Raw genomic sequence first — 72,089 nt, 5'->3', positions numbered from 1 at the left:
TCTAGTCCTGGCTTCAGCTCCTCTAGTCCTGGCTTCAGCTCGGCTAGTCCTGGCTTCAGCTCGGCTAGTCCTGGCTTCCGTTCCGCTAGTCCTGGCTTCAGCTCCTCTAGTCCTGGCTTCAGCTCTGCTAGTCCTGGCTTCAGCTCCTCTAGTCCTGGCTTCAGCTCTGCTAGTCCTGGCTTCAGCTCCTCTAGTCCTGGCTTCAGCAAAACTAGTCCTGGCTTCAGCTCTGCTAGTCCTGGCTTCAGCTCCTCTAGTCCTGGCTTCAGCTCTGCTAGTCCTGGCTTCAGCAAAACTAGTCCTGGCTTCAGCTCTGCTAGTCCTGGCTTCAGCTTGGCTAGTCCTGGCTTCAGCTCCGCTAGCCCTGGCTTCAGCAAAGCCAGTCCTGGCTTCCACAAAGCTAGTCCTGGTTTCAGTTCTGTACTCGTACTTAGTCTTTGTATCTGTAGACACAGTAAATGCATCACAGGTTCTTCTCTGAGCTTCCTCCTGGTACCAGTGTTGCTCACTGGGTAAAATGAGTTTCATTCCACAGCAGACAGTGGTATTTGTGGATCACCTTCACACGGGGCATTTGTGGGTGAACTGTCATCAGTGATTTCATGTTTACTTCACATAGATGCTGCCTAAATTCAGATTGAGCTAATTTTTTCCATGAAATGCTAAATTATCCCACCATGCAATGGACACGTGACGTGAAGGTGTTCTGGTGCCTTTTTCCTGAACAAGCTGCAGGCTCCAGCAAACTCAGTGATCCTGGACAGGACGGGAGGATGTCAAAATGAACACATCTGCATGTCACTATTCAAAAACATCTACAGTTTTTTACTGTTTCTCTCATTAAAGTGAGACATGAGACGTTTGGGTCAGTGGGCAAAATGAATGCTGTTGCAGTAATGAAAGGTCTCACAGGCTCAGAAACAGGCGACATGACGCAGCATGCTCAGTCACCTGTCTGACAGGTGTGTGTATGGCTCTGATCTAATGGTTTTCTGTGTGTGTGTGTTTTCAGCTCACAAACACACAGGTGAGCCAGGTGTGTCAGGTAGCTGTAAGCAGCCTCAGGGTGTTCGCTGCCATCCGTCGCATGATGGATGCTCTTGCTGTGTCCTCGTCACTGATCCACGGCAGGAATGTCAACTACGCCAACACCGCCACTGCTGCATACTGCTCACACACCACATGACCGTCTCAACAGCTACCTGCACAGTTACAAGAAGTCACCCCAACATGAGTTGCTGGTCGTCAGAGACACATCTATGATGTGGAGCAGAAAATGACCGATGTTGTCGGGTGTCACCTGTAACCTTACCCATCACCTCAGCTGTCACCTCACCCATCACCTTTGCTGTCACCTCACCAGTCACCTTCACTGTCAGCTCACCCATCACCTCACTTGTCACCTCACCTGTAACCTTTGCTGTCACCTCACCCATGACCTTCCCTGTCATTTCACCCATCACCTTACTTGTCAGCTCACCCGTCACCTCACCTGTCACCTCACCCATCACCTTACTTGTCAGCTCACCCGTCACCTCACCTGTCACCTCACCCATCACCTCACCTGTAACCTTTGCTGTCACCTCACCTGTAACCTTTGCTGTCACCTCACCCATCACCTTTACTGTCAACTCACCCGTCACCTCACCTGTCACCTCACCCATCACCTCACTTGTCACCTCACCTGTAACCTTTGCTGTCACCTCACCCATGACCTTCACTGTCACTTCACCCATCACCTTACTTGTCACCTCACCTGTAACCTTATCCATCAGCTTAAATGCCAACTCAACTGTTACCTCACACCTGCAACCTCACTCACAACCTGTCACCTCTCCCATCACCTTGAATGTCACCACACTTGTTACCTCACACCTGCAACCTCACACCTGCAACCTCAGCCATCACCTCACCTATGACGTTACCATCATCTCAACTTTGAAGTTACCCAACACTTTACCTGTAACCTCACCCACTTACTTGTCACCTTATCTGTGATCTGTCCCATCAGCTTAGCTGTCACCTCAGCTGTCACCTCTCCCATTGCCTTACCTGTCACCTCTCCCATTGCCTTACCTGTCACCTCTCCCATCACCTTAAATGTCACTTCACCTGTTACCTCACACCTTCAACCTCACCCATCAACTCACCTATGACTTTACCTATCACCTTAACTGTGAACTTGCCCAACACCTCAAATGTCACCTCACCAAAAACCTTACCAGTCACCTCACCCATTACCTCACTTATCACCTCACCTGTAACCTCACATCTGCAACCTCACTCATCATCTAACCTATAACCTTATCCATCACCTTATCTGTAACCTCACAAATTCAATGAAATTCAATTCCATTTTATTTATATAGCATCTATTACAACAGAAGTTACCTCTAGGATCTTATCAGAGACTCAGAACATGACCCCTGAGCAATTATTACATAAACATAATGTTCAATTCAATTCAATTCAATTTTATTTATATAGCGTCTAATACAACAGAGTTGTCTCTAGACGCTTTACAGAGACCCATACCCAGAACATGACCCCCGAGCAGATATTACATAAACAATGGCAGGTAAAAAACTCCCCTAGTGGGAGAAAAACCTTAAGCCAAACAGTGGCAAGGGAAAACTCCCCTTTAGGAGGGAAGAAACCTTGAGCAGGACCAGGCTCATCAGGGGGGACCCTCCTGCCGAGGGCCAGACTGGTGGGTCAGGGACGGCAACAGCACAGCAGGCAGGTGGAAGCAGCAACGGGATGACCGGGGGTGGGGACCGCAGGCCAGCACACAGCTCCCGAAGCTCCGGCCCAATCAGCAAGTCCCAGGTTGGGGTGCAGGGTCAGGAAAAGACTTGTGCTCCGTAATGCAAGCTACAAGCCACCCACGGCCACCTGCAGGACAAAAGAGAGAAAAGGGAGGAGAAGGGGGGGGCAGCAACGGGATGACCAGGGGTGGGGACCGCAGGCCAGCACACAGCTCCCGAAGCTCCGGCCCAATCAGCAAGTCCCAGGTTGGGGTGCAGGGTCAGGGAAAGACTTGTGCTCCGTAATGCAAGCTACAAGCCACCCACGACCACCTGCAGGTTCCGGTGTCCGGCAAAGGATGCTGCAACATGGACAAAAGAGAGAAAAGGGAGGAGAAGGGGGGGCCAGCACAAGAAACTACAGGAGCGACTCTGACACACTAAAGTTTACACTACCTAGAGATTTACCAACACCAGCTAGAGGTTTACTAAACACTAACTATAGGCTTTACTAAACAGAAAGGTTTTAAGTTTAGTTTTAAAGGTGGAGGTGGTGTCAGCCTCCTTAACCCAGATTGGAAGTTGGTTCCAAAGTAATGGTGCCTGATAGCAGAACGCCCGCCCTCCAAATCTACATTTAGATACTCTAGGAACTACGAGTAAACCTGCACTCTGAGAACGGAGAGCTCTGACAGGAACATAAGGCACTATCAGGTCTTGCAAATAATGCGGAGCTAAGCCGTTTTGGGCTTTATACGCAAGTAATAAAATTTTAAATTGGATTCTGAATTTTACGGGTAACCAATGGAGCGACGCTAACACTGGAGAGACGTGGTCTCTCCTGCTAATTCCTGTCAGTACTCGTGCTGCTGCATTTTGGATCAGCTGGAGCCTATTCAGCAAATTACTTGGACATCCTGCTAACAACACATTACAGTAATCTAGTCTAGAAGATACAAACGCATGAACTAGTTTTTCTGCATCACTCTGTGAGAGGATTTTCCTAATCTTTGCAATATTACGGAGATGGAAAAAGGCTATTTTACAAACCTGATTGACATATGGTTTAAACGACAAATCCTGATCGAAAATAACACCAAGATTTCTCACAGTTGCACTGGAAGCCATCGCAACACCATCTAATCCCTTCCTAAGATGCTCTGGACCAAGAATGATAACCTCTGTTTTATCTGAATTTAGAAGCAGGAAATTTCTGGACATCCAGTCCTTGATGTCCCTAAGACATGCCTGAAGTTTAACTAACGGTTCTGTTTCATCCGGCTTCATAGACAGATAGAGCTGCGTATCATCAGCATAACAATGAAAGTGTATGCCGTGATTCTGGATTATACTTCCCAACGGCTGCATGTATAAACTGAACAAGATTGGCCCTAGCACTGAACCCTGCGGAACACCATAACAGACCCTTGACTGTTCTGAAGAGACCTCATGTACATGAACAAACTGGAACCTGTCAGATAGATATGATTTAAACCAACATAGAGCTGTCCCTTTAATCCCAACAACATGCTCTAACCTGTGCAGTAAAATGCCATGATCTATAGTGTCAAAAGCAGCACTGAGGTCCAGTAGAACCAGTATGGACACTAATCCCTTATCTGAGGCCATAAGGAGGTCATTCGTGACTCGAACAAGTGCTGTCTCTGTGCTATGATGCATTCTGAACCCTGACTGAAAGACTTCAAACAGATCATTTCTATACAAATAGTCACATAACTGGCTTGAAACGGCCTTTTCCAGAATTTTAGACACAAATGGAAGGTTGGAAATTGGTCTATAATTAGCTAAGGTGTCTGGGTCAAGAGAAGGTTTTTTAAGTAAAGGTTTAATTACTGCGACTTTGAAAACCTGTGGTACATATCCTAAACTTAGGGATAGGTTAATTTGGTCCAGTATTGTCGTACCAATAAGAGAAAAAACATGTTTGAATAGACGAGTCGGGATGGGGTCTAACATACATGTGGTTGACTTAGCTCTATTAACGAGTGAAGTCAGCTCAGGGAGGTCTATAGGATCAAAACAGTCTAGAGACAAGTCAGAGCCTAGGGAAGTCGCTAAAGCTGAAGAAACACCTACAACCGGCTGGTTGATTTCTTCTCTAATTCTCGCGATTTTACTGTTGAAGAAGCCCATAAAGTCCTCACTACTGAGAGCTGCAGGAATGCACGGCTCAACAGAGTTGTGACTCTTTGTCAGCCTGGCTACAGTGCTGAACAGAAAACGTGGGTTACTTTTGTTATCCTCTATCAGCGTTGAATAATAAGCTGTTCTGGCTTTGCGAATGGCTTTTTTATATACTATTAGAATATCTTTCCATTCACGATGAGAGTCTACAGACCTACAAGAGTACCACTTCCTTTCCATTTTACGCACGTTTTGTTTCAACATGCGGATATCTGAATTGTACCAGGGAGTTAAGCTCCTGTGGCTAGAAACCCTCCTTTTCAAAGGAGCAACTTCATCTAAAGCTGAATGCAACAAATCAGCAGTGTTACTAGCAAGGAAATCAACATCTGCAGAGGTAGAACCCAGGTCACTGGCCTCGACTACATCACTATTTCGCACTGTCGTAAGATAAGCAATGGCCTCCCTAAATTTAACAATAACTTCATCAGACAAACATCTGCTAAAATAATACCTCCTATTTTGCACTTCAACATCAACAAAATTAAATTCAAACGTTATTAAGTAATGGTCGGATAAAAGGGAGTTTACAGGTGACACCAACAGACCATCAGTTTCAACACCGTAGGTGAGAACGAGATCGAGAGTATGATTAAAACAGTGCGTCGGTTTATCCACTTTTTGTGAGATACCCATTGATTCTAGAAGAGAATCGAAGGCTAATTTAAGATTATCGCTTTCAACATCCATATGAATGTTAAAATCACCCACTATGATGAATTTATCTGTGCTGATCAATAATCCAGAAAGGAAATCTGAAAATTCAGACAAAAACTCCAGATACGCACCAGCAGGGGGCCGGTACACTACCACTAACACAACTGGCTTCTCTGATTTCCGGCTCGGAAATTTCAGACCAAGCATGAGGCTTTCAAATGTATTATAGTTGCACTTGGGTTCAATTTTTGTTTGGAGACCGGAGTTATAAATTGCTGCGACTCCTCCGCCTCGGCCCGTGCTTCTAGGAATGTGATGATTAAAGTAGCCGGGCGGAGTTGATTCATTCAAACTAACATACTCTTCCTCCTGTAACCATGTTTCTGTTAAGCAGAAAATATCACTCCTGCTCTCTGTAATTATATCATTTACTAACAGAGACTTAGAGCTTAATGATCGTATATTTAGTAGTCCGCATCTAATTTTTCGGTCTGTAATTGGTACCAAATGTGCATTGGTTTTAATTTTTTCAAGGTTATCTTGGTTAACGCCTCTATAACGCTGCACCTGGTGAACTTTTGGAGGGCGGGGAACTGCAACCACTTCTATTTTGCTAGGCACCTGGCCAGAGTCGCCAATATCATGTAATCCTACAGTTTTAGAGTCGCTAATTACATAATGCAATCCTACAGTTTTGTTGGCAGGCGTTGGTCCTTGAGAAGCAACAGATGTGTCGCTGAGCCCTTTAAGACTACCCTTCCTCCGAACCGTCACCCAGCTGCCCTGCCTGGCCGGCTGCCGGGGAGCTGCAGGGGAGCGGTTACGCTCAGCTGCTACGGGCCGGTCCGCAGAGGATTCTATCGGACTATGGTCTAGTTGGCCAAACCGGACCTCTAACTGACTAAGCCTCGCCTCCAGCCCTGTTAAACTACAGCTCTGCATCCTGGCCTGGACCCTGCATTGTCAGGGGGAGTGTCTAATAACATTGGCCAGATTTCTAGACATAAGAGCTGCACCATCCCGGGTGGGATGAATGCCGTCCCTTCTAATCAGACCGGGCTTTCCCCAGAATGTCTCCCAGTTGTCAATAAAGTCCACGTCGTTTTCTGAACACCACTGAGACAACCAGCGGCGGAGCGAGAGCATGCGACTAAACATGTCATCGCTGGTCAGATTGGGGAGGGGGCCAGAAAAACCTACGGAGTCTGACATGGTTTTGGCGAAGTTACACACCGAGACAATATTCATTCTGGTTACTTCCGACTGGCGAAGACGGGAGTCATTAGCTCCGACATTGATGATAACTTTACCATATTTACGATTACCCTTTGCCAGTAGCTTCAAATTTGCTTCTATGTCGCCCGCTCTGGCCCCCGGGATGCACCTAACTAAGGTCTCTGGAGTCGGCTTCACATGTCTGACTATGGAGTCTCCAATCACCAGGGTCGGTTTCTCAACAGATGTGTCGCTAAGTGGGGAAAATCTGTTAGACACATGAAGCGGGTGGTGGTGTTCCGTGAGCCCTTTAAATTGTTTAAATTGTTTGCCATTGTTTAATGTAAACAATGGCAGGTAAAAACTCCCCTAGTGGGAGCAAAAACCTTAAGCCAAACCGTGGAAGGAAAAACTCCAATTTAGGAGGGAAGAAACCTTGAGAAGGACCTGGCTAATAAGGAGGGGGGTTACCACAGATCAGGATGTCCGCAGGCATATACCAGACATCCACACAGACAGCAGTGGGATGATCAGAGGGGGGGACTGCAGGGCAGCATGCAGCTCCTGAAGCTCTGTCCTGCAAAGAGAAGGAGGGGGCAGGCCAGCACAACAAACTACAAGAACAATGGAGAACAATTATTCAATTCAATTCAATTCAATTTTATTTATATACCGTCTAATACAACAGATGTTGTCTCTAGACGCTTTCCAGAGATCCAGAACATGAACATAAACATAAATATAATTATAAATATAAATATAATCCCCCGAGCAGTTATTACATAAACAATGGCAGGTAAAAACTCCCCTAGTGGGAGAAAAACCTTAAGCCAAACAATGGCAAGGAAAAACTCCCCTTTAGGAGGGAAGAAACCTTGAGCAGGACCAGGCTCGTAAGGGGGGACCCTCCTGCCGAAGGCCAGAGTGGGGGAGTCGGGGACGTCAGCAGCACAGCAGGCAGGTGGAAGCAGCAGCGGGATGACCAGAGAGGGGGGGGAGGGGGACGTCAGCAGCACACAACAGACAACATTTATGGTGATGAGATACTTCTAATTAATAAGTGAGAATGGAAAGAGAAGGAAGGGTGAGGGGGGCACCGCCCAGTGGATCATGTTGGTGCCCCCCTGCGTATAGCAGCATATCTACAACGAAGTTGTGTTTGAGACAAACTGTTTTAGTCTTGTCCTGTAGCTGCAGCTATGACTACTGACTCTAACACACTAAAGTTTACACTAACTATCGGCTTTACTAAACAAACACATTTTAAGTTTGGATTTAAAGGTGGAGGTGGTGTCAGTCTCCCAGAAACTGGAAGTTGGTTCCATAGTAATGGTGCCTGATAGCAGAACGCCCATCTTCCAAATCTGCATTTGAATACTCTAGGAACTACGAGTAAACCTGCACTCCGAGAACGGAGAGCTCTATTAGAAACACAAGGTACTATTAAGTCTTGCAAATATCTTGGAGTTACGCCGTTTTGGGCTTTATACGCAAGTATTACAATTTTTAATTGATTCTAAGTTTTACAGGGAGCACTGGATAGACATGGCCTCTCTTGTTGATTTCTTTCAGCACTCACGCTGCTGCATTTTGGATTGAGCATAATGCATTTAAATGCATCAATCTGGTGCACTTTGGAAAGCTAGAATAACAATAATAGGGTGTCAGGCAGCAGACACCCTATTATTGTTATTCTAGCTTTAAGTTAAGGCAGCATAACTTACCTTGGAAACATAGATATCCTCTCCGGAGCTTCTCTACCCGGCTAAACTTATTCTCCGCTCCTCTGTTTGTGTGAGCACAGAGCATGCACAGCCTTCACCGCTGATTGGCTGTTTCCCGTGCCTGTCTCTGTGTGTAACCAATCAGATGGTGCTGTGGGCGGGACATTGCTGGACACAGTGCAGAGACTGCAGACAGAGAGACGCGGCTGCATCAACCCCAAAATAACGCAGTTATTTAAAAAGTTACACTTTTTTATATTATTATTGTTTTATATATATACGAGAGGTGCCGGATCTGCCCAAATAAGTTCCGGAACACAGGGAGGCCAAAATCGAGAGGTGCCGGATCCTGTTCCGGCAGGATCCGGCACAAATTAACCCCTGGCTGGAGCCTATTCAGCGAATTACTTGGACATCCTGCTAACACATTACAGTAATCTAGTCTAGAAGATACAATAGCGTGAATTAATTTTTCCGCATCATTCTGCGAGAGGATGTTCCTAATCTTTGCAATATTATGGAGATGGAAAAACACTGTTTTACAAAACTGATTAATATAAGTTTCGCACAGTAGCATTGGAGGCCATCGCAACACCATCTAATGCCTTCCTATGGTGTTTGGAACCAGAAATAATAACCTCTGTTTTATCAGACTTTAGAAGCAAAACATTTCCGGACATCCAGTCCTTGATGTCCGAAGTTTAGCCAATTATTCTGTTTCATCCGGCTTCATAGACAAATAGATCTGTGTATCATCAGCATAGCAATCAAAGTTTATGCAGTGATTCTGGATTATACTTCCCAACGGCTGCATGTATAAACTGAACAAGATTGGCCCTAGCACTGAACCCTGCGGAACACCATAACAGACCCTTGACTGTTCTGAAGAAACCTCATGTACATGAACAAACTGGAATCTGTCAGATGAATGAATGTATGTTTAAGTCAAAATGAGCTAAGCTCAATTAACTATCTCGCTAGACTTTCATCTGACTGCAAAATTTGTTGGGACCTATCTTTGTTTGAACTGGTTGGATGGAGTCAATACCTGCTAACATGGCATCCTCATTAGACTTATAACCAGGTCTGAAACATCACCGGTGAAATGTAACATGTAAAAACAGGTTTATTTATGTATTTATAAGAACCTCTCATGTCTCCTTTATAATCCCTCTCTGATGAAGGAGCTGCATCCCGTCTGAACATTGAACGGTGTTACAGTAACATGTCTGAAAGCAGTCACCTGACCATCTTATCTGCCGATGGCATCTAGTAAAGACTCCTCATTGAAGACACCGCTCTGAGGATTTGATCAGATTATCAGCTATCTGATCAGGTGACTGTTAGTAAACAACAAGGAATATGGATGAGGGTGAGATGGAAACATGGGGGAAACCAACTACACCATGCACTAAGGAAGAAAAGATCAAGCTAAACTTCAATCACAGAAGAAGAGAAGGTAAGCTACTAAGACAAGAGATGACGGTAAACTATGAAATCAGAAGATATGAAGGTGAACTACGAACAAAGAAGTGATGAAGGTAAGCTACAAACACAGAAGAGATGAAGGTAAGCTATGAACAGAGAAGAGATGAAGCTAAACTATGAACAGAGAACAGATGACGGAAAACCACGAACAAGAAGAGATTAAGTTAAACTAGGACCACACAAGATATGCAGATAAGCTATGAAATCAAAAGAGATATAAGTAAGCTATGAAATCAGAAGAGATGAAGGTAAGCTACGTACAGTACACAGAAACGATTATGGTGATACGAACAGAGGAGAGATGAAGGTAAACTACGAACAGAGGAGAGATGAAGGTAAACTATGAACAGAGGAGAGATGAAGGTAAACTACGAACAGAGGAGAGATGAAGGTAAACTACGAACAGAGGAGAGATGAAGGTAAACTACGAACAGAGGAGAGATGAAGGTAAACTACAAGCAAGAAGAGTTTAAAGGGGACCTATTATGGCATCTAATACCTTTTTTAAACAGGCCTTGAATGTCTTAAAAACAAGCTTTTGATTGTTTTTGCTAAATAAATGAGAAATTCAGCCTCGGATCCATGTCTTTATCTTCCCATTCTCTAACCTCATTATCTATGCAGGATTCTGAGTGGCTATGATAATGAGGCTCTGTGCTGATTGGCTGCCTGAATGACGTGATAAACCGATACGAAAAAATGGCGGAAGCTCCGTAAATCACTCCGTCGTTATGTAACGAAACGGAGCAGAATCTTATTGGCTCGTAGAAGTCACATCAGACTGGACGGCTCATCCGGGCGGCTGTACAGACACTGCAGAATTTGGTTGCTTTCCTCCTTCTCTGAGTTGGCAGGCTGAGGGGAGACCACTTTATATATGTTAAAGCAAGAAAAAACCTGTTTTTCATAATAGGTCCCCTTTAAGGTGAACTACAAACACACCATCGGAGGACAGTAGAGCCCGGTGCATCTTTACATGACCAGTGAAGAGACGTTGCAGACGCAGCGTCAGCGAGACGTCAGATGATGATCCTTATCATTATCTGCAGGAATTTTACACATCGTCTCCCAAAGAGTCCGATGGTAAAAATCGAACCTTTCTGTGCAAATGATGTCCACCTGCGCTGAGAAAACAAGTCCCAGCGTCTGCCTCGTCAACTTCACATTTGAAACGTCATGTGGAGTTAAAGCATCCGTCCAGTGTGAGAAAATATCTGTCCTTGACAATCAAACAAAGTCATTAGGAAAGACCAAGAAGACCCAACAGCCCCAAACGACCCCAGTCCCACTGCTGCTCCTTCAGGGGGAGGATTTACCTGCAACAAGGAGACAAACTGATAATGGACTACATTGTTGTAGATTTACAGTCTGAGTAAAGTTGAAAAGCCATTAGGACAATTCATGATTGTATATAGCAGAGTCTCCAATCCTGGTCCTCAGACCCCTGTCCTGCATGTTTCACATGTTTCCTTGCATCATCACACCTGATTCTAATTAATGGTCGTCATCAGCTTGTCATCCAGGTCTGCACAAGTCTGTTAATGATACAATCATTTTTATCAGGGTGCTAAAGCAGGGAAACATCTAAAACATGCAGGACAGGGGTCCCAAGGACCAGGGTTAGAGAACACTGGTAGCCTATACGGTGAACAGTTTTAGGATAGGGGGGGCGTTTCATTCCTACTTCTCACCTAAAAATATTGAAATGAACTGGATTTGAACTAGTTTAAATTGAAAATGGTGAACTATGAACGTGAACTGTTCATTTTTAAACTATGTGAACTGAACTTTGAACTAGTTCAGGACAAGTAGGAACTTGCACTACACTGCAATTCATTATATTTCTCAGCCTTTTTTCCTTCTCTCCTAATGAGTGAGTGCTTCCCCTCCGTGAGGTTGCTGCAGGGCTGCATGAAAACTTACTAGCGCTAAACCATTAGAAAATTACTCACCATTTACAATTACTGTACACGACTGCTTCATCAATTACTATAAATGGGAGTATTTTGCTACCCCAGCAAATCTGTGGTAACTGTGACTGTGCTTTTCTTTATTTGTTGATGTTAACAGTCAAATCATATCCAACATTAAGAACTTTTAAGTGTTTTGCACACTCACAAGCAGGAATAACAGTCATGATAATTCACGTTAAAACTAACATCATCAGATCCCTCGATATACTGGCATATGACACTGTATCAAGCAGCTCTTTCGAGAAATTCATTCATTAGTCTAGACCTTCCTCCTGGCCGTTCCAACCTCATCACACTTCTACCGATATCTTCACAATCCCTCCTCTGTACATGTCCAAACCATCTCAATCTGTCCTCTCTGACGTCCTCTCCAGGACATCTGCAACCCTGTCTCACACAAAAACGTACCCTGCCTACGTTGGTTCAAAGTGCAAAAACATAGAGGGGTTACAATAATAGCGTTAGGGTTACTCTAGGTTTAACCCAAACTAATGTGACTACAAATATGGTGCTGATTAGCATAAAGCTGTATAGCATGACTCTAGGGAAATGTAGTTTTTAGCTAATATTATTTTTTTTCACAGAAACGGAGGTTGTTAATACTAAAATAAGAGTGCACATAGTAGTTTAAGGGCATGATACACACATTTGTGTAAATATATTTTAAATATATAATTGTTAAATGTGTGAAAATTAATTTTACACCAACACAGAGCCTACGGCGTAGGTTACGTGGCGACGCGCGCCGTGCGGTTTGCGTCGCCGCGTAACCTACGCCGTAGGCTCTGCATTGGTGTAACGCGGAACCATAAATCAGCCTTTATTCTAGCGAGATCTGAAAAAACTTCGCAACGAGCAAGCGAGTGATTATGTACATTCACTGAGTGAATATTATGAAAGTAAAATATATATTTCTGGCTAGAAATGTAATCAAAACGCATTTTTATGCAGAAACTAACTCAAAATATTGTTTTTTTTCACTAAAAATGAGAAATGTCTGCCATGTTTTTTGGTGTCACGGCCAGAATCTTGAAAAAACGAATAGGCAAAAAAATGTAACAGTCATACAATTCAAGGGCCATTATTGTAACCCCTCTACGTTTTTGCACTTTGGACCAACGTAGGCAGGGTACGTTTTTATGTGAGACTGGGTTGTGACATGTGACATGCACAGTCCTACTGATGCCGTAGTTCCTGACCCTCTGACTCTGTTGGAACCACAGGAGTTACTTCTAATTCTGGATTCTGGTTCCTGTCCTGGGTTTCGGTCATCCCACGGTTCTGTGCGTCTTGCTGGAACAGCTTGTTTGTGTTGTCAGAGCTAATGAGCCGTTGAGAGTCACAACAAGAACAGAGTGTTTGACCCAAACAGGACGGCCGGTTCTTCAGGTAACCTGAGAGGCGGGGACGCACCTGGAGGCTCACCTGCCCTTCTGCTGTTGGCTGTAAACACTCGCTGTGTTCGGGCCGCACTTTCTCCTGCAGCGTGATGTAGGCTACGACTCCAGACCTTCACCTCCTGCCGGAGTTCAGGTCCACGCCCGGGAGGAGCTGCACCTTCAGTGTGCTCAGCTCTGACACCCACATGTTGCAGTCAAACAGCAGGGAACTGACAAACAGCTGTCTTCTAGCAGAGAATTTCTGCTCTTCTTCTCGTCTTAGTTCAATGTTTTTGATTTTTACTGTGGTCTGGACCTGCTGGATGGGAACTCTAGGCCTCTGTTTTGTAAATGTCTATTGTTACTATATTTACTTAAATGTTCAGGTTCAGCCATTTTCCATTTACTTTTGTTTCCTGAAACCGTTTCAATTTGTCTTTCGGGAAGATAAAAGTAAATGAGATGCTGTTGGATTTGTCACATGATGAAATTGAGATCAAACTTAGTTTAGTTTAAGTTTATTTCAGTCATATATACAACAACAAGGAACAACAAGGAAGAGACTGATTTTTTTCAATTTGACTGAAAAAGGCTCAGGCAGAAGCAGAGCTTATTAATGCTAACGCCTACTATACAACTAAAGATACACGATACATGGTGTCAAGTGTGAAGAAAAAAGAGCAAAAAAACAAACAAAAGACAAACATATAACATATATATACTGTACATACACTTGCATACACACACGCACACACACACACACACACACACACACACACACACACACACACACACACACACACACACACATACATGTCTCTTTTCCCCTTTTTTCAATTACAGCCATAACTCCCAAATATAAATACACATAATGATTTTTTGAACCTAACAAAGGAAGTGCATTGCTTAAGTTTGAGATCAACAGTATTCCACAGCTGGACCCATTTAAAAGAAATACATCTTCTTTTAACTTCTTTTATCGCTTTTGGTAACAAAAATCTGCCTCCATCTCTTAACTCATATTTACTCTCAGACGCTATGAAAAACTTCTGCACACTGTCTGCTAGTGTTTTATTTTTTGCTTTAAACATGATTTGCATTGTTTTTATAATAAACCAAGTCTCTAAACTTCAAAATGTGAGAATTTAAAAATAATGGATTGGTATGATCATAATATCCCGCTTTATTAATGATGCTTATAGCTCGTTTCTGTAGTAAAACCATTTTATCAGTTATGGTTTTAAACGTAGATCCCCATAATTCCAGACAGTAAGTTAAATAAGGAAGTATCAGTGAACAGTAAATTAAGTATAAACTTTTATGATTTAGCATGTCTTTGGTTTTGTACATGATTGCTATTGATTTTGAGATTTTCCCTTTTACATATTCAACATTTTTTTTCCAGTTAAGTTTATGATCGATCCCAACACCGAGGAATTTGGTCTCCCAAACCCTTTCAATTTCAGTATTAAAGGTTTTTAATTTAATATGACTTCCAGCTTGGTTTCCAAATACCATGAATTTGGTTTTCTTTATATTAAGAGATAATAAAACTTCACATCTGTGTGGCAGAAGTGAAAGCACAAAAGTCAAAATGAGACGAGTGGATGCTCGATCAGGTTCACCCGTCACTCAGACGTCCTCGACACGAGAGCGGTGGAGAGGAAGATGGAGGATGAAACGCTGCAGACGAGGGGAGCAGGTGTCCCGGGAGCTCTGAGGCCAAACAAGAGGGCATTAGGAGGACGAGGAGAGGTCTGGAGGAGCTGAGGGAGATGAAAGCCCAGACAGCAGGAGAGGAGATGGAGGAGGGAAGTGCACCAACCATCCACCAACACTACACTGCAAAAACTCTACCTTACCAGGAATATTTGTCTTATTTCTAGTTAAAATGTCTCATTTTTAGTCAAAAAATCTCATTACACTTAAAACAAGAGTCATTACCAGAAACATAACTTGTTATTTGACAATTTTCACCTGTTTCAAGTAAATTTTCACTTGAAATAAGTAAAAGATCTGCCAGTGGAACAAGATTTATCTTCTCATTACAAGCAAAAAAATATTGTACCACTGGCAGATTTTTCTACTTATTTCAAGTGAAAATTTACTTGAAACAGGTGAAAATTGTCAAATAACAAGTTATGTTTCTGGTAATGAGTGTAATGAGATTTTTTGACTAAAAATGAGACATTCTAGCTAGAAATAAGACAAATATTCTTGTTAAGATTTTGAGTTTTTGCAGTGACACCTACTCGTTGCTGCACAAATACGTGCACAGAAACGTGACATCAATCACAGCTAGTGTTAATTAATCAAATCAAATCCAACTTTATTTGTATAGCGCCTTTCAGGCATAAAAATGCAACACAAAGTGATTTACATAAAACAATACACAAACATAAAACTTGCCCTGATGCCCTCACAATGAGATAATAAAACAGGATAAACTAAACTAAAGATTAATATAAAACAGAGTAGTAAGATCAAATAAAAATAAAAATAGAGGTGAGCATAGAAAATTATAAAGAGTTAAATGAGTCAGTTAAGATCCCGATTAAAAAATCAGAGAAAAACGTTTTAATGAGAAAAACACACCCCTAATTACATGCAGATTTGGGGTTTGATATAATTTTCCTTGATGAGGTTCATAAATCCCTGTACAGACGTCATGGATGTGAAATCTAATGATGTAAATGTAAATGTGTTTATTTCTGCCGTAAAGGTGGAGGTTGGTGGGGTTTGGTTAGACTCTGATTGTTTAACTTACGGGCTGAAGCCCAATAAAAGTTCACGTCCATGACAACTGTATGGGGGAAGTTTTAGGTACCACACCTGGAATATTACACATATGAATACGTTTATGTAATATTAAGGGGCGTAGCCTGTTGACTGAGCTCAGCCAATAGCTATCCATCATCACTTCGTCATAAGTCATTGATATGTTTCGTCGCTCTTCCCAGCATCGTCTAAACCAGGGGTCGGCAACCCGCGGCTCTAGAGCTGCATGCGGCTCTTTAGCGCCGCCCTAGTGGCTCCTGGAGCTTTTTCAAAAATGTTTGACCTTTGTTTTTCCTTTTTTTCTTCTTTTTTCTCTTTCTTTCTCTTTTTTTCTTATTTTTTCTTTTTTTCTTCTTTTTTTCCTTCTTTTCTCTTTTTTCTTCCTTCTTCCTTTCCTTTTTAATCTCGACATTTTGACTTTTTTCTTGACATTTCGACTTTTTTCTCTAAATTTTGACTTTTTTCTCAACATTTTAACTTTTTTTCGAGATTGTACTTCAACATTAATCTCGACATTTCGACTTTTTTCTCGACATTTCGACTATTTCCTCAACGTTTTTCTCAACATTGCGACTTTTTTCTCGAAATTTTGACTTTTTTCTCGACATTTCGACTTTTTTCTCGAGATTGTACTTCAACATTAATCTCGACATTTCGACTTTTTTCTTGACATTTCGACTTTATTCTCTAAATTTTGACTTTTTTCGCAACATTTCAACTTTTTTCTCAACATTTCAACTTCTTTCTCAACATTTTGACTTTTTTCTCAACATTTCGCATTTGCCTTCATTCTAATACAAGAATTTTCATTTTTTGCGGCTCCAAACATATTGGTTTCTTGTGTTTTTGGTCCAATATGGCTCTTTCAACATTTTGGGTTGCCGACCCCTGGTCTAAACACAGAGGTTATTCCCGAGTTAGTTCCGCCGACTTGTATCATGATTGGGACAAAAAGAATCCTCTAAGCTGCTCTTTATGGTCCGAAGGATGATGTCACGCAGCATGTGTCCAGCAACTATGCCCTCCATCACACTGCTTGATAGTGGGATCCTTAGTGGCCAATAGCGGAAAAGCAGGTCTGGATCTGGACCCTAGTGGTCTGTAGAGGAAACGTAGGTCTGGATCTGGACCCTAGTGGTCTGTAGAGGACCTGCAGGTCTGGATCTGGACCCTAGTGGTCTGTAGAGGACCTGCAGGTCTGGATCCAGACCCTAGTGGTCTGTAGAGGACCTGCAGGTCTGGATCCAGACCCTAGTGGTCTGTAGAGGACCTGCAGGTCTGGATCCAGACCCTAGTGGTCTGTAGAGGACCTGCAGGTCTGGATCTGGACCCTAGTGGTCTGTAGAGGACCTGCAGGTCTGGATCTGGACCCTAGTGGTCCTTAGAGGACCTGCAGGTCTGGATCCAGACCCTAGAGGTCTGTAGAGGAAACGTAGGTCTGGATCCAGACCCTAGTGGTCTGTAGAGGACCTGCAGGTCTGGATCTGGACCTGGTGGTCTGTAGAGGACCTGCAGGTCTGGATCTGGACCCTAGTGGTCTGTAGAGGACCTGCAGGTCAGGATCTGGATCCTAGTGGTCTGTAGAGGACTTGTAACTAACGTCATTATCTTTATAAACTATTGTAACTTCTCTTAGTTCCTTGCTGGCTTCAACCCAAAAATGGAATGTTGCTGTTTGGACCCAACAATAAGTGCACAATCACACACACACACACACACACACACACACACACACACACACACACACACACACACACACACACACACACACACACACACACACTCTGAGATGAAAGTACGGGCTGATGGAGGTGAAGAGTGATGGACACCAGCTGGTTCCTGATTGTCCATTATTAAATTCACTCAGAAACATGCAGCCTCTTCATTGTCTCTCTGTCTCTTTCACACACACACACACACACACACACACACACACACACACACACACACACACACACACACACACGCACACACACACGCATACACACACACACACACACACACACACACACACACGCACACACACAAGGTTTGTCGTGATATTCCCCTCTCATGGATTAACAAGGCTTTCACCGTGTTGCATCAGTTCCGCAGAACGTGAACCGAACATTTGTTATTGATAACTGATCAGTCTGATCGTCAATAAAAGTCTGAGCCAATGGCCTTGTTGTGCCATTGTTTTAATCCCCACTCGTGATCTGCTAGCGCCCCCTGCTGAGGAACCAGAGGATGGTCAGTGCAGACATGGATAGATCAGACATTCTGCAGGTTTCCAGGTTTCTCTGCATCAACGCTCCTGGCTCTACAGGACTGTCTCAGAACATTAGAATATTGTGATAAAGTTCTTTATTTTCTGTAATGCAATTAAAAAAACTAAAATGTCATACATTCTGGATTCATTACAAATCAACTGAAATATTGCAAGCCTTTTATTATTTTAATATTGCTGATTATGGTTTACAGTTTAAGATTAAGATTCCCAGAATACTCAAATTTTTTTAGATATTTGAGTTTTCTTTAGAAAACATGGCTGTAAGCCATGATCAGCAATATTAAAATAATAAAAGGCTTGCAATATTTCAGTTGATTTGTAATGAATCCAGAATGTATGACATTTTTGTTTTCTGTTTTTGTGGTGTGAGGTTTTGGTCCTGATGGACCGCAGCCTCCTGCCAGAGGGAAGAGTCTGAAACAGTTTGTGTCCGGGGTGGGAGGGATCTGCTGCAATCTTTCCTGCACCTTCAGGGTCCTGGAGGCTGCAGGTCCTGGAGAGATGGGAGATTGCAGCCAATCACTTTCTCTGCAGAGCGGATGATACGCTGCAGCAACTCCTGTCCTTTACAGTGGCAGCAGCGTACCAGACGGTGATGGAGGAGGTGAGGGAGGAGGTGAGGATGGAGGAGGTGATGTAGGAGGTGAGGATGGAGGAGGTGATGGCCGTGTAAAACTGCACCATCATTGTCTTTGGTCTTTGTCATGTTGGCAAGGAACATTTGTATCTATTTTTTATCGCTGGCGGAACCGTTATGCGAAGGCCAGAGGGAAGAAGCTGATATTCTTGGTTAAGAGGGTGAGTATCGTCCCTTTGAATGTACTTTGCACCTGAGAATTAAAAATTTCATCCAGACTGCTGAACTTCACTCTAGCAACTTTAGAAGCAACACGCATGTAGCAGTGCGAGTGCTACGGGGCCCGACCGACAGGATGGAGAGACACGGAGTTTTGTGCCCGCAGCTTCTGCCTCCCGGCCTCTCAGCTGCGGCGCCACCAGCGCTGCCGCGGCGAACCTCAGACGGGGTGCAGGGATGGGTCGCTCCGCGGGTCCCGCCGCCTCGGGAGCCGTCGCTTGGCGGCCCGCAGCTTCTGCCTCCCGGCCTCTCAGCTGCGGCGCCGCCAGCTCCTCCCGCGCTGCTGCGGCGACCCTCCGGCGTGGTGCAGGGGTGGGTCGCCCCGCGGCCACGAGCGCTTCCATCCTCACCAGCTGCTGCTCGCCCTGGTCCCGGAACATGGCTGTTCGGTCCGCCATGGCCTGGGCTAGCGTGTCCAGGGCCCGCTCCGTGCCCCTCCTCCCATCGGGCCCCACGTTGGGCGCCAGTGTAGCAGTGCGAGTGCTACGGGGCCCGACCACCAGGATGGAGAGACACTGAGTTTTGTGCAGAACCCTTTTTATTAGACCCAAAACACCCAGGACACAGTGCACAAGCACCTCACGCCAGCAGCAACTCTGCCTTATAAAGGCAGGCAGGGTGGAGAGCTGCAGCCACTCAGGCGGATGGGACACAGGTGCGCGTGTCCCATCAACCTCTCCACCCTGCCACAACGCACAATTCTCCCCAGGGAGTTTTTATCTTTGCTAGCAAGATTTCCATACCAACAAATGATACAAAATGAGATAACAGATTCAATAAAAGCACTATAAAACATTTTCATCAGGGTTTTGTCTACCTGGAATTTAGCGAGCTACCTCAGACAAAAGAGGCGTTGTTGACCTTTTTTGCAAAGCGTATCACAATTCACATCAAATTTGAGCATATTATCAATTATAGTGCAGAGATATTTGTAACTGGTCACTAGTTCGACTGGCTGGTTGGGAAGAACATTACAATGAGGAAATGTTAATTTGGAGGAAGGCTTCATCACACCAAGATATAAAATCATCAAGTACCTGGCCATGGCTAACTTCATCATCACTAAGCAGGCAGACGATGACAGAATCATCTGCATACTTTATGATCAAAATCAAAACAGGATGCAATCATTTGTAAATTGCAGTAAGTTATATTTAATTCCCAATAAACAAGATATCAGATGAGTTTCAAAATATCAGGTCATTTTGAATCTGGTGTCATCAGCCAATCTGTCAACAGAAACAGATTGATGTTTACGGCTGTGGAGCATCTCCTCTCCCAACAGCTGTCTGTAAACATCTGGGACGTGAGGAGACCACTTCCATTCACTTTCATTCAATTTAATTACATTTATATCGTGGCTATTACAACATAACATGTCTCCAGGAACATGACCCCCGACGAAGAACCGAACAAACTTCCTCCGCTCGCCCGGGACTACTTTCCCTCAGCTGCTACGCGGCCTTGTCAACAAATACTGAGCAAATGTACAGGACTGTCTCAGAAAATTAGAATATTGTGATAAAGTTCTTTATTTTCTGTAATGCAATTAAAAAAACAAAAATTGTCATACATTCTGGATTCATTACAAATCAACTGAAATATTGCAAGCCTTTTATTATTTTAATATTGCTGATCATGGCTTACAGTTTAAGAAAACTCAAATATCCTATCTCAAAAAATTAGAATATTCTGGGAATCTTAATCGTAAGCTGTAAGCCATCATCAGCAATATTAAAATAATAAAAGGCTTGCAATATTTCAGTTGATTTGTAATGAATCCAGAATGTATGACATTTTTGTTTTTGTAATTGCATTACAGAAAATAAAGAACTTTATCACAATATTCAAATTTTCGGAGACAGCCCTGTATGTAAACTTCTGACTATGAAGGAAGTAATAAAAACAACATCTCATCATTCTAGCATTTACCAACCGAAAACATTTTATTGTCATCCTTACAGACCTACAACAATAAAAGGTTTAGTGAGTGACTGAAAACAAAACGTTTGTGTGTAATTTTATGCCGTGTATGTAAATTAAAGCTTTTAATTGTACTCCGGCGTTTATACAAAGACTTTAATGTTTCTGTTATAATTAGGGTCGCCAACCGTCCCTTGAAAAACGGAATCGTCCCATATTTATAAACTAAAGTTCGTCCTGTATTGAGCTGAAAAGGGACGCACTTTGTCCCGTTTTACTGCGAGAGTCAAAAAAATCAAAAAATAGTCATAAAACGCCAATGGAAAATGGCATGGAGCTGTTGAGTTTTTGTTATTGTTTTCTGTTTTACTACAACTGTAGCTACAGTCATGGCCTTTGGGGCACAAATATGTTTACAAGTTTTCTACAGACTTTCTGTTTGCACTTTTGTTATTGCACTAAAAATGTGCACTATTACAGAATGGATGTTCTTTCTTTCCATTGTTTTATTTTAATTTATACAATTTTAAGTTAAACAGGACAGGTTTCTGTTTAAGAAAGATTTATTTTATTCGGTTCATTTTATTATTTTGTATTAAAGTGAAATGCTGGATAATAATTTGTTTTCCATGTGTTCATGGCATTCAAAAATATGCATCTAATTCAATTCGGGTTCGAAAAAATGGTTTCACTCACAAAAAAAGGGTCTAAAAAAAATCACCACGCCAGGAAGGGTGAAGGCAATCGGGTTGATGAGGTCCCTTATTTATTTTACAGGGAGTTGGCAACCCTAGTTCAACGATGACTTGAATTTTTGTTTCATTTTTCTAAAATTGCCACCGTCTGGGATTACATGTCGTTGATGACGTCGGGAGGAGGGTGGTATCGCTCCGCTCGGCCGGGACTACTTTCCCTCCGCCGCTGCGCGGCCTCGTCTCTGATGAGTTCATCCGAATCAGCTGCGCGCTCCCGACACAAGGAGCAGCGGAAAGGACCCGCAATGGTGAGAACTTAATAATTATATACGATCAATTAGAATAGCTGAATAATTATACTTGGACCTGTATAAGATAAGATAAGATAAGATAAGATAAGATAAGATAAGATAAGATAAGGTTGTCCTTTATTTGTCCCTCAGTGGGGAAATTCACTTTGTGCAGCAGCAGTACACTCAACACACACATGCAGGGAAAGGGTAAAAAAAGTAAAAAAAAAAAAAATACAGGACTGTCTCAGAAAATTAGAATATTGTGATTTTCTGTAAAGCAATTACAAAAACAAAAATGTCATACATTCTGGATTCATTACAAATCAACTGAAATATTGCAAGCCTTTTATTATTTTAATATTGCTGATCATGGCTTACAGCTTAAGAAAACTCAAATATCCTATCTCAAAAAATTTAAAGATTCTGGGAATCTTAATCTTAAACTGTAAATCATAATCAGCAATATTAAAATAATAAAAGGCTTGCAATATTTCAGTTGATTTGTAATGAATCCAGAATGTATGACATTTTTCGTTTTTTTAATTTACAGAAAATAAAGAACTTCATCACAATATTCAAATTTCCTTAGACAGTCCTGTATATAATTACAAAATATAAACAGTATATACATTAGAATGAAAAATGAAAAAGTGGTGCAGTACGGGAAAGAAAGAAAAACTGCAAAAAAAGCAGGTAGGATGTGTATGAGGTAGACAGATATTGCACATGTTGTTATTGCACATAAACTTTTAAAAAGTTTTTAAAACACTTTTAAAAACTAAGGACAAAATTGTTTTACAAAGAAAATTGTGGTTTGTTGAAGAACTTGATATTCTTCACACAAAGCCATCATGGGAAGACTTCACTATTGAAAAGAAAATGTGTTTTAAAACCTAATTTGATGGATGAGACCTCAGTTAAATCTTCCTCTGTTGAGGAGTTTAATTCAGTGAAAAAGTCAAACTTGTTCCACCAACCCCCTGGTTCTGAAAACCAACTGTGGAAGTTCTGGGCCGTGCTGGTTTAACTGGAGCGGATTCTGCCCCACCTGAATCATGAGAGTAGATAAACAAATCAACGTGGCAGGTGGAGAATTCCGCGAGGTAAACTGACTAACTCAGGTCTGCAGTCCCTCCACTGACCAGCAGGGTCTGGATTATTCTACTGAAAATTCCATTGATTAATCGAGTAATCGGATAAAACATGTTTTTGTTTAGTTAAAGAGCAATTATAATTAAAGCTGCAAGCAGCGATGAACGGGGTCTCGCACTCATGGCCACCGCCCCCCATAAGCATATCAGAAATGACACCACCCACGACTTCCTATGTTAAACCATTCAAAAGTTATAGCAGAAAAAAGGGACAACCAATCAGAAGAAGGGGCGGGGCTAATTAAGGCCAAAGAAGCTCAAGGACTCCATACAGAGTCCGATGACACCACCCACGACTCTCTATATCAAACCATTCAAAAGTTATAGCAGGAAATAGGGACAACCAATCAGAAGAAGGGGCGGGGCTAATTTTCACCAATTATGGTCAAGGACTCAATACCGAGTCCCATGACACCACCCACGACTCTTTATGTCAAACCATTCAAAAGTTATTGCAGAGAAAAGTATTCTAGGGGGCGCTGTTGAGCCGTTAGGCCACGCCCATTAATGCAAACCATGAAATATCAAATTTATCACCAGGCCTGGCTTGCGTGCAAAATTTGGTGACTTTTGGAGAACTATCAAATATGGACCAATCAGATGAAGGGGGGGCGCGCTTTTTGGCGTCTAGCGTCGCCAAGGTAACACTTTTGAAAGAGAAAAGTAATGCGCGTAGTCGCAAGATGAAGACACACATTTTGATGTATAGCACACCTCGTGCACGTTACGGTTCGGGCCGTATTAATTGCCGAAGGAATGGCATAAATTGCGCCACAATTAATTCAAAATGGCCGAAAGAAAGAAGGGTTAGGGTTAGTGATATTCCTAGTTTGGAGAAGAGTTTAAGAACATATTCTGTCAATAATGAAATGGGGATGCTGCAACGAAGGAGAGGGAGTTGACGACCGAGTCCTAGAACTGCAGAGCGAAGGAATTCCAAGACGAATCAAAGTATTTAACAGTCTAACATCCCAGAAATTACAAATGCATGTAGATGTTCACAATATTAACTGTCATGTAGGTTCAAAAGCATAAATAAAACTGAATGGTTGAAAAAAAAAGTATAAAACATATTTCACAGAGGTAACATAATGGGTTCGGTTGTATCATTCAGACTTCTCTAAGGCCCAGTCCCAATCCCCCCCCTACCCCTACTTTTCAGCCCTACCCCTAAATTTTGCGCATTCCCGTGAGGATAGTGGTGTCCCAATTCCTCTTTTCATCTAGGGGTAGTGGACATATTGAGGGTTAGTGTGTATCAATCTAGCCCTTCAGAGCGACGGATTTCAGATACTCACTAGCTGACCGAGGGCTAGAGAAATTTCCCAGAATGCTTTTCGTCGTCATTTGCGGACTGAATCAAACGAAAAAACATGGCGGACAGTTCTTATTTTTTTGTGAATGAAATAAATATTTTGAGTTAGTCTCTGCATAAAAATGCGTTTTGATTACATTTATAGTGAGAAATATATATTTTACTTTCATAATATTCACTCAGAGAATGTACATAATCACTCGCTTGCTCGTTTTTCAGATCTCGCCAAAATAAAGGCTGATTTATGGTTCCGCGTTACACCAACGCAGAGCCTACGGCGTAGGTTACGCATCGCCGCGTACCCTATGCCGTAGACTCTGCTTTGGTGTAACGGGGAACCATAAATCGGCTCCCGAGCTGGTGGCTCTTCTCATCCTCCGAAAACATTGGATCAAATTTCTTAACAGCCGTTATTTGGATAACTGAGCCCAGGTTGGGGATCTTAACGGTTACTTTTACGTCTGAAAAAATATTAAAACTTAATAAAGTGGCATATTAACAGCGCTACAGCTGAAATTAAAACAGCTTTTATCTCTGGGCTTCCTGATATGGTGTGACGTATGTGCAAACGTAACTACGCAGTCGCTTACGTACCCGAACGTAAACCACGCAGTGACGTAGCAAGTGGTGTCCCAATCCCTAGGGAACATTACAAGGGCCCTACTCATTTTTAGGGCTAGTGGTAGTGGGTGAGGGCTAGTGGTAGAAAGTAGGGGGTGTATTGGGATTGGCCCTAAAATGTGCGATAGAAGATCGATAACACCACAACAAAACCTGTGGATGTCAGACGGCAACAATTGTAACCGTATGGCTTTCAACAAGTGTGGAACTTTCTAGAACAGAGGTCTTCAACCCTGCTCCTTGGGACCCCTGTCCTGCATGTTTCAGATGTGTCCCTGCAAGGAGTTGTGTCAACAACAGAGCTCTCCAGACCTTGATGACATGCTGATGATGACCATTAATTAGAATCGGGTGTGATGATGCAGGGCAATATCTAAAACATGCAGGACAGGGGGTCCCAAGGACCAGGGTTGAAGACCACTGTTCTAGAAGTCAAGATACCCCCCCCCCCCCAGATGTCAGTCCCCTCTGGGTCCCGATGTCAGTGCCCTATGGGTTCCCAGTTTTCAGTCCTCTAGATGTCATATATCTCTGGGTCAGAGTTAAAACTTATGAGTGTTTCTGTGTGTTTTAGTTAGAGATCCAGATGGATGACTGTCTTCTCCGTGGAGATGCTGATCGCCTGGTCACTCTGCTTCACTACGAAGGATTGACTGCCATCACCCTCACCAGGGTGGACCAGCTGGTTACCAAGGTAACTAGCCAGGTGGGAAAGTATTGGTTGTCGAGCTAACGAGCAGCCGTGGATCAAACTGCTCAAGGATCACTGCTGCGGTCGGGATGAAGTCACCCCTGAAGGTTTGGACATGAAGGGGTTTGATGCGAACTCCATCCAGACCAAACCTATGACGTGATAGGTTCAGGTTTAGATATCAGTCATCCGGACAGTAATGTTTCTTTTCAGCGATCAATGTTCCATGTGTACCTGATATACAGACTGGCTTGCTCCTCTTTAAACACATTTATTTTTCTGGATTTGAATCAAGTGTGTGGAGTGAATTATGTGTTGTGTGCAAGTCTGCTAGACTGAAAAATACGGAATCTTACCCAAAATAATCCCAGATCCACCACTGATGAGACTAGTCCGGGACCGTAGTCACAGTCTTTGGACTGCTACGTTCATCTGCACCAACAGAAGCTAGAATTACGTGATGGTTCCATTTGCCTTCCGTCCATGCAGAAGAAATGTAGAAATTCCCTCTGGACAAGGATCCCCCCAGAACCTTTATGACCTACCATAGAACAAATCCTCCTAAGCATATTTTTACATTTCTGCATGCTATACTGCCGTTTTATGGAATATTTTTATTTGCTATGCCTGAATACAACCCATATAAGCCAATCTTTAATAATATTAAAGAAAGTAATTAAAAAAGTAATTGCTAAAAAGTGCAAATAACTACCAAAAAAATGTAAATGTTTTTTTAATTTTACACATTTAGATCTACACATTTAATCTAGATCCCTCAAGATTGTCAATGGAAAACAGTAACGCGGAAGCCTTTCAAACAACAGGAAATTTATTTGGAATAAATTCATACTTTAGTTTTTGAGATGTATCATTTTATATATCGTGTTTAGAATCACGTCTTTATCCGCCGCTGAAATCAGCTACAAAACTTCCTGGGAAGTGGCGTGGAAAAATACAACCTGATGTCACGCTCATAACGTGATGATGTATGTGTCAATGTAAGACGTGCTGTGAACACGTACCGGATCTATAAATAACCCGCAATGTCAATTATGAAGATTTCCTTGTGCGCAATTTTACTGGATTATGTGATTTCTTTTTTTTTTTTTCTTTTTCCCCCAAACAATTTAATGGATTAAAACAACTGGGCCACAATAAATGCAAGATATGTAAGGAAAACTCTTCCTGTTTAACATGCAAAAATAATTATTGCTCTGTTTTACATACATATACATTTTGAAAATCAAAATGCAAACGGGAGTGCCGGCGCTCCAGCCGGTCTTAAAGGGCTCAATGATGTTCACTTTCGGGGTGAAGTTTTTTTATCAAAGCAGCTATCTTGACCTCAGTTTAGGGCTGCTGGCCAGGACTAACCAGAGGACACCACTTGGACTGTCTGTAGATCTCTGGCAGCAGCTGGATCCTCCACTGCCAGAGCTTCACACTGGATCAAGTCAAGACCTGTCCCAACTAACCAGACCACTTGTGGCGCTTTCCCACTAGTACCTACTCAGCCCAACTCGCCTCGGTTTGGTTCTTTCCCACCAGGAGTCAAACGTGCCGAGTAGATACTTTTTCTGTAACTATTGTGCCGAGGTTCTAAGCAGCTGTATCTGACATCATCACACTACAGGCCACCGATTGGTCGGGGGGTTGGAGTCAGACGTCTGAGTCAGGAGGAGGAAATCAGCGATAGAGTGATTTGCGGCAGCGCAAAAGTCTGTTTCATGATCCAACTCTGAGGTGCAGATGTTCATAAACCTGGTGCTGAGGAGAGAATTAAAAAGGGATCTAGACGGCGATAAGGAACGACCAGATCCACCAGGAGCTCTGTCTCTTCATATCTGCTCACGGCTCCAGCTGACTTTTCATCAGCACGAGACAAACAAACAAAAAATTAAAAAGCGTTGCCGCTTGAAGCTTCTCTCTCTCTCATTTTTTAACTTGATATGGAACACAAGCCACAGACCCAGCAGCACATCTATCATCTCTTCCAGGTTCTACATCTTTAGTGTTGTTGTCTTCTTCATTTAGATACACAATCAAATGCGTCACAGCAGCTTCACTCCAACCTCCTACTTCTGATCCAGCTGGATTGTTATGGAAAAGAAACTTGGCCAAGCAGAGTTGTGTAGAGCTGAGTAGGTACTAGTGGAAAAGCGCCATTGGTAACATCTGATACAAGCATGAAAGGAGAGCTGAATCAATAACAAACAGAGGCAGCTGAGTTTGGGAGTCAATCCCAGCTGGCCACTGGACTTGTTCAAACTGCAAGCACTCATCGTTTGGATGGACTGAGCAACAGCAGATCCTACAGACGCTGCACCAGTCCTCATCTCAAATGTTGTTAGTCAGCAGTGACAAATTAGCATTTGGTGAGCTGTGTGGGTGTGGCTTTTCATTTTGTACGCTGTGGCTTGTCATTTCAGTTGCTGTGTGGGTGTGGCTTCAGCAAAGTTCTGGTCATGTTGAAATCTTTGGGGATTCTGTCGGAGGATAAAGGCGACCTGCAGACGCTCATCAGCCTCGGACTGACTGCCAAAGTAATTAGCAATCTGTCACACTAATCTCTGCTCATTAAGTTGAATTTACAGAGGTAGAGGTTATCACCTAGGTGATATATAGATGAGGACTTTATTCATCCCCAAGGGGAAACGTTGTCATAGCAGTCCGGTATAAATACAATAGAAAAATAGAATAAAAAACAAAACTGAGGTAGAAAGAAGGCACACTTGAAAAAAAACACAAGATGAATAAATATGTAAGGTGCTGTAGCAAGAGTCAGATTGCAAGGTGACAGGCAGATTCAGTCCAGGTGTGTGATTGTGGCTCTGACAGATATGGATGAGTTATATATTTTAATTGCAGTAGGTAGGAAGGATTTCCTGTATCATTCCTTAGAGCAGCGAGGATGGATGAGTGTTGCTGAAGCTGCTCTTCAGCTCGTCCAGTGTTTAGTAGAGTGAGAGGGATGGTCCATGATAGCCAGCAGTGTTGCTAGCATCCTCTCCTCCACCACCTCTTCCAGGATGACAAGCTTAGAGCCAACAACAGACTCTGCCTTCCTGATTGAGTTTAAGTCTGTTGGCGTCCGTTTTCCTTGATGCCCAGGACACCTCAGCAAAGAAGATGGTGCTTGCTACAACAGACTGATAGAACATCTGCAACATCTTGTTGCAGACATGAAAGGATCTGAGCCTCAGCAACCAAAGCCGGCTCAGGCCCTTCTTGTAGACGGCCTCGTGTTGGTGGACCAGTCCAGTTTATTGTTTAGTGTTACACCCAGGTACTTGTCAGTGCATTAAATCCACATCCGTCCCACTGATGCTGACAGGAGGGGACAGGTGCTTGTTCCTCCTGAAGTCCACCACCATCCCCTTCATCTACGCCACTTTCAGCTGCAGGTGGTTCTCCCCACACCACTTCACAAACCAGTCCAGCAGGTCCCTGTACTCAGCCTCCCCTCCCCCCTCCCCACACCCCACGATGGTCGTGTCATCAGAGAATTTCAGCCAATGACACGGCTCAGTGCAGTACTTAAAGTCTGATGTTTAAGAGGTGAAGAGGAAGGGGGACAGCACAGCCCCGTGGGGGGCTCCGATGTCACTGATCAGACGATCAGACACACAGACACACAATCTTACAAACCGTAGTCTGCCCGTCAGGTAGTCATCGACCCAAGTTGATGAGGGGAGGATTCACTCGCATCCTCTCCAGTCTGGCCTTCAGCAGTCTGGGCTGGATGTTGTTGAAGGAGCTCTAGAAGTTTAAGAACATGATTCGGACTGAGGTGTTGGGTCTGTCCAGGGAGGAGTAAGCCTTCTGAAGCAGGTAGATGATTGCATCATCGACCTTGACATGGGGCTGATATGCAAACTGTAGGGGGTCTTGTGATGGGTGCCCCAGCGGTCTGAGGTGTGCCAGGACCAGTCTCTCCATAACCTTCATGATGTGAGAGGTCAGTGCCACTGGCCTGTAATCCTCTGCAGCAGGATGTCTCTTTTTGGCCACTGAGACCAGGCAAGATGTCTTCCAGAGTACTGGCACTCATTGAAGGTGTAGGCTCATGTTGAAGAGGTGCTGGAGGACTCCACAGAGCTGGCTGGAACACACCTTCAACACTCAAGTGAGTCTAACCAAAGCAACAATGATTTAAAGTTATTTAATCACAATCGTTATGTAGGAACACGAACTGTGTCTCTGCTAACTTAACAAGTGCTATCATTAGTTCAGGTTTTGGCACATAATGGTCCTAGCTTAAAAGTGGTCTGTTTTTGTGTCCAAAGTTTGTCTAAAACATCTGACTTCGCAACAGTAACGAAGGGTAGTGTGCTCACCAATCAACTGGACCTCTGGATCTGGAGGGGCAGCAGCTCCACTGAGTCCCTCTCTCACCTACTCCTTTGACTTGAATGGACAGTGACAGATTAAGACCTCGATCTCCCTAACCTGGATTAAGGTTACTGTGGTCCCTACTCTGAAGCAGAACTTGGGGAGGGCCCCATCAGGGAATGTGCAGTGGCCTCCAGTCAAGGGGTCCAGCCTGGCCAAATCCAGACAAGCTACATGGTCTTGCCCTCTGTGGGCTTGCTACCTGGAGGATGACCTAGACGGTGATTCATTTTTGGACATCAGCAGAGGGTGTGGGCATTGGTCTGCTGATGCTCAGCTGCTAAAACTGGCTCTTGGAAAATACTAAAGTTTTGGAACCTTTAACATGAAAGCTGAAAGACTACTCTTGGATCAAGTCTTGATTTTTGCAGAGCAGTCCTTGGTGCTCAAGTATGATGACAAATTCATCAACTCTTATTGTCCAAACACTTCTGGACCAGACTGTAACGGCTGACTTCATGTGGTTGTACTGACTCTGCAAACAGTTTATCTGATCCTATCCTCGCAACACTAAAACCACCTTCAAGTGGGAGCGTATCTGCTGGTTAGACTGGAAGTGGTCTGGGTTAGATGTCACCGTGGTCACAGGTTAACCCCACCTGGGCTAGCTGCAGGTTAACAGCAGTGTTGACAATAAAAGGCATCTCTAGCATCAGATATGTTTCCCTCAGTTGTGAAACAAGCTCATGATGATGGAAACTGTTGAACCTGAAGTTTACCTGCTGACACACTGAACCTGGTTCAGCACACACACACCTGGTCTTCAGTAACCACCACCAAACATGCATACAGGTCCTAACAGTGGGTTTTATCATTAAGGTGATGATGTGGTTCGAAGCCGTTTACAACCTGCTGACATCAGACCTCCAGGAGATCTCCACCCACCTGCTGAGCCTCATTGATGAGTTCTTGGACTACTTCCTGGTGAGCAGCATGCTGGGAATAGATGTCTGTAGCTGTTTCAGACGCATGTTCCTCTTACAGATGAGTTGTTTGTTTTAGCCAATCAGGAGCCACAGTATGGTACGTCCAGGTGGTCATGTGACTCTGCTGGGTGATGCAGCCTAACGTTTTTCTTCTGTCCTGGCTTGCACCAAGAGGACAGTCGTGACATCGGCTCATGTTTGACATAGCCATGGTTACAGTCTTAAGTGCGTCTGTCACAAACATGATGTGATGGACAGTAAGATTGTCTTTTGCTGTGAGAAATATCAGTTTCATCAGCTAGAAATGAATGAAGGATGACTATCTGAACTTGATTAATCTGAAGATGGAAATGAGAAGAATGTATGTGGTAAAACTGAAGTACTTTTGTTATTTCAGTCCAAGCACATCCATCCATCCATCCTCTTGCCCATGCCATCAGGGTAGCACTTTCTTCAGAGCGAGTCCAGACGTCCCTCTGTCCATCTCCTTCCTCCAGATCTTCCCAGAGGACACTGGGGTATTCTCAGACCAGCTGAGAGATGTAATCTCTCCGGGTTTCCTGAGTCTGCTTCTGGACGCCTGAAGCACCTTCCAAAGGAGCTATTCATGAGACATCCTATGTCAGTCCCAAGTCCCACACACCATGCTCCCTGCAGGATCCTAGCAGGTGTCTGGACCTGGTCCAATGTTCAATGACCAGGGGCCTCATTTATAAAGCTTGCTTGCGCACAAAACAGGGCTTGAAAGATGCGCAAGCCACCTTTACGCAAAGGTTGGGATTTAAAAAGAAAAAACTAACCGAAAAATGTGCGTATCTTTACGCCAACCCTGACCCTTGCGCGCGAACATTTTGAAGATATGGGGAACTGGCAACGCAGGCGGTGAGGTGGTGAAATGAAACCAGATTCATGTCATACTTTTAATGTCATCACATATCAGACTTACAGTCAGTCCGGAAAGTATTCAGAACGCTTCACTTTTCCCACATTCTTTTATGTTACAGCCCTATTGATAATAGGAATAAATTCCTTTTTTTCTCAGAATTCTACACAAAACACCCCATAATGACAACATGAAATAAGTTTTGATGGGACTTTTGTAAATTTATTAAAAATAAAAATAACAAGAAATCATATGAGCATAAGTATTCATAACGTTTGCTTAATACTTTGTAGAAGCTCCTCTGGCAGCAATTACAGCCTCAAGTCTTTTTGAATAGGTTGCTACAAGTTTGGCACACCTATTCTTGGGCAGTTTTGCCCATTCTTCCTTACAGACCCTCTCAAGCTCCATCAGGTTGGATGGGGAGCGTCGGTGTACAGCCATTTTCAGATCTCTCCGGAGATGTTCGATGGGATTCAGGTCTGGGCTCTGGCTGGGCCACTCAAGGACATTGACATGGTTGTTCTGAAGCCACTCCTTTGATATTTTGGCTGTGTGCTTTGGGTCGTTGTCCTGCTGAAAGATGAAGCGTCGTCCTAGTCTGAGGTCAACAGCACTCAGGTTTTCATCCAAGATGTCTCTGTACATGGCTGCATTCATCTTTCCCTCAATCCTGACTAGTCGCCCAGGTCCTGCTGATGAAAAACACCCCCACAGCATGATGCTGCCAGAGTGACCGTCGGGTCCTTGGTCACCTCTCTGACTAAGGCCCTTCTCCCTCGATTGCTCAGCTTAGGCGGGCGGCCAGCTCTAGGGAGATTCCTAGTGGTTCCAAACTTCTTCTATTTAATGATGCAGGCCACAGTGCTCACTGGGACCTTCAAAGCAGCAGAAATGTTTCTGTACCCTTCCCCAGATTTGTGCCTCGAAACAATCCTGTTTCGGAGGTCTGAAGACAATTCTTTTGACTTCATGTTTGGTTTGTGTTGCAACATGCACTGCCAACTGTGAGAGCTTATATAGACCTGTGTGTGTCTTTCCAAATCAAGTCCAATCAACTGAATTCACCACAGGTGGACTCCGATTAAGCTGTAGAAACAACTTGAGAGAGATGAGTGGAAACAGAATGAACCAGAGCTCAATTTTGAGCTTCATGGCAAACGTTCTGAATACTTATGCACAGGTGATATTTATAGTTTTTTTTATAAATTTATAAAAATCATAACAAAACTTCTTTCATGTTGTCATTATGAAAAAAAAAAGAATTTATTCCTATTATCAATAGGGCTGTAACATAAAAGAATGTGGGAAAAGTGAAGCGTTCTGAATACTTTCCGGACTTACTGTATATATCCATGTACACCCAAGCCAGTAGTTATAGATCTATGTGTTATACATCTACGTGTTATAGATCCATGTACACCCAAGCCGGTGTTCTGCCGAGGTAGTAAATACTACCGTACGATCCCTGTTTCTTTTAACTCAGTTTCTTTTTTTTCAAAGGCTTTTTCATGCAAATAGACGATTTAACAGCAGGAAGTCAGAAAGTGCTTCACATAGATCTATGTGTGTGACGCTTTGGCGGAAGAAAAAAAAAAGTCACATCACGCTTCCACATAGATATTGGCAGGTAGGATGATTTGACAGATGAAAATACCCTGTCAGATCACGCTTCCACATAGATAAATGTTGATGTCTATGTGGAAGCGTGATCTGACGGGGTATTTTCATCTGTCAAATCATCCTAACTGCACGGTGTTAGGCGTGCTATCGCTCAACGGGCTGCTGTGCGCACTCCCGCGGCCAGAAATCAGATTCTCGCTTTATCACTCGCTTTATTTTTTTTAGTGATACCATTACTGTGACCACCAAATAATGTTATTTTCATGGCCTCCACGTCATCCACAACATCTAGATCTCAGTCTCTGTGAAATTTAGTGGCACGGTGGCTCGACACGTCTCATTCATCCTGACGCACAGCAGAAACAGACTGCAGGTGGCGCTGCGCATGCTCAGCAGGCTCATTCATATGCAAATACAATCATCATGTAGTTTGCATTGCCCATTTATGGTATAATGTGGGCGTGTAGAGGGCGGGATATGAGGCGAATTCACCTGCGCAACCTTCCAGCTGGAATGTGATTTATAAAGTGAACATTGCGTGCAAGTGGTTGTATAAATCCTTATATGTTTACGTGCACTTTTAGTATGGATCCTACACACTTTTTTATAAATGAGGCCCCTGTACACCACCTCCATTGTTCCTCTTGAATCGGAGATCCACAAGCATAGACTATCTTTCCATTTACGAGAGTACAAACTTACAAGAGTACCACTTCCTTTCCATTTTAGGCCCTTTGGGTTTCAACATGCGGATATCTGAATTATACCAGGGAGTTAAGCTCCTATGGTTGGAGACCCTTCTTCTCAAAAGAGCAACTGCATGTAAAGCTGAGTGCAGCAAATCAGCAGTTTTACTCACAAGGAAATCAACATCTGCAGAGGTAGAACCCAGGTCACTGGCCTCGACTACTTTACTATTTTCCACTATCGTAAGATGAGCAATGGCCTCCCTAAATTTAGCAATAGTTTCGTCGGACAAACATCTGCTAAAATAATACTGCCTATTTTGCACTTGAACGTCGACAATGTTAAATTCAAACATTGTTAAATAGTTGGTAGATAGGATGGAGTTTACAGGGTACACTAACAAATTATCTGGTTCAACACCATAGGTGCGGAGGAGATCGAGAGTATGATTAAAACAGACTGTCGGTTTGTTCATTTTTTGTGAGATTCCAGGTTCTAGAAGAGAATTAAAAGCTAATTTAAGATTATCACTTTCAACATCCATATGAATGTTAAAGTCACCCCCTATGATGAATTTATCTGTACTGATCAATAAACCAGATAGGAAATCTGAAAATTCAGACAGAAACTCTAGATAAGCACCAGCAGGGGGCCAGTACACTACCACTAACACAACTGGCTTCTCTGATTTCCAGGTCGGGAATTTCAGACTAAGCGTCAGGCTTTCAAATGTATTATAATTGCACTTAGGTTCAGTTTTTGTTTGGAGACTGGGGTTATAAATTGCCGGTACACTACCACTAACAAAACTGGCTTCTCTGATGTCCAGCTCAGGAAATTTATACTAAGCACGGGGCTTTTGAACGTATTACAATCGCATTTAGGTTTAGATTTTATTTGAAGACTGGAATTTATAGATCGTCGCTACTCCTCGCTAGTTCTGGTTTGAGGTCCATTAGTTCTGGTTTGAGGTCTGCTAATCCTGGTTTCAGCTCTGCAAGTGCTGATTTGAGCTCTACCAGTTTTGGTTTGACCTTTGCAAGTCCAGGTCTGACCTCCGTTAGTCCTGGTTTGAGCTAAGCTAGTTCTGGTTTCACTGCCGCTAGTTCTGGTTTGAGTTCTGCAAGTCCTGGTTTTAGTTCTGATATTCCTAGATTCAGATTATAACAGGGGCAACAAAAGGCTGGAATAGTAATTGGTATAAGTCTGCCCACTGTTGGCAGACTGAACATCAACCATGAGGAGCAACACAGAGCTAACAATGTTGCTACTCATGTTCTGAGCTCTTCACAGAACATTGCAGATGCTTCAGCATCAACTTTGTATCTGACGGATGTTCATGATGGTTCAAGAATGACCTGAATGTGATGTATTCCTCAGCTTCTGGCTCAGGCTCCTCTTCCAGGTGGGTTTTACAGTAGTTCACATGTTGTTGTTCCCACACATAGGCTCTAATTACATCTAACCTGACTGAATACCCCTCTGTCTGTCAGTCAGCCAGCTGTCGGCGGTCCTTCTCCAGTTGGTCAAGTTTGCTCTTGATGAACAAGTCCGTTTCCCAATGAAGCTGGAGGTAACCACGGAAACTGTTTAAAAACATGCATATTATCAACTTTTCCTTGACATTTACTGGTCTCAAATGGTCCGTGTTGTTTCTCTACCGCTCTGTGTAGGGTTTTGGTTTGTGATGGTGTAAGCTTTGGTTTCTGGGTCTTTGCTGCTGTCTCACTCTGAAGTGGTTCCTCTTGTTTCAGGCCATCAGAACCTTCAACAGCATCGTGGAGTCTCTGAGCCGAGATCAGCGACGACTTATCCAGAATGACCAGAACCAGACCCAGATATTGTAATAACACACTGATTCAGCAATACACCCCATTTTAGCAGTACACATGGATTATCTTGTACCGTAGACTGTATAACAATAGACACAGGTGGAAGCAAGCAGTGGGTTAGCAGGTTAGCACGCAGCTCCTGAAGTTCTGGCCTGCAAACATACACAAAAGAAAAAAAAGGGGGGGCAGACCAGCACAACAAACTACAAGAACGATGTACAACAATGATGGCTTTGAGATACTTATAATTAATAAATGAAAATGGAAGAGAAGAGGAGAAGGGGTGGTGGGCACCGCTCAGTGGATCATGTCGGTGCCTCCCGGCAGCATAGGCCTATAGCAGCATATCTACCATGAAGCTGTTTTGAGACAAACTATTATAGTCTTGTTCTATAGCTGCAACTATGACTACTGACTCTAACACACTAGAGTTTACACTACCTAGAGGTTTACCAAACACTTACTATGGGCTTTACTAAACAGAAAGGTTTTAGTTTGGTTTTAAAGCTGGAGGTGGTGTCAGCCTCCTTAACCCAGATTGGAAGTTGGTTCCATAGTAGTGGTGCCTGATAGCAGAACGCCCGCCCTCCAAATCTACATTTAGATACTCTAGGAACTACGAGTAAACCTGCACTCTGAGAATGGAGAGCTCTGTTAGAACATAAGGCACTATGAGGTCTTGCAAATATCGTGGAGCTAAGCCGTTTTGGGCTTTATATGCAAGTAATTAGGGCCCGAGCACTGAAAGTGCGAGGACCCTATTGTATCTGTGATGTTTATTATTATTATTATTATTATTAGGGCCCGAGCACTGAAAGTGCGAGGACCCTATTGTATCTGTGATGTTTATTATTATTATTATTATTATTATTCTCGCCGTAAATAAATTGCCTTTTTGGAGGCCTTAAAATGCTCCAAAACTCACCAAATTTTGCACACGCTTCCAGAGTCGCGTAAAATTACGTATTTTATGGGCGACAGGCATGGGTCAAAAAGGATTAGGCTCTATAGCGCCACCTATTTTATGTTTTTCGACGAGCCCCACAATATGGTTTGACTTACAGCAATGTCCTTTATGTGTCTATTATATCTGACAAAGCCCTACAAAAAAGTCTCTTGGACCCATGCTCTAAGTTACACAGGAAGTCCGGCATTTTGAACAGAAAATGTCATTTTTCATGAATTATGGTCATTTCCAGGCCTCGTACTTTAACGAACTCCTCCTAGAGATTTTATCAGATTGGCTCACAACTTGGTTTGTACAATCTAGACACATGGCCGACGCTAAATTGCGAAGCTTTTAAGTTTCTGCCAGAGGGCTTGACCGTAGTGATCCACCGAAGTTTGAGGTCATTTTTAAGCCTCGCCATGAAACATCAATTGGCTGTAATTCAGCAATACATGATTTGATGTGGCCGAAAACGTATGTGCATGATTGTAGACTGAGCCTGAAGACATCTGTGGTGGAATATTCAGGATCGGTTGTAGCGCCACCTGTTGGCACCAGGAATTGTCATGTCTTCTAGTATGCATCTGTGCTCCAAGCGAGATGAGTGTATTGATCTCAAAGCTGGTCACTTTAATAGGTAAGACATTGACGATGACTGACAGAGAAAACTGTACGTTCTTATCAAAGGGCGTGGCCGTTAGAGGTAGTAAAATTTCGGTGTCTCGCCATGAACATAAAAGTTGTTGTAACTTAAACATAATTGGTCAGAATTAACCCAAAATCAATACATGTAATCAGGCTTCCATTCTGAACAAGTGGATATGACAATCTTGGATGAACTCCATAGCGCCACCTTTTGGTCAGGTATACATTTCTCATCAAATTATGTGCGGCAATTGCTGTTTCGTTCATCCAATCTTAATGAAATCGACATATATGATTGTCAGTAGGTTCCTTGTTGACCGTGTCGCGTATCGTGGTCATTGCTTGAAAGGAATTGGCATTTTTATGTCACTCTGTATTTCTGGAAAAATATTAATTAAAAATCAAAGATTTTGTGTAAGGAAAATTAAATGGCAGATTCAGAGACCTTTTGGCATGACGAAAAAATCATACACTGGACCATATTATTTTTGAAGAACTCTGCCACTCTCTTTTTTGAAAATACCAACTAATAATGTAAAAAGCTATGACTTTGCCATAAAATTATTTTATTGACATGTGACTTCGTACATATATTGTTTACTGTAATGTGAAAATATTGTGTGAATTGCTATAAAGTCCTTCCAATATGGGATTTTCTATGAATATTTATGTCGAATGAATCATTGCCACCCTGTCTCAGCCTGTCTCAGACACGTGAACGCGCAAACTGCAGTTTTGAGTTGGGGAAGAGAAAAGGGAGGGGGCGCGCTCCCGGAGCTCCGAGCCCGGACTGCGTGATGACGTCACTCACAGTGACAGTGTCATGTGGTTTCCACGGGCCGTTGTGATTGGTGCATTTTCTTTACGTCACCAAAATGCAAACCACGCCCTCGGTCTCCTCCGCTGCTGAAACCACGCCCACCACCAGCTCTGCCGGCCGCTCGAGCTCCGCCATTGTTCAGCAGCGCTGGCTGTTTGAACAACGAGGGAGAGTTAAGATGAGGTTTTGCATGGACATTTACCCTCATAAAAGGATCAGATCCCACAGCACGGACCCGGGAACTGACACGAGCCAGCGGTAAGTTCCGGTTTTTTTAATGTAATTTATATTTGTCTACGAGTATGGTCTTTGCATGGGCTAAGTATTTAGCTTAGCTCCGGAGCCCCGGCGCCGCGTACGGAGCTGCCGGAGCTGCTCACGGACCAGCCCGTCGAGGGGATCCGAACCCGTAGGCTCCGGGGGAGAGCCGGGAGAGCCAGCTCTCCCCCGGAGCCTACGGCGTAGTGTACGCGTCGATTTAACGCAGAGCTGTGGACACGCTTTGCTACGGAGCAACGCTTTGTCTCCTCCCCTCCTACACGTCATTCAAGCACACAATCAGAGCAGAGCCTCATTATCATAGCCCCCCCCCTATGGGGGTATTATCGTTCCAATATTATTTGTGTGTGCGTAAAAAAGATGTGTCCATGTTATAACGATTCGTATTCGTAATGATAAACATTTGTATGTAAATAAAAAAGTTGTACCCAAAATTCTGCTGTCACACACATGAGTGATAAATTATTAGGGTTAGGATAGTTTTTATGTGAGTATGAATCTAAAAGCTGTGAGTGCAAAGTCTTGTGAATACAACTCTAATTTCTACGACTACGAGTTTTCACTGTCAACACGAATTCAAGTTTATGGGTACGAGTCGAAAAACTGTTGAATGACGTCACAGACAGGTCAAAGCATAGACATAAGAAAATAGAGAAACATATTTTCTCATCAACAAAACATGTTATTTTCTGTCTAAAAAATGGCAAAAATAAGAACTTTATTGATCCCACATAGAAGTAATTTATGTTATATCTACTATAGAGAACAAGGTAGTTCAGAAAAACAATATATATCCCCCCTCACAAAAATAAGAAAAATATAGAAAAATAGATCAACAAAACAAATTTAAAATGTTTCAAATAACAAAATAACATAATTGAACCATTTTTCAGACAATAAAATAATATTTGAACAATTTTTCAGACAATAAAATAATTGAAAAAATCTGAAAAATAGTTAAAATATGTTATTTTGTTACTTGAAAATTTAAAAATATGTTTTGTTGATGAGAAAATATGTATCTCTATTTTTCTTATTTTTGTGAAGAGGGATATATATTGTTTTTCGGCACTACCTTGTTCTCTATAGCTGATATAACATGAATTACTCCTATATGGGATCAATAAAGTTCTTATTTTTGCCATCTGAGAAAATGAAATATATTATATTTGGTGCCTAACTGTTTCCCAAGTATATTAGTGCATGTGTGAATGAATAAATGAGACGTAAAACGTAAATTTCTTTGTAGAAAGGCGCTTTATTAAAATAAGTCCATTTACTTTACTACAGGTATTAGTTTACAGCGCAGTCTTGCCACATCCAATATGGCGGCGACTTTGACGCCATATTGGATGTGGCAGTTGTGTGGGGGTATTATTGTTCCAATATTATTTGTGTGTGCGTAAAAAAGATGTGTCCATGTTATAACTATTCATATTCGTAATGATAAACATTTGTATGTAAATAAAAAAGTTATACCCAAAATTCTGCTGTCACACACATGAGTCTGATAAATTATTAGGGTTAGGATTGTTTTTATGTGAGTATGAATCTAAAAGCTGTGAGTGCAAAGTCTTGTGAATACAACTCTAATTTCTACGACTACGAGTCTTCACTGTGAACACGAATTCAAGTTTATGGGTACGAGTCGAAAAACTGTTGAATGACGTCCAGGCAGGTCACAGCATAGATATAAGAAAAATAGAGAAACATATTTTCTCATCAACAAAACATGTTATTTTATTGTCTGAAAAATGGCAAAAATAAGAACTTTATTGATCCCACATAGGAGTAATTCATTTTAAATTTTTCAAATAACAAAATAACATATTTAAACCATTTTTCAGACAATAAAATAACATTTGAACCATTTTTCAGACAATAAAATAAATGAAAAATGTTATTTTGTTACTTGAAAATTTAAAAATGTTTTGTTGATGAGAAAATATGTTTCTCTATTTTTGTGAGGGGGGATATATATTGTTTTTCGGCACTAACTTGTTCTCTGTAGCTGATACAACATGAATTACTCCTATGTGTGATCAATAAAGTTCTTATTTTTGGCATCTGAGAAAATTAAATATATTATATTTGGTGCCTAAACTGTTTCCCAAGTATATTAGTGCGTGTGTGAATGAATAAATGAGACGTAAAACGTACATTTCTTTGTAGAAAGGCCCTTTATGAAAATAAGTCCATTTACTTGTACCGGTAGTTTACAGCGCAGTCTTGCCACATCCAATATGGCGGCGACGTTGACGCCATATTGGATGTGGCAGTTGGCTCAGCACTCGATGGGGCGTCTACGTATGTCTATGCTGTGACGTCATTCCAACAGTTTTTCGACTCGTACCCATAAACTTGAATTCGTGTTCACAGTGAAGACTCGTAGTCGTAGAAATTAGAGTTGTATTCACAAGACTTTGCACTCACAGCTTTTAGATTCATACTCACATAAAAACAATCCTAACCCTAATAATTTATCAGACTCATGTGAGTGACTGCAGAATTTTGGGTACAACTTTTTTATTTACATACAAATGTTTATCATTACGAATCGTTATAACATGGACACATCTTTTTTACGCACACACAAATAATATTGGAACAATAATACCCCCATACCCACCGCCCTGAAAATGAGCCACAGATTAGATTAGATTGTTTTTAAGACATTCAAGGCCTGTTTAAAATATACATTAAATGCCATAATATGTCTCCTTTAAGCCTGAATTACAGTTCTGGGTCAATGATGTATAAGGCCTATTTCTTAAAACACTTAAAATAAAGATATATTTGGCCATTTTCCAAACATTTGGAATGTAGTGTGCATATATGTGAAAACTTAAAACAAAGGTATTTTAGAGTTTTTAAACCTACATTAATAGGGCAACGACCTTAAAAAAGTCAGTTGGGGCGACCCTTATCTATCTCAAAATTAATAGATTTCCTTAACAAAATTTATATTTTAATAAGTATCAGTAATTAAATTAACTGTTCAAGAAAGATAGACTCATGTGTCCTTTCATTAGTGCTGGGCGGTATGACCAAAAATTTATATCACCGGTATACCGCCCAGCACTAGTTTTTATAGTTCATGCTTTATGGTGCTGTACTTTTTTTTTTTTTTTTTTCTTAACTTTTTTGTAGGTGCTTCGTCACCGTTTCTGGTGCGCCGTCACCTGTTTAGCTGTGTTTTCATCTGTTTCTGGGTGTCAAAACAGTGGACGGGGGCTAGCAGGTGCCACCGTCTGACGTCACTACCCAGAATGTAAACAACAATGGCGACCTACATGTTAAATTATATTTTCAAATTTTATAAAAACTAAGACATCTAAAAGGTTTTTTATATCACATTGTTATAATTGATACCAACATTTATCTTTTAAGACCTACATGTCTTAATAGCCAGGGTTCCTTTTAAGGTTTTCAGAGCTTCCTTTATCTTTAGAAATAAGATAAAAGTTGTGTTTAGAATTGTACTGTGTGGCACGAAGCTTTCATCCAACCAGTGTGCTGTTAAACTTAAAAGTAAAAACGTTTTACTACCTCCTCTCGAAACACTGAGCCAGGTCTGGTGAAAAATGCGATATTTAATGGTTTGCATTAATGGGCGGGACCTAATGGCTCAACAGCGCCCCCTAGAAAACTTTGTGCCTCAAGCCCCACAATACGGTTTGACGTACATGCACCAAAATCGGTACATACCTGTATCATGTCACAACTTAAAGAAAAGCCAGGCCTGGCGATACATTTGATATTTCATGGTTTGCATTAATGGGCGTTGCCTAACGGCTCAACAGCGCCCACTAGAATACTTTTCTCTGCCATAACTTTTGAAAGGTTTGACATAAAGAGTCGTGGGTGGTGTCATGGGACTCGGTATTGAGTCCTTGACCATAATTGGCGAAAATGAGCCCCGCCCCTTCTTCTGATTGGTTGTCCCTATTTCCTGCTATAACATTTGAATGTTTTGACATAGAGAGTCGTGGGTGTTGTCATGGGATTCTGTAATGAGTCCTTGAGCTTCTTTGACCTTAATTAGCCCCGCCCTTTCTTCTGATTGGTTGTCCCGATTTTCTGCTATAACTTTTGAATGGTTTGACATAGAGAGTCGTGGGTGGTGTCATTTCTGATATGCTTATGGGGGGCGGTGGCCGTGAGTGCGAGGGCCCGTTCATCGCTGCTTGCAGCTTTAATTATTATTATTATTATTCTCGCCGTAAATAAATTGCCTTTTTGGAGGCCTTAAAATGCTCAAAAACTCACCAAATTTTGCACACGCTTCCAGAGTCGCGTAAAATTACGTATTTTATGGGCGACAGGCATGGGTCCACAAGAATGGGCTCTATAGCGCCACCTATTTTATGTTTTTTGACGAGCCCCACAATATGGTTTGACTTACAGCAATGACCTTTATGTGTATATTATATTAGACAAAGAGCTACAAAAAAGTCTTTTGGACCCATGCTCTAAGTTACACAGGAAGTCCGTCATTTTGAACAGAAAATGTCATTTTTCATGAATTCTGATCATTTCTAGGCCTCGTACTTTAACGAACTCCTCCTAGAGATTTTATCGAATTGGCTCACAACTTGGTTTGTACAATCTAGACACATGGCCGACGCTAAATTGCGAAGCTTTTAAGTTTTCACCAGAGGGCTTGACCGTAGTCATTCGGCGAAGTTTGAGGTCATTTTTAAGCCTCGCCATCAAACATCAATTGGCTGTAATTCAGCAATACATGATTTGATGTGGTTGAAAACGTATGTGCATGATTTTAGGCTGAGCCTGAAGACATATGTGGTGGAATATTCAGGATCGGTTGTAGCGCCACCTGTTGGCACCAGGAATTGTCATGTCTTCTAGTATGCATCTGTGCTCCAAGCGAGATGAGATTAATGATCTCAAAGTTGGTCAGATAATAGGTAAGACATTGACGATGACTGACAGAGAAAACTGTACGTTCTTATCGAAGGGCGTGGCCGTTAGAGGTAGTAAAATTTCTCGCCATGAACATAAAAGTTGTTGTAACTTAAACATAATTGGTCAGAATTAACCCAAAATCAATACATGTAATCAGGCTTCCATTCTGAACAAGTGGATATGACAATCTTGGATGAACTCCATAGCGCCACCTTTTGGTCAGGTATACATTTTTCATCAAATTATGTGCTGTCATTGCTGTTTCATTCATCCAATCACAATGAAATCGACACATATTATTGTCATAAGCGTCCTTATTAACTGTGTTGAGTATCGTGGTCATAACTTGAAGGGAACTGCCATTTTACGTCACTCTGAATTTTTTGGTAAAATAATAATTTAAAATCATAGGCTTGGTCTTAAGACAATAAAATGGCAGTTTCAGATAGCTTACAACAGGATTAAAAAATCATACGCTGGTACATATCGCTTTTGAAGAACTTTGTAACTCTCTTTTTCCAAAAATGTATTCATATACAATTAAATCATATCTTTGTCATGCCATGTCCAATTAACTTCGTAAACTTCGTAAAAATATTGTTTACTGTGATGTGAAAATATATTTTGTGCGTACAACGCGGGATTTTTAATCAATATTTATTTAAATCCATTGGATTTAAAGCAAACTGGCTCTGTGTGCCGGCCCTGCAGCGGAGCGGAGGAGGGGGGGAGCGGGGGGAGCGGGGGGACGTTGTTGCGTGCTCAGCGTGGTGACGTCACTCACACGACATGAATCCTCGTGTTTTCACGAGCCCGACTCCATGGTCCCGAATCTGTAAGTATTTTTTGTTGTGTGCATAATTGTAGAGTAGTCTTAAGACATCTATGGTGTAATAATCCTGTGGAATAGTTTTCACCGCTGTATTTCGGCGGCGCATGTCTGCTCGATTTGTTCATCTCTACCGAGACAGAGACCACTTAAATAAAACCACGCTGATTTTGAGTCAAACCCGTCTTTTTACATTCAATTTTTATACAGAAAATAATTACAGTGCATGTATTACACCTTATTGCACAGCAGCTTTGCAATTTTATTATATTATTATCTGCTTTCAGCCGAGATCTGGTCGGCGCAGCGCCGCGGAGGAGGTGCATTCAGGGACCGGTCGGAATTCTAAAATTACAGATTATCCTACTGGTGCGTTCAGGGACAACTGGAATTTACTGTATTTGGCGAGAATTGCTTCATTTGCTTAAAAATTATTTAAAGGTGACCTATTATGGCATTTAATGTATATTTTAAACAGGCATTGAATGTCTTAAGAACAAGCTTTTGAATGTTTTTTCTACATACATGAGAAATTCAGCCTCTGGGCCATGTCTTTATTTTTACCGTTTCTAACCTTGTCTATGAGGGATTCTGAGGGGAGGGGGGGCTATGTTAATGAGGCTCTGTGCTGATTGGCTGCCTGAATGACGTGTAGCAGGGGAGCTTTAAGCCTGAATCACAGTTGTGTGTCAATAATGTATTAGGCCTTTGAGTTATTTATCTCAAAATTAATAGATTTCCTTAACAAAATTTATATTTTAATAAGTATCAGTAATTAAATTAACTTTTCAAGAAAGATAGACTCATATGTCCTTTACTTTTTGAAAACCATTTTGAAATACATTTTATCTATAATGGAAGTGTCACCCTCATAAAGCCATTTATGCATACTATACCAATGATTTATATTTATTTTAGATTTATATTATACCAAAACTGATAGACATTAAATTTTGAATTTGGTACAAAATTGCGATTCGTTGGTTACCCCACATGACGGGTGTTCGGCCCAAATGATGAGAAACAGCAGACAGTTTGATTTGAGACAAATTTAAAGACAAATATTAAAGAATCAGCATAACTATGTCATTGTATGTTCCTATGTTTTTCATAATAGGTCTTCTTTAAAGAGGGATAACCTTCATTTATAGTTAGAAGGAGAACCATGAACATTTTCAATATTTTTTGCAAGACGTGGAACCACATTTATAAAGAAATCATTGAATTTATTAGCAATTTGTGTATGCTCTGTTATCTTATGCACCATCCTGAAATGTAGACTGGGCTGGAATAGATGATTTTTTTTCTTGTTGAGTGATTCTTTCAATATTATCCATAGATCATTTATTTATTTCTAATAAGGTGGTTGTATTTATTCCTATAATTTTTGTATGTAGCACAATTTAAAGGACTAGGACTTTGTAAATGCCTTTTATGAAGCTTGTTTTTCTTTAAAGCAGATTTCCTAAGTTCTATAGTAAACCATGGTTTGTTAAGGTTTTCAGAGCTTCCTTTATCGTCCTTTATCGGTACACACCTGTATCATAGCACAACTTAAAAAAAAGTCTCCTGGCGCCATGGCCGAAACCCAACAGGAAGTCGGCCAGTTTGAATTAATCATGTAATTTTGGCGCAATTTATGCCATCCCTTCAGCCGCTTCTTCGCCCGAACCGTAACGTGCACCCAGGTGTGTTATACATCAAAATGTGCGTCTCCATCCTGCAATAACGTGCATAACTTTTCTCAGTCAAAAGCGTTACCGTGGCGATGATAGACGCCAAAAAGCGCGCCCCCACTTCATCTGATTGGTCCATACAGATAAAACTTCGTGCCTCAAGTCCCACAATACGGTTTGACGTACATGCACGAAAATCGGTACACACCTGTATCATGTTGCAACTTAAAGGAAAGTCTCTTGGCGCCATGGCCGAAACCGAACAGGAAGTCAGCCATTTTGAACATTTTGAATTAATCGTGTAATTTTGGCGCAATTTATGCCATTTCTTCGGTCATTAATACGGCCCGAACCGTAACGTGCACCCAGGTGTGTTATACATCAAAACGTGCGTCTCCATCCTCCGACACCACGCACTTTTCTCTTTCAAAAGCATTACCGTGGCAACGCTAGACGGCAAAAAGCGCGCCCACCCTTCATCTGATTGGTTCAGACAGAAAAAACTTTGCGCCTCAAGCCCCATAATACGGTTTGACGTACATGAACAAAAATCGGTACACACCTGTATCATGTCGCAACTTAAAGAAAAGCCAGGCCTGTCGATACATTTGATATGTCATGGTTTGCATTAATGAGCGTGGCCTAACGGCTCAACAGCGCCCACTAGAATACTTTTCTTTGCCATAACTTTTGAAAGGTTTGACATAAAGAGTCGTGGGTGGTGTCATGGGAGTCGGTATTGAGTCCTTGACCATAATTGGCGAAGATTAGCCCCGCCCCTTCTTCTGATTGGTTGTCCCTATTTCCTGCTATAACATTTGAATGTTTTGACATAGAGAGTCGTGGGTGGTGTCATGGGACTCTGTAATGAGTCCTTGAGCTTCTTTGGCCTTAATTAACCCCGCCCCTTCTTCTGATTGGTTGTCCCGATTTTCTGCTATAACTTTTGAATGGTTTGACATAGAGAGTCGTGGGTGGTGTCATCAGATTCTGTATGGAGTCCTTGACCTTCATTGGCCTGAATTAGCCCCGCCCCTTCTTCTGATTGGTTGTCCCTTTTTTCTGCTATAACTTTTCAATGGTTTGACATAGGAAGTCGTGGTTGGTGTCATTTCTGATATGCTTATGGGGGGCGGTGGCCGTGAGTGCGAGGGCCCGTTCATCGCTGCTTGCAGCTTTAATTACATTTTGAATTGGATTCTGAATTTTACGGGTAGCCAATGGAGCGACGCTAACACTGGAGAGACGTGGTCTCTCCTGCTGATTCATGTCAGCACTCGGGCTGCTGCATTTTGGATCAGCTGGAGCCTTTTCAGCAAATTACTTGGACATCCTGCTAATAACACATTACAGTAATCTAGTCTAGAATATACAAACGCATGAACTAGTTTTTCTGCATCACACTGCAAGAGGATTTTCCTAATCTTTGCAATATTACAGAGATGGAAAAATGCTATTTTACAAACCTGATTAACATATGGTTTAAACGACAAATCCTGATCAAAAATAACACAAAGGTTTCCCACAGTTGCACTGGAAGCCATCGCAACACCATCGAATCCCTTCCTAAAATGCTTTGGACCAAAATAATAATCTCTGTTTTATTGGAATTTAGAAGCAAAACATTTCCAGACATCCAGTGAGAGCATGACTGCGACTAGTTATGTTACAAATGTGAGGACGGATTAGGTTGTGGATGTAGTTGATGGACTGTGGTGTGAAACGGGACCGGTCAAAAAGAAAATTGTCTGGAAATGAGAGAACGTCGATACACGGTCTGATAACCATCTCCCGACGAATATTTAATTCTCTGCCCATTAATCCTGCACCTTCATCAATTGAGTCTTAATCAAAAGGACATGCCATTTTCGTGACAATGGACTTCTTTTTTTTTTTTTTTTTTTAACCTTGTCTGCACACAAATTAATGGTTGATACCCTGCCGGTAAAAACCTATGGCATATATATATATGTGCATTATTACTATATTTAATATATATATATATATATATATATATATATATATATATATATATATATATATATACACATACAAACCCAGTATGTATTTTTTTTTTTGGGGGGGGGGGGGGGGTGGAGGGGTGACATCCACTGCCAATCCAGGAAGCAAGAACACACGGAGGCACACATCGCGCACTGGAAATCTGCAACAAAAACCACAAACAAAACACAAAACCGACACAGAGCTGACCAAAACACTAGCAGCAATTGACCAAAATCTCGAGATCCGATCACAGTCTAAACTAAGCTACCGCGACTAACTAACCCCAAAAAGAGCGTGCGTGCGTGCGTGCGTGCGTGCGTGCGTGCGTGCGTGCGTGCGTGCGTGTGTGTGTGATAATCCTATCAAAGCTCCACCTGAAGTGTATCTATAGTGGGGGAGGGGGGGCGGCTGCCACCCGCGAGACCAGAGGCCGACAAGGAAGAACCCGGAACCCAGACGACCAGCAACCCCACAGAGGGCGAGAAGAGGGCGGGAGGAAACCCACCACCAGCGAGCGACCCCCCCCCCCGGTGGCAGCCGAGGGGGCCCGCGGGCGGGGCCCCCACGACACGGGAAGTGGCAGCCAGGGATCCTGTGGCGGCGGACCGCTACCCAGGCAATCCCCGGCCACCCGTTCCGGGCCGGACATGTGGCCAGGAGGCCCACGACCGGGGGACCGGAGACGGGCCCGGAGAGAGGGAACCCCCCAACAGGGCGACACCCGCGCAGGCCCGACAACGGAGGGCCCCAGACCCAGGCATCCCATTCATCTATCCGGTTTCTATAATAATAATAATAATAATAATAATAATAATAATAATAATATACTAACAATGATGATGATGATGATAATAACCATCTTTGTATAGTAATAATATCAATAAATTATTACATTTTGTTGTCCTGCCAATGGAGGCCCAAATCCTCCATGGCAGGACCCTTCCACACCGCATTCTCACCGACACAGACACACAATCACGCACCGTTTCCCCCTCCCCGGGGGGTCCAGCACCGCCAGAAGGCACCCCAGGCTGCACGGCGAGCCCCGCCAGGCACGGGTATCCCGACCCATCTATCCCAGGCCGGCGAGGGAACGCGGGTGATGTGGGCCCCCCTCCCGACCCTGGTGTTGAGTGCATGTAATTAATGCAATAAAAACAGGGAGGGGGAGGTCAGAGTATCATACTGACAATGACCCCCCCCCCCCCCTCCAGAACTAAGTATCCTTGTTAAATGTATTTATTAAATGTTGAATGTGCAGTGTCTACAGTGTTATTAAAACCGTGAGGTGGGGAGTGCCGGGCCACGCGGGACAATGTCCCCCACGCCCCGGACCCCCTGCCCCTTCGCCTATGTGCATATGAATCGTGTAGGGGGGGAAGGAGGGGGAGCGGAGGCCGAAGCCAGATGGGCAGGACCAACGGAGCCGGCCCTGGAAGGACGCCCACGCTCCCCCACCGGCCATCCAAGTTGACGGGGGCCAGCCCTCCGAGCCGGGCTAGGGCCCCACCGTACCTCCACGGGCGCCCCCGGCGCGGCGGAGCCCCCAGGCGGAGGAGGAAATTGTCCAACATCCCTCCATTCATACTCACAACATAAGACATAGACACCTGAGAATGGTTCCACCCCGCCGCCGCGCCCGCCTGTGATCATCTTCTATTTTCTTTATAAGCTGAACATAATTTAATTTTATTAACTCTGACAGCCTAGGGGAGATGTTTATGCCTAAATATCTAATGTTCCCTGATTGTAATTGAGTATTGGTTATATTCCTAAAATTGCAGTTAACACACAAAACTGTGGATTTAGACCAATTAATTGAATAGTCGGACAAAGATGAAAATCCCTCTATAAGTGCAATTGTCTGTGATAGTGAAGTTTGTGAATTCTGGAGGAAGACAAGTACGTCATCCGCATAAAGACTTATTTTGTGCTCTAATGTTTTGCGTTGTATACCTTTTTTAATATTTTGATTTTGTCTAATAGCTGCTGCTAAAGGTTCAATAAATATTGCAAATAGTGAGGGAGAGAGAGGGCAACCCTGTCTAACGCCTCTTTGCAAGTTAAAAGTAGAGACTTGATCATTTCTCCTTACACGTGCCTTGGGAGAGCTATATAATATTTTTATCCAGTCAATAAAAGATTTGCCAAATCCAAATTTATGTAAAGTTGCCAATAGAAACTTCCAATTTACCCGATCAAATTCTTTTTCAGCGTCTAAAGATATAATAATAGTTTCCGGTTTATTGATACTCGAATAATCTAAAATATTAAGTAATCTACGAGTATTAGTAGAAGAATGTCTACCTTTAATGAAACCTGTTTGATCCGGATGTATAATAGAAGGGGTGACTCTTTTCAGACGTTTGGTAAGAGCCTTGCTGATTATTTTAAGATCTACATTTATCAATGATATTGGGCTCGATGGGAGCAAGGGATCCTTGTCCGGTTTTAATAAAAGACTAATATTAGCAGAATTCATATTTAAGGGTAAGCTTTTATTCTCCCTAAGTATGTAGTAAGATGTATATTCAGTGACAATGGACTTCTAATATACATACTGACTCTGTTTTTAATGACAGATGGCAGAACTTCGCCAAAACTCGCCTGCTGACTGAATGAATGAGGAAATCAAATGTGCGCGTGGCTCTGAAAGAGGGCGGACACACAGAGAAACTTCAGGTTCATTGAGATAAACCTGGTCCCGACCAGGTTAGATTCAGAGAGTCTGTTACTACGGTAACTGACCGAGAGCTTAAGTTACCTCTCTTTGTGAAACAGGCTAGAGTTACCTCTCTTTCTCCGGTTTGAGTTTGTGAAACGGAAAACTCAGTTTCCCTCATTTCAGGGTTAACAGACTCAGAGTTTTCACTAAACCTGCTTTGTGAAACGGACCCCTGGTTACCTTTGTGTTTAGCCCTTGTGTTTAACAAGTTACCTCAGTGTTTACCTTGTTACCCTCGTGTTTATGTGGTTATACCTGTCTTTACCTGGTTACCCCAGTGTTTACCTGGTTACACTTGTTTTTACAATGTTAACCTTGTGTTTTTCTGGTTACCCTTTTGTTTACCCTAGTGTTTACCTTGTTACTTTAGTGCTAAGTAACCTTGTTACCCTCGTGTGTTTACCCTTGTGTTTACCTGGTTACCCCTGTGTTTACCCTTGTGTTTACCTTGTTATCCTTGTTTTTACCCATGTTTTTACGTGATTACCCTTGTGTTTACATGGTTACCCTTGTGTTTACCTGGTTTCCCTTTCATTTGCCCTTGGGTTTACTTAATTACTCTTGCATTTCCGTGGTTACCCTAGTGTTTACCTGGTCACCCTTGTGTTTACCTAGCTACCCTAGTATTTACCTGGTCACCCTTGTGTTTATGTGGTTACCGTAGTGTTTGCCTGGTTACCCATCTGTGTTTACCCTTGTATTTACATAGTTACCCTTTTGTTGACCCGTCTATTTACCTGGTCACCCTTGTGTTTACCTGTCTGACAGACCTCAGGTGGCAGCAGCAGTTCTGACAGTTGGGGGTGAGTTATTAATGGTACATGCTAGTAAGCCACCATCACATATGTTTCATTAGACTTTAGCACCAGTTTATGAATGTTTAATGGTAACAGAACCTTATTGAGCACCAGGACCAACTCTAGTGGAGTTATGTTTTTTGGAGGGGGGCTGTAGTGGTCTTTTACTTGAATGATGTAGACAGGAAACCGGGGTAGACGGAGAGAGGAGATGAGCAATAACATACCAAAGACCGGGACGTGAACCTGGGTTGGCTGTGCCCTTGGCTTATGAGTTGCTCAAGCAACTAGGTGAACTGTCTAGCACCCCTGCCATCGTCATCATAAGATCCTGTTATTGACAGAATTCTTTGGCAGAGCCAAGGGCCACCCCTTGGAACCAAAGATCCATCAGTTGAAATAGGTTTCCTTTGCGGGTTGTCTGGACTCCCCTTTAGGCTCTCCTACGCTGCACGATTTCTATAGTCGTACACAATCATTACTCCTGTACAACTTGGATCTGCTTCACCTTCGGTGAGACGTCAAAAATGGTATGTGATTACGGTATGATGATGCCCTCCTGAGTTGTAGGCTGCAACATGATGTGGAGAGATGTAGGTTGCCTTCAGCATATGCTGTGGTAAACAAACAAGACATGAATGAGCTTTTTTATAGAAGTTCTTATGTGTGACAACAATGAGACTGCCAAGAAATGTCACGTGCAAGGTAGAACTGAAGACAAAGTTGATAGAGAAAAGTTCAGTTAGATGAAAATTAGTTTGGGGAGGGTTAAGAGAGGTGGTGTTCTGGAAGAAGTGTCTTCAAGTGTTTCTTGAAAGTTGAGAGGGTGCAACCATATATCTAGAGTGTCATGTGTGTGTGTTAAGCTGGGCATACACTATGCAATATTTTAAATCGTTTGATTCAGCTTCATCTCACACTGCACGACTAGATCGCTGAGTTCAAAAGTTCACAGCCCACGATTAATGGTCTCACACTGTACGACCCGATGCTCTGATGCGACCCGTTTGCTCACACTATACGATCATAATCCTCACGACGGACTTCTGTGTACTGGAACTTCTGTGTACCGGTTTTGGGGCAGAGGTGGGCTGTGTCCACCCAAACGTGTGTCCTGCCCACCCAATCAAAGGTTTTGGGGATCCTTTATTTTTTTATAATTTTATTTTTTGTATATATATTTAAAAAAAAATCACAAAATATCTGTACCGTTTCTGATTGGGTGGGCACTGCGCATCATTCTTAGACACAACAATGCCGCGTAAATAAACCATAAATCAGCCTTTAGCAATTTGTGCCATTCTGCGTCGCGATAAATGAAAAAAGATTAGACAACATCGTGATTGGACAAGGAATTGGCTGGGCAGACGTGGGAAATGCGGTCTTTCTTTCTGCTATTAAAACATGATTTGTAATGTGAATGTTGCAACACTTTAAACTACAAATAATAGTTTTTGACATGACATCAGAGATTGCGCATGCTCTCTGTGAAAGGATGAGTCCAATCGGGTCGTAGCTGCTTCAACTGTGCGATTCCATCACGAGGAGCCACCAGGATTTTAAACACGCTTGATTTTCTTGTAAGCACACGATTTGTGATCGGGAGCTCGTCATGAGGTGTTAATCTCTCGTCGTTACCCCACGTACACCGCACGAGGCACGGTTGGGTCGAAATCTGGCCCGATCCAAAAAATAGTTGCACGACTGGAAAATCTGCTCAAAACGAGCCGACAATCGCACAGTGTATGCCCGGTTTAAGGGTGGCAGTGCCAGATGGTGTTCCACAGAGGAACGTAATGATCTGGCAGAAGTCACTTTCAGGGTGAACATTAGTGGCTTGAACTTTATTCAGTGCGCCAAAGGTAGCTGGTGGAGTTCAGAGTAACTATGTGACATTAGCCCTTTTTGGTTGGTTGAAGACCAGACATGCTGCAGTGTTCCGGACCATCTTCATAGATTTACTGTGCATGACAAAAGTTGCACTGCAATAAACTTGGAGAAGGAGAACCATGGTCTGAACCAAGTGTCGTGTAGCATCTTGAGAAAGACCCGGCATAACTTTTCATAACACAAGGCAGCAATTTTGCCACATGGTGGAAGGACAGCTGGTCATCAATCACGACACTTGGGTTTCTCATGACCTTGGAAGGACAGAGTGACGAAGAGGTTATTTTGACATTGACATTGTCCTGGAAGGACTGGTCGGCAGGCCTTGGAGAGGTGTAGCTGAAGGTGGTGTTCCTTCATCCATGTGGATGTAGAGACAAGCTGAGATTCATGCTGAAATGGTGGAGCCATTAGGCGGAAGTGAGGAATGTATGTGGGTATCATCTGTGTAGCAGTGATAAGAAAAACCCTGTGAGATGACAACCAGGCCCAAGGATGAAGTGTATTAAGGAAAGAGATTCTCCAGTACAGAGCCTTGGGACCTCGCCATGAGGTGCTAAAGCAGCCCCCTTTTGTTCAAACAACCTGATTCAAACAACCTGAATTCTTTACATGAAATGCCCATTTTCGAGAGAACATGTGATAACATCAGCTCCATCCAGATCTTTGTAATCAGAAGTGGATCAGATCTACTGATGTGTTCATGTTGCAGACTACGAGCTGCAGGTCAGTCTATCGGAGGCTCTTTGCCGTCTGACTCCACGCCGCGACCGTCAACAGCGAGCTTATCAGTGGTTCTGCAGCTGTGACCTCAGCAGTGCCTTCTGTGACATTAGAGATTCTGACTTCGAGGTGGTGAGTGACGTCTGTCTGTACTCACACCTGTGTGTACGCTCGCCTTTGTGTACACCCGTCTGTCTGAACACCTGTCTCCGTGTCTGTCCAGGACTCCAGACGTTTCCTGAACTTGGTTAACCGCCACCATGGAGACCAGAGAAGGTTGGAAATCATGAACAGATTCAGATTCAGCAGAGTAGATCTAAGTGTTGGAGCAGTGGAAGCTGGGTTTTGCCTCTGTGGTGCAGGAAAGTCCTGAGTCAACGCAGATGCTGCTGCTGCTGGTTTTCATGTCATAATGGTATCCTCTTGAGAAGCTATGCTGACATGGAATATCTCTCACTGTCAGGGTCTACACCTTCCCCTGCCTGCGAGCATTTCTCAACTCCACCCAGGTGTGTGTGTGTGTGTGTGTGTGTGTGTGTGTGTGTGTGTGTGTGTGTAATATATGTAGGTGTGTGTGTGTAATATATGTAGGTGTGTGTTTATGTATATATGTGTGTATATATATAATATGTATGTATATATATAATATGTATGTGTGTGTGTATATATATGTGTGTGTGTATATATATATATATATATATATATATATATATATATATATATATATATATATATATATATATATATATATATATATAATGTGTGTGTGTGTATGTATGTATATATATATGTGTATGTATGTATGTGTATATATATATATATATATATATATATATATATATATTTATAAAATTTGTGTGTGTGTGTATATATGTGTGTGTATATACAATTTATGTGTGTGTGTTTATGTATATATACAGAATTTTGAACGATTCATGTAAACTCTGGATGTGTCTCATGCATTTTCTGCAGCTGTTTCGTCCAAGAGATGACAAACTGCAAGAGTTCTGGATCGACTTCAACCTGGGCTCAGAATGTCTGAGCTTCTTCATCGATGAGCCTCAGGTCAGCCCCCTGGAGCTCCTGTAGTTACCCGTAATATGCTGCAGGTTGTCATGTTATAGATTTGTGTTTTCTGACCCCATCACAGTGAGATGTGTTGGCCTGCTGATGGGGACTATGGTCACCAGTCAGGCTGTCAGTGATGGTGGATGTAAACCATCACAGAGTACAGTAGAGCAGGACAAGCCCCGTGGGATTTCATCTAGAGGTTAGGGGTAGGATTCTGAATTGAATCGAGCCTCCAGGAAGGAAAGGACCAAAACGCACCCCCTCTGTATCCTGGGAGAGGGTGACAGGGTGAAGCAGTCCCTGGGAGGCCAGGACGATGACCCACGGAACTGGAGGACTCGTATTGATGTGTAGAAGAAGACCATGACCTCACTCTGCTTCTAGAGCAAGATCTTTCAGTATTTGCAGCAAGAATACAGGATCTTTCTGCCATGTGCAGTAACTCTCCTCACAACCATAGCTGGGTAGAGTAGCCAAAGAGTAGAAGTAAAAAGTAGTCATCCAAATAATGACTTGAGTAAAAGTAAAACAGTACTTGACGTGAAAAAACTACTCAAGTACTGAGTAACTGTTGAGTAACGTCTGATTTATTTTTTTAACACAACCATTCAAACAGACAAAAGTACAAAATAATCATCTTCAGGCAAATTAAATCAAATCAATAAAAAATAAAAGAAATAGCTTAAATTAAAATGATCAAGTAAATTCAAGTACTTTAATACATAATAAAATAAATAAAATAACAGAATAAGAAAATAAATTAAGCACAAGTAGCACAAAACTTCCAGCCTTTGTACTTTTCTTTTTTAACCAGCAGAACTAGAACAAACATGAACTCATAGAAACTCTGTGTGTGTTTGAGTCTGTGTAAATGTGACAAAACATGCAAAAACAAACATTTTTCCCAAAGAATCACCCAGTGATGTCATGAGATTGACGCGTACGTGGATAAAAGGAATAAAAGAAAAGTAACAGCTCAACGTAGCCTAATGTAGCGGAGTAAGAGGAACAGTTTCTTCTTCACAAATCTACTCAAGTAAAAGTAAAAAGTACAGTGATTCAAAACTACTCCTAAAAGTACAACATTTCCCAAAACGTACTCAAGTAAATGTAACGGAGTAAATGTAACTCGTTACTACCCATCTCTGCTCACAACTCCGTACCAGGACCGGCTGCCAGAGCTTTGACTTCTGTTCTCTTGCAATGTTGAACACTATGTACTTTCACACTTTCTTCCTTCATCCCATACATCCTCACCCACAATGTCCTGTGCGTCTAGTTTTTGTACATGGTATTTTTTTTCTTTCCTCACTTAAAACATACCTAAAAATACTCACTTCATACAGGTCGAAAGTCTTCTCTGTTCAGAAATTCTGGTTGGAGAATCATCCTCCATCTTCAAGTGATCACTTGATGCTTGTATCCCAGATTAGAAAAGAAATAGACGACCAGCACGCAGTTGTAGTGACCGGCCAGCGTATAACACATTTAGACCCAGTTTAAACAGTTTTTATTTCTGTATTCTCAGCATTAATGAAAATGAATGGATGTATTAGCTGCTCCTGAGGGCTGTTTGGTGTTTCACATCTGTTCCAGGGGTTTCTGTGGGGGTCCATCCACCTGCGGAAGGAGGAGGTGGATCATTACAGCCTCATGGTCAAACATGACGGTAAGGAAAGTCAACTGATATGTCTATTTATTTGACAAGGGGAGTGAGGGGGGGGGGGGGGGCTGGGGGTCAGGGGGATTCAAGTGTGTGTGAATAATCCTCAACAACAGACATACGTCTAAAAAAACAAATGTTATCAAAATCAAGGCCGTTGCATTTTGTCAGGATATAAAAGTGATGATTGCTTTGGGTTCCTTCGCTTCTGCTCTCACCGCTGACCTTCAGGGGGCGCTGATGTTCACAGTTCATTCATGGGAGAGAAATGAAAACCTGACTGGAGAGTACTGAGTGTCAGAGGAGAGCAGCTGTACTGGTACAGCGGTCGCAGCAGGGCCTGCGCAGGCCGGATGACTCCGTTACAGACTAGAGCAAATAAAGATTTCATTTCATTCATTCCAGACATGTCACAACCGTTGTATAACATCCTTAAAGGGGACCTATTATTCTCTTGCTTTAACATATATAAAGTGGTCTCCCCTCAGCCTGCCAACTCAGAGAAGGAGGAAAGAAACCAAATTCTGCAGTGTCTGTACAGCTGCCCGGATTAATCTTCCAGTGTGATGTGGATCTACGAGCCAATAAGACGAGCCTGTTTTTACGTAACGACGGGAGTGATTTACATCGGTTGGCCTCCGATGCGTGAAACCACGCCCACAACTAACTCTGGCCGGAACAACAACTCCGCCGCCGGCCGGAGGTTCCGCCATTTTCTACGCGTCATTCAGGCAGCCAATCAGCACAGAGCCTCATTATCATAGCCCCGCCCACTCAGAATCCTGCATAGATAATGAGGTTAGAGAATGGGAAGATAAAGACCTGGCTCAGAGGCTGAATTTCTAATTTATTTAGCAAAAAAAAAATCAAAAGCTTGTTTTTAAGACATTCAAGGCCTGTTTAAAATAGGTATTAGATGCAATAATAGGTCCCCTTTAAGTCTATTATGAATCTATGCATCTATATACAAATGGATACACATACACACACATTTTGAACATACAGAGTCCCTTTGTAAATAAATTCATATAAATAAATGAATCTTTTTTTAACTAAATGTACACAAAATAAATCTATAAAATAAATCTATACCCAACATGCACACACCTATACATTTTTAAATACATGCACATGCATAAAAATACACATAAATCCTGTTTAACATGTCTGAAAATAGGTAGGACGAAGTAAAATGTATTTAATCCTAACCCTTCTCCAATATTCCTTGTGAATTTATTTTTTAAAACAACAACAAAAAACAAGCATATCTACATATAAAGTAATGCAGATTGTAACTTATTCATCCTAAATTTGAATGTTGTAAACAGATATTCAGATAGACTTTCACTTTCAACTACACACTGATATATGGAGCTAGAACAGTCTTAATATTCACAAAGGCACAGGACATATCACAGGACACACAACTGGGGAGATGCCTGAATCAGACTTAGCTAATGAAGCCCGCTGGTAGTAGGGTTTCAATAAATTGACATGGCAAAGTTGATTTCTTTTGCAGCGATCTAGAGTAGCAATCAAATAATTTTGCTCAGACAGCTGACGTACAACTGAATAAGGCCCAGCAAACTTTGCCTGAAATGGCGACCCAACAATCGTCAACAAAGATAATACTTGGTCACCCTCACTGAACTGACACACCTCAGAATGCTGATAATACAGCAATTTCATCCTTTGCTGAGATTTTTCTAGGTTTTGTTTTGCTAACAGCCCCGCCATATACAACCTGTGTCTGAAACCATTGACATAGTCTATTAAATTAGTAGGTGGTCATCTGCAATCCACCCATCATGGAGCACTGCCAAAGGTCCACGAACCTTGTGACCAAAAACCAGGGCATAAGGACTGATGCTTACTGATGCTGCTCGAATGGAAGAGCCACAGGGCCAGGAGCCACAGACTCTTGTTGAAGAAGTCAGTTCAGAAGTCCGCTGTGGTGTAGTGAGTTTTATTCAGTAGCCGGCGGTGAGCAGACCGATACAGATCAGGTCTGAGTTGGTGTGCTGACCCAGAGTGGTTGGAATCATGACTTTTTATACAGTAATTTCAAAGCACAAAAGGCAGGAATAAACAAGCCAAGTGAGAGACAAAAACAATTTACAGTCAGATGTGATCTGTGGACAGATGCTGTTATCGGGCATTTGGCATGACTGTCACTAAGTTCTAAATTACCCCATAGGGTGTTCTCGTGGTTCAAGTCTGTGGCCAAATGAGTTGGTATTAACATATCAGTCAGTCAGGAACTTCATCATATGGCATTCCCGTAGTTCAAGTCTTTGTTGAAGCTAGTTCCAAGGTGTCGTCACTGCAGGGGGTAGGAAGCTGGAGTTTCAGCTCAGCCACGGTGTCACAATGCCTCATCAATCTCCACCCACGGTAGACGGAATCATGATGGCTGACAAAACCCCTTTGTCTTCCTTTAACCGTCTCTCCCCAATATCAACTTCATAATGTTCAACAAATTTCAAAAGCTGCTCTCATGAAGAAGTTCCTCAGAGGGAGACTGAACAAAATTAGCCACATTAGCCATAACCAGACTGCACTGATCCCTGAGGTGAATAATTAGAGCATTCCCACCGACTACCTACCCAAAAACTGGCAAAACTCAAACCTAGTCTTCATGCAATTACTTACAGCGGGTATTTATGCACTCAAAACCACTAGAAAAAGAAAAGCAACTGTAAAACAGCGACCCCCCCCTGAATCTATGGACGTGCTCCAGAGACAATTGCTCTAGCCGTTTTCACTGCAGCACTACAAATATCCCAGAAAAAATCTCAAAGGAGAAACGTTTTTCATCCTAACAGAAAATACTCAATTCAAACGCACACCTCAAACCATCCGCACCATTAAAAATGGCTTTAAGTTTCTCCAAAACTGTCTCCAGCCCCCCAAAAGACAGCACTAATGCTCAAACCCTAGCACAACTGACTCAAACAAAGCAACCTCCAAATGTTCCAAATTGACCTCAATCACTACCAACAGCCAAATTCCAAACAAAGAGGTCTCCCAAAACTAGTACACAACAGAGGAAATACAAATGGTACTAGTTACCACAGAATGCAAACAGGTTCTCAATAAGCCAACTTACCAAAATTATTTAACAATCGGATGAGCCCCCATTTCGTCACAACCAGACCCAAAAGGTTGTGGCAAAGGAGGGAGACCACATATGATTTTCAATTCTGCACCATAGATTTATTGAAGAAAAGAACTGTATGTAGATGGTCTATCAGTAAGTCGGGGTGTAAGCAGTGTCTGCATTAGTGGTTAGTGTGAGTCTGTGTGAATGAACAGAAGAAAACCAACAAAAGATGCAAACGGAAGTCAGCTGGCCAGGGGAGAGCGAGAGTAAAGCCTGAAGCTCTGATTTATAGACTCTGAGTCCAGCCTGCTCAGGTGTGCTGCATCTCCAGAGACAACCAGAGGCCGTCATAAGAGTCCCTCAGGTTTCGGTCGGGTAGATTCTGTTGGGTTGGAGTCCCTCAGGTCTCGGTCGAGTAGATTCTGTTGGGTTGGAACCTCTCAGGTTTGAGTCCTGTAAATTCTGTTTGGTTAAAGTCCCTCAGGTTCGAGTCCTGTAAATTACATTTGTGTTTGTCCCTCGGGTTTGAGTCCTGTAAATAATGTTTGGGTTAGAGTCCCTTAGTGGTGAGCAACAACGCACCAACCCTGGCTACCGGGAAGAAGCAACAGCAGCCCTCAAACATGCTGACATTGTGGGGTATGTTCAGCAGGGAAGAGGAGGTTTTAGGCTAACAGCTACTCGCCCGGCTTGGAGTAAGGCCGCAGCACCAGAACGTAGGAATATGGTGGTGGAGGAAGTACGCCACCAGGAGGAGGCTGGAAGATGGGCCAAGTCAGTCTCTCTTGCCAAACAGGGACAGTGGACACGATGGGACAATGTAGAGAGGAAGAAGATCAGCTGGAAGGACATGTGGGCCATGGAAGCAAGGCAGTTGAGCTTCATCATCAGAGCTACGTATGACGTCCTTCCAACACCAGCTAACCTTCACCAGTGGTATGGTGAAGACCCAGGGTGATCCCTTTGTTCCACTCCAGCCACCCTCAGGCACATTCTCTCAGGGTGCAAAATTGGTCTCGCCCAAGGACGCTACACGTGGCGTCACAACCAAGTCCTGAAGATCTTGGCATCCACCCTGGAGGACAAACGAGCTGCCACCAACTCCCTATCGGCATCAGCACCCAACCAGCAACAGACAATGACCTGTGTCCGTGAGGGGGCAAAGGTCACCAGGAGCTGCTCGACACCATCTGAGCGAGGCCAGCTACGGTTGGCCCGCGACTGGAAGATGCTGGCTGATGTTGGCCGACAGCTGATGTTTCCTAAAGAGATCGCTACAACCACCCTGAGACCTGACTTGGTTCTCTGGTCCCCTTCACTAAAAAAGGTGTACATCGTTGAGCTAACTGTACCCTGGGAGGACGCAGTGAATGAGGCTTATGAGCGAAAACACCTACGCTATGCTGATCTCGCTGCTTAAGCACAACATCGCGGCTGGAACAGTAAAGTCCGCCTAGTGGAGGTGGGGTGCAGAGGGTTTGTGGCAAAATATACCACCAGACTGTTTGCAGACCTGGGAATCAGAGGCTAAAGCCTGCGTTCAGCCATCAAAGCTGCATCGGAAGCAGCCGAAAGAAGCAGCCAGTGGCTCTTTATGAGGAGGAAAGATCCCAGCTGGGCCCCAAAGTAGCCAACCAGAAGGTATGCGGTCAGCCTAGGCCTGACTCAGGGAAAAGGACGCCCCTTGAGAGGTCAGTCACTCTCATGACGAATTAGGATTGACGCAAGTTTAGGGCTGATCACCCTGAGCTGGCCACCCTGAGAGGGTGTATAGTGTGGCCGAAACACCCCATGACCTGGAGGAACACTACTGATGATGCGTCCTAAATTAAAACCCCACCCCACCCCCCCTCCCTTGCAACAATCACTCACCATCAACACGACACACACACACTCTCACGTATGTGCCTGCACAAAGGAAATTGACATCTTATCCTGTGTTTCATAAAGCCTTGTTTTCGGTCGTGTCGATTCTGTTGGGTTATAGTGCCTCAGGTTTGAGTGCTCTAAATGATATCATCCTTTATTTTATGTATTTATCTTATTGTAATTCATTTTGCTCATTTAAACTAAGTCATGCTTTTTACATGTGTTTTAATGTATTTGTAAAGTGCTATGAATCACCTTGTTGAATTGTGCTATATAAATAAACTTGCATTGCCTCTGATTGGTTGAATGTCCTTCTACTGGTGTCCAGAGGCAGCTTCTTCTGGGTCTGTTGGTACCAAACCCTGGAGATATAAGTGCAATCAGAAAAAAACAGATCAATTCTCTCTATCAAAGATGAAAGAATCAGAATGACTGTTCAGGCTACAAAATGACAAATATTAGATTTCATTTAAAGGTACGTATTCTGGAGAATGTATCTTTTTATGCCTAACCACAACATTCTAACACTTTCTCTCCTTGATGATGCAACCTAAGTGTTCCTGTAAGCATTCTGTTACTGGTCCCACATCCCCACTCACTCTGTTTCTGGTTATCTAAACCAGTCGGACTTGTTGCCACAGTGACAGTTGGAAGATGTTTTTCCTTGAAGTGAATCTGGTTTAAGGGGCTCAGGAATTAGTCCATTTTGCTGATCTGTGACTGGAGCTGAAGGGGGAAGTAGGAAGTTGTTTCTGGGAGCTCCTGGTGTGACTCTTTTACTTACTGTTGACTCAACCATTCCTGTTAACATGACAGCTCGAAGGCCTGAAAACTCGACATCGACTGTTGCAAAATACCTGTCAATGGGGCAAAAAGCGGCATCTAGTGGACAGGTGAAGGAAGTACAGTCTGACCTATATGCATGAATCAGTAACTCAATTCAGGGCTGCCTGCTCCATTTTAAAAGGCTGTGTCAGGGCAGAGTGGCAATGCTCTTCAACCATCACTACCTCCAAGCTTCCATGCGTCTGTGCTGAAAAACCATGGATTGTTGGAAAATAAATCTATGGACTTGAATATCCATTGTGTAATCGCTTTAATTTGAGGAGTCATAGTGGTAAGCCATAACACAGTGAACCCAGTGGCGGCCTTTGGCATCACCGCCTTAAAGGGGACCGGGCTGGCCGGTAACACTACTCACAGCTTTCTTTTTTATATCTGCTAATTTTCGCTTTTCAGCACCACTCTGGTATGTTCGTTTCATTTTTCTTGGATGTTAGCTGGTTAGTTTAATGGCGGGTAGTGATTTATTATTGTGTCTTCCTTGCGCATTTATTTTTTTGTCAGTCAGTTGGGGGCCCCCTGGTGGCCGGGGCCCGTTTCAACTGAAACGGTTGAAACATAGGTAAGGCCGCCTATGAGTGAACCAAAAATACTTAATATCGACTCTTTAAGACAGTTTCAACCTTTTTTTTTTTAAAAGTCACGAAAAACAGAGTACAACAAAGCAGGAGAGTAATAAGACAAGTGTTTCTGTTTTAGAAGTCTCAATCATGACTGGATCTTGCTGTTTGTTCTGCCTTCTCCTTTAAAGCAGCACAATCTAACTTTTCCAGCTTAATCTAATATTTCATCATCATCATTGTGATGGAACATCAACTTCCAACAGGTTTAATGAACCTCTGTCATCTGAGGGGTCTGTATCACCTTCACTGGTACTATGTAACTTTGAGGAGCATGGTAGGAACCCTGCCACAATACTGGTAAAGCACTACCGCTTTTGTCCAAAGGAGCCGCCAAACTCAACAAAAGCTGAAAGTTACATTGTGCTGCTTTAATCCATTTATTCATATATTTAAACTGCACTTTTTAAGGGTTGTTGCTCAGATATCGTTGTCACTGAAAAACTGCACAATGACAAAGATCTTGAATCTTGAATTCTGGATCAGATTGATGAGTCTATGACAGTGTTGCTCTATTTCCCATGATGCACTGGTACAGAGATCGTCCTCACCATCAGGCTCAATAAACCCATCGTACACAACAACAGCAAGGGTCAGAGGGTAGAGCTGAGCTTCAACTGTGACCTCCACAAAGAGCTGGAGGAGGTTGCTGGGAGGGTGTTCCAGGTATGTTGACACCCGCATGAACACTGGCATGAACACCCGCATGAACACAACAGCCAACATTTGTCCATCTGACGTGTAAACGGGTTGAAAACTGAGGCCCCATGCAGGATTGTCCATGGAGTTCATGTTGGCCCATGTTCGCTCCACACGCCGTCACCGTGACGCTGTCGTGAACCCTTCGGACTTCTCCGTCACTCCATTTCTCCGCGGTGCAGTTCCCCCCGCGACCGCTAATTCGCAATCTTTTCCTGAATGGTTTATCCGACTTTTTCCGGTCACAGTGAATCAAAGAGATAAGGACAACTATTGTGCAAAAGAACAAAACAAAAAAAAGTCACACGTACACGAAGAAAAGAGCGCTGAAAGTTCACGACTGCTTCAAGCGAACCAATCACAGCCCTCTCGTCTGCGTTTGGTCTGCGTCGCCTCGACGCGTAGTTTCAATTTTCGGGAGGTGCACGTCAGTGACGGCGTCAGTGACGGCGTCAGTGACGGCGTCAGTGACGGCGTCAGTGACGGCGTCAGTGACGGCGTCAGTGACGGCGTCAGTGACGGCGTGTGGTCTGCGTCTGCGCGTACCACACGGCGTAGGCACGGCGTCGTTTTGACGCAGAACCATAACTCAGCCTTAACCCGAATATTTGGTCATGTATAGCATAATGGAATATCCCCATCAAAAGGAACAGGAATTTGTTTTCTGCGCATGTTCTTTTTGCAAGGAATCTTGCTCTTTTGAGTCCAGGAAGCAACATACGGTAATTCTCACCTCAGTCGGCATGGGTGAACTCCATCATTCTGACCCGTTCCCACCAGTCCTGACTGCACCTTCATCCAAAGTGTCCGGGCTGCTCTGGTGGAAACGGGTAGCAGGATATGGAGGCACAGCTCCGGCTCCATCTGCCATTTCTTCACGTTCTCGCCTTCCATTAATGAAGAAGGAGACGAGGAATAGTGTTAAGTCCTGGTGGGTCAGTACCAGCACCAAATCGCAAAAACAGGCGACTTGTACTGGGCTGTTCATTATCCTCCGTGCTGCTGTTATTGTTGTTGTTTTGAATTTGAATACAAGAAGAAGAAGCAGAAATGACGATAATTGCGTCATGACGTTCTCCGTGCGTCGCTGGTTTGATCCAGATATCCCAAATGATTAATCACCATGTAAACAGGGATAACCCTGTTAGCTCACGTATGGAAACAGATTATTCCCAATGTTTCAGTAACCGGAATATTGACCTTAACCCCAATTTTGACTGCACGTAAACGTAGTCATAGATGTCAGCTGGGACGTAGAATCACCCATGTGAGGGTTTTAGATTCCGTCTTTTTCAGGTTTATCATTGATGGTCAGAACGATGTCTGTCGTTCTGACTTTGGGCCACATGACCTGTTCTGGGCACACAGATTTGTGTGGATGTGGCTGCTCTTTGTGTTCACTGCTGGTTCTGAATGAATAAGTTCAGCTCATGTTGATGGCCAGAAGGTGCAGAGCTCTCCCTGTGTAGCAGAGGTGGGTGGTACGGTCCAGGGCTCCCTCTCTGCTGACCAAGGCCACACTTGGTCCTATGGACGCAAGAAACCGAAGAACAAAAGCCAGCTGAAGGGTGAGTTCACTTGATCACATGATCCACATTTGTGAACATACCTGATGGGTTTTTTTTATAAGCACACATCTGTCTGTCCGCAGTTCTACCTTTGTCGTCTCCAAGCAGTGAGGACGATGCCTCTGTTTCCAAGGTAACCATGCCGGTACAAACAAACCAATGCATGTTTTTGTTTTTAAACTGTCTTTTATTTCCTCTTCCAGGCTGTTTCAAGAAGCAGAGCAGAGATCCTGTTTGATCTGATCAGAAGCTCCACCCCCACCTTTGAGTCAACATGCACAGGTGCTAAAAGGCCAGTGACTGTCAACAACAACAGTAACAAATCAATGATAATCAGGCTATATTAGTGATGTATAACAGGTTATAAATGGTCTGTTATGGCGCTTTTCCACTAGAACCTTCCCAGCCCGACTCGCCTCGGTTTTGCGCTTTTCCACCAGGGATCTAACGTGCCGGGTAGATACTTTTCTGTATCTATTCTGCCGAGGTTCTAAGCTGCTGAGTCGGCTGTATCTGACATCATCACACTACAGGCCACCGATTGGTCGGGGGGTTGGAGTCAGACGTCTGAGTCAGGAGGAGGAAATCAGAGAAAGAGACTCTGACGGATTCTGGTTCATTTTATTCAACCAGCAACGACAGCAGAAGTCTGTTTGGTGATCCAACTCTGAGGGTCAGATGTTCATAAACCTGGTGCTGAGGAGAGAATTAAAAAGGGATCTAGACGGAGATAAGGAACGACCAGATCTACCAGGAGCTCTGTCTCTTCATAGCTGCTCACGGCTCCAGCTGACTTTTCAGCAGCACAGAGACAAACAAACTAAAACAAAAAAAGCGTCGCCGCTTGAAGCTTCTCTCACTCTCATTTTTTAACTTGATATCAAACACAAGCCACAGACCCAGCAGCACATCTATCATCTCCTCCAGGTTCTACATCTTTAGTGTTGTTGTCTTCTTCCTTTAGATACACAATCAAATACGTCACAGCAGCTTCTCCAACCTCCTACTTCTGATCTAGGTGCTGGATTGTAGTGGAAAAGAAACCAGGCCGAGTAGAGCTGAGTAGATACTAGTGGAAAAGCGCCATTGGTTGGACCTCTGTTAACATATGGAACATCTGCAACCTGCAGGACAGGGATGGGGGGGGGAAATGGAGGACTGGAAATGGGAAACACTGTCTTAAATCAAGAGCGCTTGAAAACCCACTGATTCCAAACATAAACGAGGGCGGGATCATGCTTGGAGTCCCGTTATCTTCAGGTTTCATCGTTGCGTATCGGACTCCAGGTTGACTTCCTGCTGGAGCTTCTCAGCATCTCCGTCTGAAACAACCTGGTCTCTCCACCTTCAGCTGCTCCCCAGCTGCCACCTGACATCCCTGGGGACTTCAGTGCTGCAGAAACCCGCTCGTCAGAGTCCACACCGTCGCTGTCACATGATCCGGAGGGGGCGGAGCCACAGGCCTCCCCGGAGCCCATGCTGGAGTTTGGAGGAGGAGGAAGCAGCTCCCAGCCAGAAACGGTTAATTTACTTTGTCACTTTGGAATGGAAGCAAACAGAATGTGTTTCTTGTTTTTAACCAGTTTCCTGGTTGTCAGCAGGACATGAAGAGGAAGAGAGAAGCTCCAGATTCAGGTCTTCACTCCAACAGTCCTGTCTTTCCTGAAGGAATCATCTCCCTTCATCATTTACATGTGTTTTTTACCAGACATGTGGAGCAGCAGCATCCTATGATTACGCTGCAAATGTGAAGTAAGATCAATTGTGTCTGAACCACTGAACGTGTCCATGTTCAGGGTACATGTCGGACCAGACTGAGGGAAAACCAGCCGTCAAACAGAAGGTGGAGCTTCAGCCAGAAGGGGAGGAGTCTAACTCTGAGCTAACAGGTTCATGAACTTTTATCACTTCAAACGGGCAGTCATGCATGCTGGGTAGAAAGATCTAACTGCTTTAGGTCACGTGACTCAGTGGTTTCTGAAGAGAGATGTCGAAGCCTCTTTCTTTTTCTTTGCACAGAATGAAGCCATGTTGCTTAGGTAGCCGACTGGAACGCCCCAAGCATGTCAATCAAAGTTATCTTTGCTCCCAGCTCCTTTACTCCAACCCACCAAAATATCTGCACAGCAGGATAAACCGTTTACCGTTAGACATTAGATTAGACATTAGACAGACTGTCATTTCCGATTTGCATCAGAAATGAAATTTCAACCAGTGACAATATAAACCCTGTCCAACTGCTCTGTAATGCAAATTTCTAACCAGCCAATCACATGGCAGCAACTCAATGCATGTAGGCATGTAAACATGGTCAAGAGGACCTGCTGCAGTTCAAACCAGCATCAGAACGGGGAAGAAAGGTGATGGTCGTTGGTACCAGACGGACTGGAGTATTTCAGAAACTGCTGATCTACTGGATTTTCACACAAAAACTTCTCTAGGGTTTACAGAGAATGGTCGGAAAAAGAGAAAATATACAGTTAGCAGCAGTTCTGTGGCGCAAATGCCTTATTTGTGAATGTACGCGGGTTAAAAGTTCTTCGTATGTACATCTGTCGTCACCTGATCAGGGCAACATTCAGGCTGCACCATGGAGGAGAAGGTGCAGCGTCCCACGTGACACTACCAGCCAATCAGATGAATAGATAGAATAGAATAAACTTTATTGATCTCCAGAGGAGAAATTCAATTGCGCAGCAGCAAAACACACACACTCTCACTCAATGGTTTTTGCAAAATACACATGAAAGTATGATAAGGTATAAAAAAAGTATACCCTAAAAAAATAACCAATAAATAGCTAAATAATAAAAAAAAGAGCAATATAAAATGGTCTGATGCTGAAAATCTTTGGGGGGGGGCACAATTGACCTTAGCATACATGGGGTGTAACGGTACACAGGAGGCACGGTTAGGTACAAGCTTGGTACAATGGGGAAAAAAGAAAGGTAGAAAATAATATTTTGCTGCTTTAATTTTGAAAAATGTAACATGTAACAATGGCTTATTGGTCATAAGTTTTAGTGAAGCAGTTCAGTTATGCTGCAGTGGAAAAAGAAAACTGAACATAATGTAGGAGTTTAACATTTCAACAAGTCCTCTGTTATTAGGGCCCGAGCACTGACAGTGACAGTATTTATTTATTTTTTTTCTCGTTTTTATTTTTATTTTTTCAATGAAATGAGGGCCTTTTTTCCCCCTAAACGTTCCAGGCCTGGCGAAAAATTTATAGTAAATGGTTTGCATTATTGGGCGTGGCCTAACGGCTCAACAGCGCCCCCTAGAAAACTTTGTTCCTCAAGCCCCACAATACGGTTGGACGTACATGCACGAAAATCGGTACACACCTGTATTATGTCGCAACTTAAAGAAAAGTCTCTTGGCGTCATGGCCGAAACCAAACAGGAAGTCAGCCATTTTGAATTAATTGTGTAATTTTGGCGCAATTTATGCCATTTCTTCGTCCGAACCGTAACGTGCACCCAGGTGTGTTATACATCAAAATGTGTGTCTCCATCCTGCAACGATGGGCATTACTTTTCCCAGTCAAAAGCGTTACCGTGGCGACGATAGACGCCAAAAAGCGAGCCCCCCCTTCATCTGATTGGTCCATATTTGATAGTTAGATTTTGATAGTTTGATAGTAGAATCTATGCCAGGATCTTTGTGGCCATTGAGTGTATATAGACTCATCTCTAACCCTCAGGACCCCATTGTTCAACAGCATGATGGATCCAGTGGGGCTCAAAGGAGCAGGATCCTGAAATCTGGTTGTTTCAAGTAAGGGTGAATAAATATATATCCAGTTTACAATCAGCCCATGAATTAAAACGCTTTATTCCGGCTAGCCATTGGCTGAGCTGACTGTCAATCAGTCATATTAGACTTTTAGAGCCTCTAGCGGCAAGTGGAGGAACTGCAGCCACTCCTAGTTCTGTACGAGACCCAACCCTGGAGGTTAGATGGTAGACCTGAGAATCTGGTTTCTGGGTCTGAGCTGTTTCTGTGTTTCTGTTCCAACCTGGACCATTTTCAGCTCAAAAACTGGAACCAGGGCAGGTTCTAGAAAATTATGACTAGGGGTGCATTTCAGATCAGAGGGGGTGCACATGCCTGGCACGTTATTCAACACTAAATTATGCATTTTCCCATAATTTCAAGCGGAATAATAGCAATATTAGAATATTTGAAGTGTATTTCAAGTGCATTTTTGCAGCAATATTGCTGCAAAACAAAGAAAATGCTACATTTAGTCTGGGCTACCTCACCCATCAGACAATCTAGCAACAGAAAATAAAACATAACAAAAATAAATTTAACCATAAATATACAAGACTGTCTCAGAAAATTAGAATATTGTGATAAAGTCCTTTATTTTCTGTAATGCAAAATGTAATGCATTCTGGATTCATTACAAATCAACTGAAATATTGCAAGCCTTTTATTATTTAAAAATTGCTGATCATGGCTTACAGCTTAAGAAAACTTAAATATCCTTTCTCAAAAAATTAGAATATTCTGGGAATCTTAATCTTAAACTGTAAACCATATTCAGCAATATTAAAATAATAAAAGGCTTGCAATATTTCAGTTGATTTGTAATGAATCCGGAATGTAATTTTTTTTTTTTAATTGCATTACAGAAAAATAAAGGACTTTATCACAATATTCTAATTTTCTGAGACAGTCCTGTAAACTTGCCTGCGTGGTTGTGCTTGAACCACTTCTGAATATCCATCGTTACTTTGTGTTAACGGAGCAGCAGAGAGTCTTGCTGGTGCAGGAAACTGCTGGAAGCAGATGAGTGACGGACACTGGCTGATTTATGGTTCCACGTTGCACCAACGCAGAATTTACGACGTAGGATACGCGGTGACGCGAACGTATGGTGTCCGTCGCCGCGTATCCTACGCCGTAGGCTACGCCGTCGATTTAACGCGGAACCATAAATCCGGCTGACGCGCGCGCATTTCATTTGTCGGTTTTCTTTTCGTATTTTCAACTGAGCATGCAAACACATAAACTGAGGGTGCAATGCACCCTCGTAGACCCGGGCCTGACTGGAACTGTTGCAACCTTGAAACGAAGGTCTCTCCTCCCCACCTCTAGGATGCTCGTCTGAGGAGGCAGGGCCAGCTCCAGTAGAGGAACAGCTCAGTGAGGACCCATGGTCAGGCCAGAACCAGACACTAGCTGAGCAGAGGGCACAGCTAGTCTCACACCTAAAGTTTGACATCACCGCTGCGTTCAGGACATTCAGGCAACAGCTGGACGAGCACTTCACGGTCTGTAGCTGCTTGTCTGCAGAGCTCTTTGATCATCCAGGTATTGATTAGTGGTCATTGGCTGGTGATCCGTGCTTCTGTGTTTTCAGGGCTGCTTGCAAAAAGTGGAGGCTGATGTTCTTGCATTGGTGAAAGAATGTCAACAGCACGTCTCTTCACTGTTCACAGCTGTCCATCAACACAGGTACCACCCAGCGAGTGCAGCCCACTGTGGTACACTGCTGCCTCCACGCACCTGTAGACCAGTGAAACCAGATAAACCAGTGAGATGTTAAACTGTTTGTGGGTTTGTGTGTGTGTGTGTTGTTCTGTGAGGTTGTTGCTGCTGCAGAGGTTTGAAACCAGCGTCACTGAACAACTAAAGCAGCTGGAAGACAACTGCACCAACCTGAACTCCATCAATGCCCAGATCCTGGTACTACCACCACCTAAGTATTACTAACTGCTGCTATTTACTAGGGTTGTAACAATATATCGTGCCACGAAATTTCGCGATACAAAAACGTCACAATACGTGTTGTGGAGGTGACAAACTGTATAGTCCAGTCATTATAGGCCAGAATTAGGCTAAACCTAGGACAAATTGCAACAGTAGCAAACTCAACTGATTTTGTATCCTCAATATGTCTTTAGTGAGAGAAAAAAAGTCCCAAGGAATCCCATCATGGGAAATGTGTTTTTTTTCAATGTTTTGTTACCCCTATGACACCTACTTGATTGCTGGCAGGATCACTGACGACACTGTCTTTCAGAGATTGTGACGCGTTCAAATTTTGAGGTAG

At 42.9% G+C, this 72,089-nt stretch overlaps 1 protein-coding gene across 1 annotated transcript; it reads left to right on the top strand.

Annotated features, from left to right (window-relative positions):
• Nucleotides 1–31,200: 31,200 nt before the first annotated feature.
• Nucleotides 31,201–71,749, top strand: sycp2l (synaptonemal complex protein 2-like). Its single transcript, XM_061714050.1, has 22 exons — nt 31,201–31,299; nt 35,875–35,899; nt 35,988–36,067; nt 36,249–36,337; nt 51,948–51,982; nt 54,576–54,718; nt 54,810–54,862; nt 55,050–55,095; nt 55,559–55,651; nt 57,254–57,326; nt 61,401–61,789; nt 61,948–62,071; nt 64,294–64,421; nt 65,899–66,022; nt 66,106–66,155; nt 66,226–66,304; nt 67,374–67,543; nt 67,606–67,657; nt 67,819–67,911; nt 71,132–71,307; nt 71,397–71,491; nt 71,623–71,749. The coding sequence occupies exons 1-22, from the start codon at nt 31,201–31,203 to the stop codon at nt 71,747–71,749; spliced, it is 2,343 nt and encodes a 780-aa protein (XP_061570034.1).
• Nucleotides 71,750–72,089: the final 340 nt, after the last annotated feature.

Source organism: Cololabis saira, chromosome 22 (assembly GCF_033807715.1).
Source record: "Cololabis saira isolate AMF1-May2022 chromosome 22, fColSai1.1, whole genome shotgun sequence".
In the NCBI taxonomy this organism is placed as follows: Eukaryota; Metazoa; Chordata; class Actinopteri; order Beloniformes; family Belonidae; genus Cololabis; species Cololabis saira.
This window is presented reverse-complemented; position numbering and strand designations above follow the sequence as displayed.

What these genes read in the sequence shown, in the direction of transcription:
- sycp2l (XM_061714050.1), top strand. Translation starts at nt 31,201, where the DNA reads ATGTGGTTCGAAGCCGTTTACAACCTGCTGACATCAGACCTCCAGGAG. An exon ending in TTGCTGGGAGGGTGTTCCAG is followed by an intron (nt 64,422 to 65,898) that starts GTATGTTGACAC and finishes GTTGATGGCCAG; the next exon opens with AAGGTGCAGAGCTCTCCCTG. An exon ending in GAGAGAAGCTCCAGATTCAG is followed by an intron (nt 67,658 to 67,818) that starts GTCTTCACTCCA and finishes GTCCATGTTCAG; the next exon opens with GGTACATGTCGGACCAGACT.